Source organism: Salmo salar, chromosome 09 (genome assembly GCF_965601325.2).
Source record: "Salmo salar chromosome 09, fSalSal1, whole genome shotgun sequence".
Lineage (NCBI taxonomy): Eukaryota > Metazoa > Chordata > Actinopteri > Salmoniformes > Salmonidae > Salmo > Salmo salar.
This window is the reverse complement of record NC_138299.1, coordinates 27,277,072-27,347,136: the sequence shown is the minus strand read 5'-3', so window position 1 is coordinate 27,347,136 and position 70,065 is coordinate 27,277,072. Positions and strand designations below refer to the sequence as shown.

The 70,065-nt window shown below is 43.1% G+C and overlaps 3 protein-coding genes across 8 annotated transcripts; 1 reads left to right on the top strand and 2 right to left on the bottom strand.

Moving 5' to 3' along the window:
• Nucleotides 1–1,361: 1,361 nt before the first annotated feature.
• On the bottom strand, nt 1,362–4,642 carry zgc:123321 (Yip1 domain family, member 5). Of its 2 annotated transcripts, none has more exons than XM_045723275.2 (6): nt 4,538–4,642; nt 3,110–3,233; nt 2,714–2,850; nt 2,390–2,535; nt 1,927–2,108; nt 1,362–1,779 (listed from the first exon to the last, which is right to left on the bottom strand). In XM_045723275.2, exons 2-6 carry the CDS (start codon nt 3,229–3,231, stop codon nt 1,617–1,619), a joined length of 750 nt encoding a protein of 249 aa, XP_045579231.2. In that variant the 5' UTR covers nt 3,232–3,233; nt 4,538–4,642; the 3' UTR covers nt 1,362–1,616.
• On the top strand, nt 4,434–7,947 carry lamtor3 (late endosomal/lysosomal adaptor, MAPK and MTOR activator 3). Of its 3 annotated transcripts, none has more exons than XM_082955465.1 (7): nt 4,434–4,698; nt 4,982–5,020; nt 5,147–5,181; nt 5,743–5,801; nt 5,913–6,046; nt 7,425–7,488; nt 7,586–7,947. In XM_082955465.1, the coding sequence occupies exons 2-7, from the start codon at nt 5,012–5,014 to the stop codon at nt 7,657–7,659; spliced, it is 375 nt and encodes a 124-aa protein (XP_082811591.1). In that variant the 5' UTR covers nt 4,434–4,698; nt 4,982–5,011; the 3' UTR covers nt 7,660–7,947.
• An 18,047-nt stretch (nt 7,948–25,994) lies between these two features.
• LOC106611137 (phospholipid-transporting ATPase VD) lies at nt 25,995–62,675 on the bottom strand. Of its 3 annotated transcripts, XM_014211030.3 has the most exons (21): nt 62,358–62,675; nt 55,651–56,042; nt 55,179–55,373; nt 47,864–48,068; nt 47,416–47,501; nt 47,201–47,307; nt 44,721–44,852; nt 42,772–42,884; nt 42,435–42,687; nt 39,334–39,539; nt 38,970–39,143; nt 34,567–35,382; nt 34,273–34,399; nt 32,340–32,524; nt 31,985–32,240; nt 31,639–31,841; nt 31,334–31,534; nt 31,125–31,205; nt 30,837–30,941; nt 28,626–28,813; nt 25,995–28,488 (listed from the first exon to the last, which is right to left on the bottom strand). In XM_014211030.3, exons 2-21 carry the CDS (start codon nt 55,932–55,934, stop codon nt 28,245–28,247), a joined length of 4,161 nt encoding a protein of 1,386 aa, XP_014066505.2. In that variant the 5' UTR covers nt 55,935–56,042; nt 62,358–62,675; the 3' UTR covers nt 25,995–28,244. The 3 variants fall into 3 exon arrangements, with proteins under 3 accessions (XP_014066505.2, XP_014066508.2, XP_014066507.2); XM_014211033.3 differs by lacking the exon at nt 55,179–55,373; XM_014211032.3 differs by lacking the exons at nt 55,179–55,373; nt 55,651–56,042; nt 62,358–62,675 and adding an exon at nt 53,190–54,028.
• Between the last annotated feature and the right edge of the window lie 7,390 nt (nt 62,676–70,065).

Sequence of the window (70,065 nt, the reverse complement as noted above, 5' to 3'; positions counted from 1 at the left end):
TTTGTTTAAGCAAGTCAGCCATATGTTTTTTTTTAAAGGCAGTAAATGAGGCTGAATGAACTGTTTTTCTGCCAGACAAGGCTCCGCTGATAGCCAGGCGTAGCAGTGGTAAGGTGTTGGGACTGCTGTTGGGACTCTGCTGTTGACACAGCTTTATGTAGGTCCTAACAGTTTGTGGGCACCGTTTGTCACTGTTATAGTGCAATTCATGTATTGTTTAGTGTTGTGTTGTGGCTTTGCTGGGTGATCGACTACCGACTCCATATTAATGCCCATGCTTTTAAAATGAGATGTTCAGCTAGCAGGTGTTCACATACACTACATAACCAAAAGTATGTTTTACTCAATATATACTGCTCAAAAAAATAAAGGGAACACTTAAACGACACATCCTAGATCTGAATGAATGAAATAATCTTATTAAATACTTTTTTCTTTACATAGTTGAATGTGCTGACAACAAAACCACACAAAAATAATCAATGGAAATCCAATTTATCAACCCATGGAGGTCTGGATTTGGAGTCACACTCAAAATTAAAGTGGAAAACCACACTACAGGCTGATCCAACTTTGATGTAATGTCCTTAAAACAAGTCAAAATGAGGCTCAGTAGTGTGTGTGGCCTCCACGTGCCTGTATGACCTCCCTACAACGCCTGGGCATGGTCCTGATGAGGTGGCGGATGGTCTCCTGAGGGATCTCCTCCCAGACCTGGACTAAAGCATCTGCCAACTCCTGGACAGTCTGTGGTGCAACGTGGTGTTGGTGGATGGAGCGAGACATGATGTCCCAGATGTGCTCAATTGGATTCAGGTCTGGGGAACGGGCGGGCCATAGCATCAATACCTTCCTCTTGCAGGAACTGCTGACACACTCCAGCCACCATCCGCCACCTCATCAGGAGCATGCCCAGGCGTTGTAGGGAGGTCATACAGGCACGTGGAGGCCACACACACTACTGAGCCTCATTTTGACTTGTTTTAAGGACATTACATCAAAGTTGGATCAGCCTGTAGTGTGGTTTTCCACTTTAATTTTGAGTGTGACTCCAAATCCAGACCTCCATGGGTTGATAAATTGGATTTCCATTGATTATTTTTGTGTGATTTTGTTGTCAGCACATTCAACTATGTAAAGAAAAAAGTATTTAATAAGATTACTTCATTCATTCAGATCTAGGATGTGTTATTTTAGTGTTCCCTTTATTTTTTTGAGCAGTGTATATATATTTTTTTAAACACTGGATTACTGTAAAACCTTCTTTTTTTTTTAACTAAATAAAGTTGAATAGCTTTTAAACATGGTCTTTGTTGGTTCCATAATTCAAATTTAAGTCAGTGTTGCCTTTTGACACAATGTAACATTTCAAATGACATTTATTGGCACATTCCAATGCACAAATGTCAACCAATCACACACCCAGATTACATTTTTCACAGTGTAAAGTAACCCCCATGAAGAAACCAAGTCCCCATTTCAAAAAAGAAAGGAATACAACTCTATATAATTATAACTCAATGTTATTTTCACACCCATATATCGCACTGATACCCATATGGGACACGTAGTGCCTCAGAAATGGGATCTCTGACAGTCAGCGACAGTAGTGGCCTTTAGAACATTGTTAGCAAGGCAAAGACTCCATAAAGCAGGGCACAGGGGTACGCTACCAACAGCTGCTGGCCCTCCATAGCCAGGGTGGAGATGAAGATCTTGGAAGCTGAGAAACTGCACCAGCCAATCACCAGCAAGGCCAGGATAGTTCCAATGATCCCTCTGGACGGAAATCAAAAGTCAGATTTAAAAAAAGTTACAACAAAGGACATGACAGAAAATAAATCAAGATGAGCCAATCTTAGTTGTTTTACACAATATTATTTAGGCAACCTTTTTATTTTTTCTGGACTGGATAGGCCTACTCACTGTAGGGAAAAGATGACTGCGAATGCCGATAGTGCCACCATGGGTAGGAGGCAGTAGCCCAGAACGCTGGCTACACAGCCATAGGACACAGTCAGGGAACTCAGCAGGGTCAACAGGGTGTACATCGCCATGCAGCCGATGGCACTGATCCCATAGACATAGCCAAAGTGGGATTTGCCTGCCTACATAAAAGAGTAAATGCTTTCAGTACATGCACATTTACATAGCTACAAATGCTTTTTTAAATTTTACTAGTAAGTTAAGAACAAATTCTTATTTTCAATGACGGCCTAGGAACAGTGGGCAGAACGACAGATTTGTACCTTGTCAGCTCGGGGATTAGTCCAACGCTCTATCCACTAGGCTACCCTGCCGCTCCATTTGAATAGTGTCTCATGATGACTTGGCTGTGAAAACGTGCAGCACACACACACGGACATGAGCTGCTCCGGAGGTTCCTCACCATAAGTAAAGTGGCACCCAGAGCGATACAGAACAGAATAGGGCCCGTCAGGTCGGTCTCATTCATGATGCTGCCATCTGCTGGCATCATAGGGTTCAGCACTGTCAACGTCTTCTGCCATATGTGTTCAAAATTAATGCCAAGCTCTGCACAAATACAAAACAGAGGAATAAAAACAGATGTGAATATGAGAAGACACATACACTTTCACATTGAAATATGTTACTTATTTAATTTGACGTCTGTTAAAGATTTCATCCGGAGGTAAAACAATGTGTTGAATAAACCAACAGTTTAGAGCAGTACTAGTGACTCGGGTCTTACCCTCCAGCAACGGAGGCTCCTCTTCAAATGATCCGTCTGTTCCAGCTGTGTATTGATATGTCCCAGCAGGCTTTGAAGGCTGGAAGGCCTGGCCCGTAGAGGGGGTGAACACACCAGGCATGGACACATCTATGCCACTAATAACAAAACAAAAATCTTACTGGCTAAATGTATCTACTTTCCTTCCAAAAAAGTAGGGGATGATGTGAGGGATGTGCCCCCATTGTACATCTCCCTTTCTATCATGACATAATGCAATTGACCTTCAGAGAACAAAATTATATATTATGAGTTAGACTTATTAACACATTCAAATCTTCCCAATCCCAGTTCAAAAGTTGAATGAAGAGTTCTACACCACCACTCAGGAATGCAGAGTTTACCCCATATACTTACTCATCCTCATTCTCTGGGTTATGGTCATAGCCATCGCCATAGTCGTAGGCCACCTGTCCCTGGTCATCGATGTAATACCCTGACTGGTAGAAGTCCTGTTCAAATTGCTGAAAGTCCCCCATTGCTATAGAGTAGGCAGAGATGATTAAGATAAAGATCATGACTGTAACAGTAGAATGAAGTGAGGGGCTAGCCTTTTGAGGAGTGGTGCTCAGTTTGAGTCTCACATATCACAAAACCTAGTTGTCAAGCAAATCACCATTATATAAACTACAAATGATAATACAAATAGCTATTGCGCTTTATCCTTTGGTCAACAGCATACTCACACTACAGCAGAAAAAGCAAGCCAGATATCCTTAAGATTTCACTCAAACTGCTAAGGCAAGATCATATTTTGTAACTGGGATTGCTTATCTCAGTAGAATGAGGTCTCATCAGCACATACTTGATTGGATCTGGAGGCCTGTACCAGCCCATTGAAAGTCTGTTTACAGTCACAGCACCAGTGGCCTAGTAGCAACACTAAATAGACATGCATAAGAAACAGCCAACAGAAATATGTATGCCTGTGAAATCAACCAGTCTATTCACTTCATTAAAGTACAATCACACCCCACACAGAGCCTTATTGCTAAATTCAGATTTCAAACCTTGAGGTAAATTCTCAGCAAGACCTCTTATTATGTTGTCAAGGGAGAGTTTGGGAAGAAAAGTTGACGCCTATGTGGGGATGTACTATAAATAGTTTACTATATTTAAACTGGGGGAATAACAAACCCTGAGAAGCAGACTAAGTAGCCCACTTTCTATTTAATCTATTTCTTAATTGCGCTCTTTTTTCTTTTTCATTCAGCTAGGTTTGGTAATAGGTATAATGCACATTACATCCATTCGCAGAAATGCAATGGTTTTGGATACTCGGCGCTACAGAACAGAATTAACAATTTCCACTACTGACAGGACCCTTAATTTGAAACATTTTCGAACAGCGTAACCCGGATGTTGCTGGCTCAACATGGGTCAAGTCAAAGATGATCTATTATATTGACAAGATAGTTGAGTGACCGCTCTAACAAAGGCAATACATGTCCTCAAAGATGGAGGAGTCAATGCTATCCGGAATCCTTGGGACGTCCCTACCCCATTGAAGTTTACATTTAAAATAGTTACGGTAAGGGTTATGGTTAGGTTTAGAGTAGGGACGTCCCAAGGGTCGCAGATGGCACTGACTTGACCAAAATGGAAGGCAGGCGGCGAGATCAGGTGGGACCATTCTAACCAATTAGAGGGCAGATACCCGTGTTACATGCACAACTAAGTTGTTTTTTATCAAATTTGCCGGAATTCAATTTGCATCCACTTATATTAGAACATTTGTAAGAGCCTAAACATTACGAAACGTATATTCGATCAAATAAGCCTTACGTAATTCGGCACTCTCTCATAGACCATACAAAAAGGGATTATCGCACGCAGTAAATCCTCTCGCTTTGCCTCTTCCTAGCGGAACAAGTCAGTCATGTGATTTCCTTGTGCTCAAGCGGAGTCAGAAAAGGATCGAAGATTTTGTTCCAAGTAAAAAATAAAGAAATAAGGTAACTAATACAGTGCATTTTAAAAGTATCTGATAAAGATCGTCATACCTTGTAGCTAGTGAAAATGACATTTGGTACATATTTAAAAACAACCAAGTTCAGCTAGCTAACATTCAGTAACCTTCCTAAACACAGTAACGTTATCAGCTGATTATAGCGTACTGTAGCAAGCTAGCTGTTAACAAGTCAGGGGAAGCTTGGGAGAGCACAAAAATACCTGCTGATATTATTTAGCTTTACAGACACCCTTGCCATAATTCAGTTCTCTATTTTAGTAATTGACGGAATAAAATAAGTTTCCACCATGGCTGATGTAAGTATCAATTCTTTGACCACAATCACTAATTAGCTATATCCATCTAGCCAGATGAAGCTATAACTAACTACACTCGTGTAGCAAATGGCTATCTGGTCTAACACATTAACATATTTGTTGCAGGACTTGAAGAGATACTTGTACAAACAGCTACCAAGGTATGTTTGTTGTATGATTATGGTGTGTTCATTGTGATTCTTCTGTTGCTGAAACCTAATGAGTTAATTTGACTCGACGAATGTCATGTGTAGCAGCCTAAACTCCACTGTGACGGATGTTTCTGAACTCCACCAACCGAGTGGAGCAGAGACTAGGCTTTGTGCAATTCAGCACCAACTACATTGATTTGTCCAAGGTCAATAATGAAATGCTTACCTTGTATTTATGTTTGTCCTCTGTAGTTGTGTTTGAAATCCATATTTTTCAAAACGTTATCAAATACAGCCACCGACTTTGCAAATGCGCATGTGCCAACAAGGAAACAGTCGGTGGTTGTATTTGATTAATGGTTTTTTAAGTATGGAGGACAAACATAGGTACAAGGTAAGTGTTTCATAATTGACATCTTTCAAATATCGACCTTGGGCGACTCAATGTAGTCTGAGCTGAATTCCATAAAGTCTGGTCTATGCTCCACTCTGGAGTTCATTAGAAATGTCCCTCACATGGACTGGCGTTAAGTCAGCTATGTCAAGTGCTGCTCTCTTCTTATCCACCAGTGTTGAGGGTCTTCATGCAATTGTAGTGACAGACAGGGATGGTGTCCCAGTTATCAAAGGTAGGTCTCCCTCACAACTGTTTTTTGTTCTAAACTAGGTCATTTAGTTGACCTCTTCTTATCCATGTTCCAATGTGTTGTGCTCAGTGTACCTGATATTTTATCCTTCAGTGGCAAACGATAACGCACCAGAATATGCTCTACGGCCAGGCTTCCTCTCCACCTTTGCATTGGCCACCGACCAGGGCAGTAAGCTAGGGCTCTCCAAAAACAAGAGCATCATCTGCTACTATAACACATACCAGGTAAGTTAAATCTACAACTAAAAATGGACATTGTTGCCTGGGGCGACTTGGTGATTAGTTGAGTCAGGTGTTAGTGGTGGGCTAGAATAAGTGTACATTCCCAAGGGCTCCCCGGGAATGGCTTGAGAAACACTGACCTACAGTGTATTCGGAAAGTATTCAGACCCCTTGACTTTTTCCACATTTTCCATTACAGCCTTACTCTAATGGATTAAATTGTATTTTCCCCTCAATCTACACACAACCTATAATGACAAAGCAGAAACAGGTTTAGCCATTTTTTTTTTAATTATTAAAAATAAAAGCGGATATCACATTTACATAAGTATTCAGACCCTTTACTCAGTACTTTGTTGAAGCACCTTTGGCAGCGATTTACATCCTCACGTCTTCTTGGGTATGATGCTACAAGCTTGGCACGCCTGTATTTGGTGTTTTTCCCACCCCCATTCTCTGCAGATCCTCAAGTTCGGTCAGGTTGGATGGAGAGCATCCCATCAAGGATCTCTCTGTACTTTGCTCCATTCATCTTTCCCTCGATCCTGACTAGTCTCCCAGTCCCTGCCACTGAAAAACATCCCCACAGCTTGATGCGGCCACCACCATGCTTCACCGTAGGGATGGTGCCATGTTTCCTCCAGATGTGACGCTCTGCATTTAGGCCAAAGAGTTCAATCTTGTTTCTCATGGTCTGAGTCCTTTAGGTGCCTTTAGGCAAACTCCAATCGGGCTGTTGTGTGCCTTTTACTGAGGAGTGGCTTCCGTCTGGCCACTCTACTATAAAGGCCTGACTGCTGCTGAGATCGTTGTCCTTCTGGAATGTTCTCCCATCTCCACAGAGGAACTCTGGCAGTGACCATCAGGTTCTTTGCCACCTCCCTGTCCAAGGCCCTTCTCCCCCAATTGCTCAGTTTGGCCGAGTGGCCAGCTCTAGGAAGAGTCTGGATGGCTCCAAACTACTTCCATTTTAAAAAAGATCTGGGCCACTGTTCTTGGACCTTCAATGCTTGGTTTTTGCTCTGACATGCACTGTGGGACCTTCTATAGACAGGTGTGCCTTTCCCAAATCACGTCCAAGCATTTGAATTTACCACAGGTGGGCTCCAATCAAGTTGTAGAAACAGCTTAAGGATGATCAACGGAAACAGGATGAACCTGAGCTCAATTTTGAATCTCAAAGGGTTTGAAAACTTATGTAAATAAGTTTTATGTTTTTTTTATTTTTATATTTAATACTTTTGCAAACTTTTCTAAACCGGTTTTCACTTTGTCATTATGGGGTATATTTAATCCATTTTAGAATAAGGCTGTAATGTGGAAAGTTGGAATATTTTCCGACTGAGGTTGTGCCTTGTTTGATTGCCTCTCCTTTTGCCAGATTGTGCAGTTTAACCGGCTGCCGTTGGTGATCAGTTTCATCGCAAGCAGTACTGCCAACACAGGTAAGATAAAGATCTCCCCTTATCTCCTCTGCATGAATGAGGATGAAAAGTACAGAATTCTGAAGGGTTAGCCGAGCTTAATTGATGTTGTTTGTAGGTTTGATCATCAATCTGGAGAAGGAGCTCGTACCACTAATCGAAGAGCTACGGCAGGTAGTGGAGGTTGCTTAGGAGTGTCACCTTGACGACAAAAGGACTGTTCTATGACAGAATCACCAGATGGTTTCCTTTTTCATGATCACAATGACATTTTTAATATCACTATCATGCACACGCACCCTCACACAAGGATGGCTCTGTTGCAGAAAGACTGATGCATGTTTGATAGTGTCTTGATGCTGTATTGTTTGTCCTTCATGTTCTAATACTTTAATGTTACCCCTTCCTTGCTTGTTTTTTGTTATTAAACTGAGTCATGTAGCATTTTCTTAAAATAAATATTAACAGTAGTCACCCTCATACTGTGTTATCTTGAGTAAAATGAAGTTCAAGTGAATGTCAACCAGCGAAAGATATCAGGCAATTTAGAAAAAGGAATTCCTGGAAGAACTGAAGTATGACAAAAAAATATATTTCTATAACAGGGCAAAGGGCTGCGGACCGTGATTTGATTCAATACAGCCAACGGAATCATGCGCAGATCACAGAATTTGCAGTAGTAAAGTTTTGAAAAATTAAAAGCCCAATGAATACTTGCCTTTGTAAGGCTTTAACTCCCACCGCTTGTGGGACATTTATTTTGAAGGCAATTATAACAACTGCACGAGGACAGACAGTGGCTGACACACGTCACAGTTGCACATTGTAGCAAGCTAGAAATTGCGCAAAAATTAAAGACAATGAAGGGTGTTCCAGCAAGTGTGGACATCAAAATATTTGAGGTACCAGGGAAAGCTGTGCGCAAAGAGAGCGTCGCTGTCTTGAAGGACTACAACTTATCCCGGCACTTCCAGACAAAGCATGCAGAGAAATAGGAATATGTCTTCTGAGCGGAGTGCAAGTGCATCGAAAGAGTTGCTTTCTCAGTTGCGAAAGCAGCAAGGACTTTTCACAAAATTGCATTCAGCAAATTACGGAATTGTCCAACAAAATTTCTAAGGTTAATCAATGTGGCAAAGCTGGGACTGAGTTTTGAAAAGTTATCCAGTAACTTGTATAACTTTCCAAAACTCAGTCCCAGCTTTGCCACACTTAACCTCCTCCAATATTTCCCTGTGGCTGTGCTTTTCATTGACCGCACTGAAGCAAGCTCCTCTTGTCAGTCTGGGTTTATGCCTCGTAAGAATATCAACTGCGCCATGTCATGTGCATCACTGCTCTCATCCAGGGACAAGGAGAAATCATTTACCTCGTCTGTCAGTTGTTCCATATTCTCTGCGATGTCCTCAACATGCCATTGTGTGCCCAAACTTGACAGAAAACATTTTTGGTCTTTTGAAAAGGATACAAGATCAAGTAGCTGAGCAGAACCCAGATCAGAAAATTATTTTCCTGAATTGCATTATTCATCAGAAGGTGCTCTACAAATGTGTTCTGAAAATGAGTCATGTTGTGGATAGTCACTGAAGGGGTAAACTTCATAAGAGCAAAATCTTTAAACTACAGGCAGTTTGTCTCACTGTTGGAAGAGACAGTCGGGTCATGCAGATCTCCCCTTCCACACAAACACGAGATGGCTGAGTTCAGGGAAGATGCTTAAGAGTGGGACCTGAAGTCGGAGATTGCTGAGATTTTGCAAATGAAAATATGTGGATTTCCCTCAACTGCAAGATAAAGAATGGTTGGCTGATTTTTGCCTTCACTGTGGACATCATGGCCCTCATGAATGAACTGAATTCCAAACTACAAGGAAAGGGACTTTTTTCACAGATGTACAGCCTTGTCAAAGCCATCAAGGGAAAATTACTCCTCCTGACCCGCCAAGTAGAAGCCAACAATCTCACCCACCTTCCGACACTACTAGTCTGTTCCCTATCAGATGACCAGCGGGAGAAGTATACATCGCTGCTGCTTGCTTTGAACGGTAAGTTTTCTCGTTGTTTTGAGGATTTCAAAGTGTTGGAAATGACATGCTGTTGGTTTCCTCTCGTTTCACCTTCAATGTGGATAATGCTCCCGCTGACCTGCAACTTGAGCTTATCGATCTTCAGTCTGATGCTGTGATTGGAGAACTATTCAAAACAATGTCACTGACGAGGTTCTATGCATGTCTCGATGAACAGAACTTTCCAAAGATTGGGAGACCTGCTCAGATGTTTGTACTGTTTGGGTCAACCTATGTATGTGAACATACATTTTCTGTTATAAAATATAACTCAAGGCACAGATCATCTCTTACTGACTCACCTCTCGGCAATCCTGAGTGAGCATAGCGACGTCAGAAACTATACCTGACCACTGCTCTAGTCAATGCCCATCAGAGACTTCACTCCTCACATCGATTGAGTAGTTTAAATGTAATGTTGATCGCTCTCTCTCATTTTTGTGCATACCTGCATACCTTTTGTGCAAGAGTTCTGTCCGTGGTGCTGAATGCACAGTGTAGTTTTCCCTCCGTGTAGTTAATTGTATGTTTAATCATGACAATACCTACCAAATACCTAACATGTAGCATATCTGGATGGGATTTACAGTAGATATATCTGTCAAGTCATACACATGATGTATAATCCTGTAATATGATTCTGGCCTGCGATGGCAAAAATATATTCTGTGTCCCTCCATGGAAAATAATTGCCCAGGCCTGATTTACAACATTGTCATTGTGCATGTTCTGGAAATTGCATGGTAAAAATGAATATTGTTTAGATGTTCAGAGCCCACTTGTATTTTGTCTTAGGTTACCAGCCAGTCATCTAATCTATGTGGAGCAGAGAGGATCTCTGTGGCTAACAGGAGTGACAAGCTACCAGTCTTGAGGTTAAGAACTTTTAGTTCATAGTGGAAATATGCCTATTTTGGCTGTCCACATCTCACAGCTCCTCCTCTTCTCTCATCCGCTTCATGTTGTCATCTTCCTTTTATCTGTGACTTAAAAAAATAAACATTAAATTGTTAGGCTATTTTGCTCTGATTCTACCCCCATTAGTTAAGCATTTGGACTAAGAGGTAGCCAGTTCAAGCTTTGTTTCTGTTGTATACATTCTAACGGTGGAATATGGGCTCATCAATTTCCATCTTATTATCGTGATCCATTCGTCCACCTCCACACCACTCTTGCTACACACAATAAAATACATAAAATGTCCTCTTGGGGAACACCACACTGAGACAGAATTATGATTATTGCACATTTTAAAATCATTAAACTTTAAATAATAAAAACAGACCCAGCAACAAGAGAAAGTAGCTCCCATCTTTTCATACACACAAAAAGCTTAATTTGCGCAAGTTTGTGCACAAATTTGTTTACATCCCATTTAGTGAGGATTTCTCCTTTGCCTAGATAATCCATCCACTTGACGGGTGGCATATCAAGAAGCTGATTAAACAGTATGATCATTACACAGGTGTACCTTGTGCTGGGGACAACAAAAAAGTGACGCAATGCCACGGATGTCTCAAGTTTTGAGGGAGTGTGCAGTTGGCATGCTGACTGCAGGAATGTCCACCAGAGCTGTTGCCAGAGAATTGAATGTTCATTTCTCTACCATAAGCCGCCTCCGTCTTCGATAATTTGGCTGTACGTCCATCCGGCCTCAACCACAGAACTTGTGTAACCACACCAGCCCAGAACCTCCACATCTGGCTTCTTCACCTGCGGGATTGTCTGAGACCAGCCACCCGGACAGCTGATTAAACTGTGGGTTTGCACAACTGAAGAATGTCTACAAAAACTGTCAGAAACTGTCTCATGGAAGCTCATCTACGTGCTCGTCGTCCTCACCAGGGTCTTGACCTGACTGCAATTCGGCGTCATTACCGACTTCAGTGGGCAAATGCTCACCTTTGATGGCAAGCTGGAGAAGTGTGATCTTCAGGGATTAATCCTGGTTTCAACTGTAATGGGCAGATGGCAGACAGCGTGAATGGCATCGTGGGTGAGCGGTTTGCTGATGTCAACATTGTGAACAGAGTGTCCCATGGAGGCAGTGGGGTTATGGTGTGGGCAGGCATAAGCTACGGACAATGAACACAATTGCATTTTATCGATGGCAATTTGAATGCATAGAGATACTGTGGCGAGATCCTGAGGCCTATTGTCCTGCCATTCATCCGCTGCCATCACCTCATGTTTCATCATGATAATGCACAGCCCCATGTCGCAAGGATCTGTACACAATTCTTGGAAGCTGAAAATCTCCCAATTCTTCCATGGCCTGCATACTCACAAGACAAGTCACCATCCATTGAGCATGTTTGGGATGCTCTGGATTGACGTGTACGACATTGTGTTCCAGTTCCTGCCAATATCCAGCAACTTCGCACAACCATTGAAGAGGAGTGGGACAACATTCCACAGGCCACAATCAAAAGCCTGATCAACTCTATGCGAAGGAGATGTGTCGCGCTGCATGAGGCAAATGGCTGTCACACTAGATACTTACTGGTTTTCTGATCCACACCCCTATCTTTTTTTTAAAGATATCTGTGACCAACAGATGCATATCTGTATTCCCAGTCATGTGAAGATTAGGGCCTAATGAATTTATTTCAATTGACTGATTTCCTTATATGAACTGTAACTCAGTAAAGTCTTTGAATGCATGTTGTGTTTATACAAACACAACATGTAAAGTGTTGGTCCCATGTTTCATGAGCTGAAATAAAGGATCCTAGAAATGTTCCATACACACAAAAAGCTTATTTCTCTACATTTTTGGCACAAATTTGTTTACATGGCTGCTAGTAAGCATTTCTCCTTTGCCAAGATAATCCATCCACCTCCCACATGTGTCATATCAAGAAGCTGATAAAACAGCATGATCAGGTGCACCTTGTGCTGGGGACAAGAAAAGGCCACTCTAAAATGTGCAGTTTTGTCACACAACACAATGCCATAGATATCTCAAGTTTTGAGGGAGCATGCAATTGGTATGCTTACTGCAGGAATGTCCACCAAAGCTGTCGCCAGAGAATTGAATGTTCATTTCTCTATCATACACCACCTCTTAACTTTGTTTTAGAGAATTTTGCAGTATGTTCAACCGCAGACCATGTCCAGCTTCTTCACCTGCGGGATCGTCTGAGACCAGACAGCTGATGAAACTGCGGAGTATTTATTTCTGAAATTAAAACCCTTTTGTGGGGGAAAAACGTATTCTCATTGGCAGGGCCTGGCTCCCAAGTGGGTGGTGTTTCAAAGTGTTGGAAAATGATGATTTTCTGCCTAGTTGTGAAATCCATGGATTTCCTTAGATGATCATTAACTCAGTAAAATCATTGAAATTGTTGCCTTTTGTATTTATATTTTTGTTCAGTGTATACAGTATATACTATCCAAGCAGATAGTATATCTTATTTCAATGTATACATAGTTCTGATGACTGTTGAAATTAGTAAAGTCCATGGAGAATAAGAGCACCTCCTCCCAGCTGCCCACTGCACTGCCCACTCTAAACTCTGTCACCACCGATAAATCCACTATAATTGAGAATTTCAATAAGCATTTTTCTACGGCTGGCCATGCTTTCCACCTAGCTACCCCTACCCCGATCAACAGCACTGCACCCCCCACAGCAACTCGCCCAAGCCTTCCCCATTTCTCCTTCTCCCAAATCCAGTCAGCTGATGTTCTGAAAGAGCTGCAAAATCTGGACCCCTACAAATCAGCTGGGCTAGACAATCTGGACCCTTTCTTTCTAAAATTATGTGCCGCAATTGTTGCAACCCCTATAACTATCCTGTTCAACCTCTCTTTCGTGTAGTCTGAGATTCCCAAAGATTGGAAAGCAGCTGCGGTCATTCCCCTCTTCAAAGGGGGGACACTCTTGACCCAAACTGCTACAGACCTATATCTATCCTACCCTGCCTTTTCTAAGGTCTTCGAAAGCCAAGTTAACAGATTACCGACCATTTCGAATCCCACCGTACCTTCTCCGCTATGCAATCTGGTTTCAGAGCTGGTCATGGGTGCACCTCAGCCACGCTCAAGGTCCTAAATGATATCTTAACCGCCATCGATAAGAAACAATACTGTGCAGCCGTATTCATTGACCTGGCCAAGGCTTTCGACTCTGTCAATCACCACATCCTCATTGGCAGACTCAACAGCCTTGGTTTCTCAAATGATTGCCTCGCCTGGTTCACCAACTACTTCTCTGATAGAGTTCAGTGTGTCAAATCGGAGGGCCTGTTGTCCGGGCCTGTGGCAGTCTCTATGGGGGTGCCACAGGGTTCAATTCTTGGGCCGACTCTCTTCTCTGTATACATCAATGATGTCCCTCTTGCTGCTGGGGAGTCTGATCCACCTCTACGCAGACGACACCATTCTGTATACTTCTGGCCCTTCTTTGGACACTGTGTTAACAACCCTCCAGACGAGCTTCAATGCCATACAACTCTCCTTCCGTGGCCTCCAACTGCTCTTAAATACAAGTAAAACTAAATGCATGCTCTTCAACCGATCGTTGCCTGCCCGCCCGTCCAGCATCACTACTCTGAACGGTTCTGACTTAGAATATGTGGACAACTACAAATACCTAGGTGTCTGGTTAGACTGTAAACTCTCCTTCTAGACACATATCAAACATCTCCAATCCAAAGTTAAATCTAGAATTGGCTTCCTATTTCGCAACAAAGCATCCTTCACTCATGCTACCAAACATACCCTCGTAAAACTGACCATCCTACCGATCCTCGACTTCGGCGATGTCATTTACAAAATAGCCTCCAATACCCTACTCAATAAATTGGATGCAGTCTATCACAGTGCTATCCGTTTTGTCACCAAAGCACCATATACTACCCACCGCTGTGACCTGTACGCTCTCGTTGGCTGGCCCTCGCTTCATACTTGTCGCCAAACCCACTGGCTCCAGGTCATCTATAAGACCCTGCTAGGTAAAGTCCCCCCTTATCTCAGCTCGCTGGTCACCATAACAGCACCCACCCGTAGCACGCGCTCCAGCAGGTATATCTCACTGGTATATCTCAATTCCTCCTTTGGCCGCCTCTCCTTCCAGTTCTCTGCGGCCAATGACTGGAACGAACTACAAAAATCTCTGAAACTGGAAACACTTATCTTGCTCACTAGCTTTAAGCACCAGCTGTCAGAGCAGCTCACAGATCACTGCACCTGTACATAGCCCAAACAACTACCACTTCCCCTACTGTATTTATTTACTTATTTATTTATTTTGCTCCTTTGCACCCCAGTATTTCTACTTTGCACATTCATCTACTGCAAATCTACCATTCCAGTGTTTTACTTGCTATATTGTATTTACTTTGCCACCATGGCCTATTTATTGCCTTTACCTCCCTTATCTCACCTCATTTGCTCACATTGTATATAGACTTATTTTTCTACTGTATTATTGACTGTATGTTTGTTTTACTCCATGTGTAACTCTGTGTTGTTGTATGTGTCGAACTGCTTTGCTTTATCTTGGCCAGGTCGCAGTTGTAAATGAGAACTTGTTCTCAACTTGCCTACCTGGTTAAATAAAGGTTAAATAAAAAATAAAGAATCCTTCAAATAGAAAAGATACACTTACTGTAGCAGTTTAGCACAGATCCATACAGCTTTAGGTAACACCATCTGTGAAACTATACTTTCGCTACACTTCCAGGTTACGCTTACACACTAGATAGCAAATTAGCACAGGTGGACGACTGTCTTCCGTCTGTTTTCAGTAAAAAAGCGCTGTAACATGGAGATATGGCTGTGTAGGAACACTAACCCTATAAAGGTGTGTATTAATTTAACCTTTTGTTTTTTGAAAATTATTTCTCGCTGACATGAAAGATGCGTTCCTTATGTTTCCAAAACCGTACCGCAAGCGATGCGTGTTAACGTTCAAAATTAGCATTGAGCTCTTAACAAAACTCCCCCGTCCAGAAGATACCTTCATTCATAGACGCTAAAGGTAGTTAGCTAGCCCCATCCCTCCGGTGTTTACCAAAAAAAGTGGTGGGGTGGCTTTTTTATTGTTGTTTGAATCCCAGATTGCCCCTTTGAATAAAGGTAAAAAATAAATATTCAATTTCTCACTAAATTCAATTCTGTTGTACCTATTATGGTAGAGGCATTGTTTATTAAAGTGTGAAATAAGTAACCCACTGGGCACACACTGGTTGAATCAATGTTGTTGCAATGTAATTTGTCAGCAACGTGGAATCAATGTGGAAAATACATGGGATTTGAAAAAAGTAATCAACCACCGTTGTGAACATTGAAATTAGGATAAAACTTCAAATTAAATTGATTGACTTAACCTTACTTAGCAGGTTGTTACATACATTTTTTATTTTATTTTTTATTTCACCTTTATTTAACTAGGCAAGTCAGTTAAGAACAAATTCTTATTTATAATGATGGCCTACCAAAAGGCAAAAGACCTCCTGTGGGGACAGAGGCTGGGATTAAAAAAATTAAAATAACATAAATATAGGACAAAACACACATCACGACAAGAGACAACACAACACCACATAAAGAGAGACCTAAGACAACAACATAGCAAGGCAGCAACACATAACACAGCATGGTAGCAACACAACATGGTAGCAGCACAAAACATGGTACAAACATTATTGGGCACAGACAACAGCACAAAGGGCAAGAAGGTAGAGACAACAATACATCACGCTAAACAGCCACAACTGTCAGTAAGAGTGTCCATGATTGAGTCTTTGAATGAAGAGATTGAGATAAAACTGTCCAGTTTGAGTGTTTGTTGCAGCTCGTTCCACTCGCTAGCTGTAGCGAACTGAAAAGAGGAGCGACCCAGGGATGTGTGTGCTTTGGGGACCTTTAACCTCTCTTGGGTAGGGGGCAGTATTTTCACGGCCGGATAAAAAACGTACCCGATTTAATCTGGTTATTACTCCTGCCCAGAAACTAGAATATGCATATAATTGTTTGTTAACAGAACTCATATGGCAGGCCAAAACCTGAGAAGATTCTATACAGGAAGTGCCCTCTCTGACCATTTCTTGGCCTTCTATAGCCTCTTTATCGAAAACAGAGGATCTCTGCTGTAACGTGACATTTTCTAAGGCTCCCATAGGCTCTCAGAAGGCGCCAGAACGGGGAATGATGACTCTGCAGTCCCTGGGCGGAAAACAGTAGGGGTTTTGGATAGTGGTCGATCTGAGAACAATGACACGTGCTCGCACGTGAAGACACCATTTTCTTCTTTCAGTCTTTGAAAGAAAACAACTTCTCCCGGTCGGAATATTATCGCTATTTTACGAGAAAAATCGCATAAAAAATGATTTTAAACAGCGTTTGACATGCTTCGAAGTACGGTAATGGAATATTTTGAAATTTTATGTCACGACATGCGTCCGCGCGTTGCCGTTCGGATAGGGACCTGAACGCACGGACAAAACAGAGGATATTTGAACATAACTATGGATTATTTTGAACCAAAACAACATTTGTGGTTGAAGTAGAAGTCCTGGGAGTGCATTCTGACGAAGAACAGCAAAGGTAATCCAATTTTTCTTATAGTAATTCTGAGTTTAGTGAACGGCAAACTTGGTGGGTGTCAAATTAGCTGGCCCGTGATGGCGAGCTATCTACTCAGAATATTGCAAAATGTGCTTTTGCCGAAAAGCTATTTTAAAATCTGACACCGCGATTGCATAAAGGAGTTCTGTATCTATAATTCTTAAAATAATTGTTATGTTTTTTGTGAACGTTTATCGTGAGTAATTTAGTAAATTCACCGGAAGTTTTCGGTATGTTTGCTAGTTCTGAACGTCACATGCTAATGTAAAAAGCTGGTTTTTGATATAAATATGAACTTGATTGAACAAAACATGCATGTAATCCAGGCACTTGTCATCTCCCGTCTGGATTACTGCAACTCGCTGTTGGTTGGGCTCCCTGCCTGTGCCATTAAACCCCTACAACTCATCCAGAACACCGCAGCCCGTCTGGTGTTCAACCTTCCCAAGTTCTCTCACGTCACCCCGCTCCTCCGCTCTCTCCACTGGCTTCCAGTTGAAGCTCGCATCCGCTACAAGACCATGGTGCTTGCCTACGGAGCTGTGAGGGGAACGGCACCTCCGTACCTTCATGCTCTGATCAGGCCCTACACCCAAACAAGGGCACTGCATTCATCCACCTCTGACCTGCTCGCCTCCCTACCTCTGAGGAAGCACAGTTCCCGCTCAGCCCAGTCAAAACTGTTCGCTGCTCTGGCACCCCAATGGTGGAACAAGCTCCCTCACGACGCCAGGACAGCGGAGTCGATCACCACCTTCCGGAGACACCTGAAACCCCACCTCTTTAAGGAATACCTGGGATAGGATAAAGTAATCCTTCTAACCCCCCCCCCCCTTAAAAGATTTAGATGCACTATTGTAAAGTGGTTGTTCCACTGGATATTATAAGGTGAATGCACCAATTTGTAAGTCGCTCTGGATAAGAGCGTCTGCTAAATGACTTAAATGTAAATGTAATGTATTGTATAACATAATGTCCTAGGAGTGTCATCTGATGAAGATCATCAAAGGTTAGTGCTGCATTTAGCTGTGGTTTTGGTTTTTGTGACATTATATGCTAGCTTGAAAAATGGGTGTGTGATTATTTCTGGCTGGGTACTCTCCTGACATAATCTAATGTTTTGCTTTCGTTGTAAAGCCTTTTTGAAATCGGACAATGTGGTTAGATTAACGAGAGTCTTGTCTTTAAAATGGTGTAAAATAGTCATATGTTTGAGAAATTGAAGTTATAGCATTTTTAAGGTTTTTGAATTTCGCGCCACTCGATTCCACTGGCTGTTGACTAGGTGGGACGATTTCGTCCCACATACCCGAGAGAGGTTAACAGAATGTGACTGGCAGAACGGGTGTTATGTGGTGGATGAGGGCTGCAGTAGATATCTCAGATAGGGTGGAGTGAGGCCTAAGAGGGTTTTATAAATAAGCATCAACCAGTGGGTCTTGCGACAGGTATACAGAGATGACCAGTTTACAGAGGAGTATAGAGTGCAGTGTTGTGTCCTATAAGGAGCATTGGTGGCAAATCTGATGGCCGAATGGTAAAGAACCTCCAGCAGGTGAGGGTGCTCTCGAGCGGCTAATCTATAAATGCTGTCTCTGTAATCTAGAATAGGTAGGATGGTCATCTGAATCAGGGTTAGTTTGGCAGCTGCGGTGAAAGAGGAGCGATTAGGATAGAGGAAACCAAGTCTAGATTTAACTTTAGCCTGCAGATTTGATATGTGCTGAGAGAAGGACAGTGTACTGTCTAGCCATACTCCCAAGTACTTGTATGAGGGGACTACCTCAAGCTCTAAACCCTCAGAGGTAGTAATCACACCTGTGGGGAGAGGGGCATTCTTCTTACCAAACCACATTACCTTTGTTTTGGAGGTGTTCAGAACAAGGTTAAGGGTAGAGAAAGCTTGTTGGACACTAAGAAAGCTTTGTTGTAGAGCGTTTAACAGAAAATCTGTGGAGGGGCCAGCTGAGTATAAGACTGTATCATCTGCATATAAATGGATGAGAGAGCTTCCTACTGCTTGAGCTATGTTGTTGATGTAAATTGAGAAGAGTGTGGGGCCTAGGATTGAGCCTTGGGGTACTCCCTTGGTGACAGGCAGTGGCTGAGATAGCAGATTTTCTGACTTTATACACTGCACTCTTTGAGAGAGGTAGTTAGCAAACCAGGCCAAAGACCTCTCAGAGACACCAATATTCCTTAGCCGGCCCACAAGAATGGAATGGTCTACCGTATCAAAAGCTTTGGCCAAGTCTATAAAGATAGCACCACTACATTGCTTAGAATCAAGGAGGACCTTTAGTGACACATCCATAACCTGAACGAAAACCAGATTGCATACCAGAGAGAATACTATAGACATCAAGAAAGCTAGTCAGTTGATTATTGACAAATTCTTCCAATGCTTTTGATGAACAGGGCAAAATAGAAATAGGCCTATAACAGTTAGGATCAGCTTGATCTCCCCCTTTAAATAAAGGATGAACCGTGGCTGCCTTCCAAGCAATAGGAACCTCCCCAGAAAGGAGAGACAGGCTTGGCGATGATAGGGGCAGCAACCTTAAAGAAGGGTCTAAACCATCTGACCCAGATGTTTTTTTGGGGTCAAGTTGCAGGAGCTCCTCAAGCACCTCAGACTCGGTGACTGCTTGCAGGGAGAAACTTTGTAGCGGGGCAGGGGAAAAAGAGGGAGAAGCATTGGGGATAGTCGCATTAGAAGGGGTGGGAGATGAGGAAATGTTGGACGTGCAAGGAGGCATGGCTGAGTCAAATAGGAATCCTGACTTAACCTGTTGGGGATAGGGGCAGTATTTGCACAGCCAGATAAAAAATGTACCCGATTTAATCTGGTTACAACTCCTGTCCAGTAACTAGAATATGCATATAATTAGAAGATTTGGATAGAAAACACCCTAAAGTTTCTTAAACTGTTTGAATGGTGTCTGTGAGTATAACAGAACTCATATGGCAGGCCAAAACCTGAAGATTCCATGCAGGAAGTGGAAATCTGATTTGTGGAATCACCTTCAACACTTTGCCTATGAAACACACCGTGAGTTAGGATTCATTTAGCACTTCCTAAGGCTTCCACTAGATGTCAACAGTCTTTACAAAGTGGTTTGAGTCTTCTCCGGTAGAAACTGACCGAAAGAGTGGCTTAGAAAGTTGGTCACAGGGGGAGGGCCATTACTACTATGACGCGGGCGCCCATGGGTACCCTCTCATTCCGAAACGTTTAGTAAGACAATGCAATCGTCCGCCTTGAATATTATTGAAGCTCTGTTTGAAAAAGGCCCTAAAGATTTATGTTATACAACGTTTGAACAAACGTAAATATATATTTTTTGCACATTCGTGACGACAAGTCCAGCGCGCCTCGTACATTATGAGTAGCCTTCGGAACGCGCTAACAAGAAGGAGCTATTGGGACATAAATTATTAACTTTTTCGAACAAAACTACATTTGTTGTGGACCTGGGATTCCTGGAAGTGCCTTCTGATGAAGATAATCAAAGGTAAGGGAATATTTACAATAGTATATTTGATTTTAGATGGTTCCAAGATGGCGCTAACATGTATCGCCTAGCCTATTTTTCTGAGCATACCACCTCGTTTATTGCAAAGTGTGATTTCCCAGTAAAGTTATTTTTAAATCTGGCAATGCGGTTGCATTCACGAGATGTTAATCTATAATTCTTTGAATGACAATATTAAATTTTAACAATGTTTTCGAATAGTCATTTTGTAAATTGTAGCGCTGATTCACCGGAAGCATTTGAGGGAAAATATTTTCTGAACGTCACGCACCGATGTAAAATGCTGTTTTTATATATAAATATGAACTTTATCGAACAAAAAATGCATGTATTGTGTAACATGATGTCCTATGAGTGTCATCTGATGAAGATTGTCAAAGGTTAGAGCTGCATTTAGCTGTGTTTTGGGTATTTGTGATGCATGCTAGTTGCTTTGAAAATGGCAGTGTGATTTTTTTTGGCAGGGTACTCTCCTAACATAATCTAATGTTTTGCTTTTGCTGTAAAGCCTTTTTGAAATCGGACAACGTGGTTCGATTCAGGAGAGGTGTATCTATAAAATGGTGTAAAATAGTCATATGTTTGAGAAATTGAAGTTATAGCATTTATGAGGTATTTGTTTTTCGCGCGACGCGATTCCACTGGCTGTTGACTAGGGTGGGACGCAAGCGTCCCAGGTTCCCAGACAGGTTAATGAAGTGGTGATTAAAGAACTCAGCCATGTTCTTCTTGTCAGTAACAGCCACATCATCAACTTTAAGGGACATGGGCAGCTCTGAGGAGGAAGGTTTATTCTCCAGGTCTTTAACTCTTTTCCAGAACTTCTTGGGGTTAGACCCACAGAGAGAGAACTGCTCCTTAAAGTAACTAACTTGGGCCTTCCGGATAGCCTGAGTGCACTACTTTCTCATTTGCCTGAACGAGAGCCAGTCAGCCTGAGTATGCGTGGGCCGAGCCTTTCGCCAAATGCAATTCTTGAGGTGGAGTAACTCTGCAAGATCACGGTCGAACCAGAGGCTGAACCGTTTATAATTCGCATTTTCTTTATGGTGGCGTGTTTGTTAAAAATACCACTGAAAATATAAAAAAGAAGGTCCAAGCGTCTTCGACAGGGGATCAAGCTGATTCTAAACCATTTTACAGAGGCCAGTTCATGAAGGAAGGCTTGCTCATGAAAGTTTTTTAGCAAGCGTCTATGACAAATCAGGACAGGTCGTTTCACTGAGCAGCCATTACGAACGCAGGCTGTAAAACAGTGATCACTAAGGTCATTACAGAAAACACCAGACAATACCTATCAGGATTATTTGTGAGAATAACATCAAGAAGAGTAGCCTTTTCTGGGTGTTTGGAGTCATACCTTGTGGGATTGGTAATAATCTGAGAAAGATTATTGGGCCGACCAACCAGTGCTCCCGCACATTGGCTAACCGGACTATCTGCATTGTGTCCCACCCACCACCCGCCAACCTCTCTTTTACGCTACTGCTACTCTCTGTTCATTATATAAGCATAGTCACTTTAACCATATCTACATGTACATACTACCTCAATCAGCCTGACTAACCGGTGTCTGTGTGTAGCCTTGCTACTTTTATAGCCTCGCTACTGTATATTGCCTGTCTTTTTACTGTTGTTTTATTTCTTTACCTACCTATTGTTCACCTAATACCTTTTTTGCACTATTGGATAGAGTCTGTAAGTAAGCATTTCACTGTTGTATTCGGGGGCGCACGTGACAAATAAACTTTCATTTGATTTGAGTTCCATTGCTTTATGTCACGACTTCTGGCAAAGTCGGTTCCTCTCCTTGTTCGGGCGATGTTCATCGGTCGACGTCACCGGTCTTCTAGCCATCGCCGATCCGTTTTTCATGTTCTATTTGTTTTGTCTTGTTTTCACACTCACCTGGTTTCAATTCCCTAATTACATGTTGTATATTTTCCCTCTGTTTCCCCCATGTCCTTGTCGGGAATCGTTTATTGTAAGTACTTGTGCTATCTGTTACTGGTGCGCTACGGGTTTTGTACCCATGTGTTTGTTATTTTGTATGCCGTTTTATATATTAAACTGCTCCGGCTATTCACCAAGTTCTGCTCTCCTGCGTTTGACTTCCCTGCCACCAGTTACGCACCCCTTACACTTTAGGACTTGGTTAGGTGGTTTAAGCATGTCCCAGTTTAGGTCAGCAGGACAAATTCAGACTTGGTGTAAGGGGCAAGGAGAAAGCTTAGGACAGGTAGAGTACAGGCCGGTGCTGATGGAGGACGATAGCACCCAGCAACAGTCAACAAAGAGCTATTTGAAAGTTTAATACTTAAAACCAGCAAATCAAATTGTTTGGGGACAGACTTGGTGGAGACAACCAAGCACTGAAGGTGATCCTTAGTGACGATTGCCACTCCCCCACCTTTGGAAGATCTTTCTTGCTGAAAAAGGTTATAACCAGAAAGGTTAACATCAGTATTCAAAACGCTCTTCCTTAACCACGTCTCAGTAATGACCAACACATCTGGATTGGAGCTCTGAACCTACACTTTCAATTGATCCATTTTAGGTAATAAGCTTCTAGTGTTAACGTGCAGAAAACCCAGGCATTTACAGGAGCAGAAATCATTGAAGCAGATATCAGAGCACAAGTCAGAATTAGGGCTGGCAACATTAGATGGGCCAGGGTGTACATGCACATTTCCAGATATCATCAACAGTAATACAGTCAAGGCATGGCAGAGGACAGGGAGAGCTTTGCAGTGCTGATTCATGACATCTGAATGTGCATCAGATGGCAACAAGATCATATTGCACAGCAATTTCATCAAATCAAATTTTATTTGTCACATACACATGGTTAGCCGATGTTAATGCGAGTGTAGCGAAATTCTTGTGCTTCTAGTTCCGATCATGCATTAATATCTAACAAAAAATATAACAATTTCACAACAACTACCTTATACACACAAGTGTAAAGGAATGAATAGGAATATGTACATAAAAATATGGATGAGCGATGGCCGAACGACATAGGCAAGATGCAGTAGATGGTATAGAGTACAGTATATACATATGAGATGAGTAGTGTATGTAAGCATTATATAAAGTGGTATAGTTTAAAGTGACTAGTGATACATTTATTACATCCAATCTTTAATTATTAAAGTGGCTAGAGTGAGTCTGTAACGCCTGTCGCTGGAAGGAGAAGTGGACCAAGGTGCAGCGTGGTAAGTGTTCATGATGCTTTATTTCACAACACACTCAAACAAAATAACAAACGGAGAAAACACGAAAAGCGCACAGTTCTGTCAGGCTCAGGTGCTAAACAGAAAACAACCTCCCACAAACAGGTGGAAAACAGGCTGCCTAAGTATGATTCCCAATCAGAGACAACAATAGACAGCTGCCTCTGATTGGGAACCACACTCAAAAACAAAGAAACAAAAAACATAGACTTCCCCACCCAAGTCACACCCTGACCTAACCAAACATAGAGAATAATAAGGATCTCTACGGTCAGGGCGTGACAGAGTCAGTATGTTGGCAGCAACCACTCAATGTTAGTGATGGCTGTTTAACAGTCTGATGGCCTTGAGATAGAAGCTGTTTTTCAGTCTCTCGGTCCCAGATTTGATGCACCTGTACTGACCTCGCCTTCTGGATGATAGCGGGGTGAACAGGCAGTGGCTCGGGTGGTTGTTGTCCTTGATCTTTTTAGCCTTCCTGTGACATCGGGTGGTGTAGGTGTCCTGGAGAGCAGGTAGTTTGCCCCCGATGATGCGTTGTGCAGATCTCACTAACCTCTGGAGAGCCTTACGGTTGTGGGCCATACCATACGGTGATACAACCCGACAGGATGCTCTCGATTGTGCATCTGTAAAAGTTTGTGAGTGATTTTGGTGACAAGCCGAATTTCTTGAGCCTCCTGAGGTTGAAGAGGCGCTGTTGCGCCTTCTTCACCACACTGTCTGTGTGGGGGGACCATTTCAGTTTGTCCATGATGTGTAAGCCGAGGAACTTAAAACTTTCCACCTTCTCCACTACTGTCCCGTCGATGTGGATAGGGGGGTGCTCCCTCTGCTGTTTCCTGAAGTCCACGATCATCTCCTTTGTTTTGTTGACGTTGAGTGTGAGGTTATTTTCCTGACACCACACTCCGAGGGCCCTCACCTCCTCTCTGTAGGTCGTCTCGTCGTTGTTGGTAATCAAGCCTACCACTGTAGTGTCGTCTGCAAACTTGATGATTGAGTTGGAGGCGTGCATGGCCACGCAGTCATGGGTGAACAGGGAGTACAGGAGATGTTGTTTCCTACCCTCACCACCTGGGGGCGGCCCGTCAGGAAGTCCAGGACCCAGTTACACAGGGCGGGGTCGAGACCCAGGGTCTCGAGCTTAATGACGAGTTTGGAGGGTACTATGGTGTTAAATGCTGAGCTGTAGTCGATGAACAGCATTCTTACATAGGCATTCCTCTTGTCCAGATGGGTTAGGGCAGTGTGCAGTGTGATTGCTTCGTCTGTGGACCTATTGGGGCGGTAAGCAAATTGGAGGGGGTCTAAGGTGTCAGGTAGGGTGGAGGTGATATGATCCTTGACTAGTCTCTCAAAGCACTTCATGATGACGGAGGTGAGTGCTACGGGGCGATAGTCATTTAGCTCAGTTACCTTAGCTTTCTTGGGAACTGGAACAATGGTGGCCCCCTGAAGCATGTGGGAACAGCAGACTGGGATAAGGATAGATTGAATATGTCCGTAAACACATCAGCCAGCTGGTCTGCACATGCTCTGAATTTCGCATGCTCTGAATTTCGTTTGATCAGGTAGGCTATAAGATATAATGTACGAATAGGGACAAGAATGACATTCTTACCCTGTCTCCAACTCATTGTCGACACTTGGCGTGTCACTGTAGTAGCTCATCGTGAAAACGATGGCAATTAAATCACCTGTGCGATTCTCCACCTGTCAGGCTACGGAGTCGACTCAACATTCTAAAAGCACCAACCGAAATCCTACACACACGCGGAAATGAGGAAGTTCTAAGCAGACACGCCACAACAAAAATGTAAAACTGTAGGCCTACTGTAGTAATGTCTGTGCCATAGTCATGTGCCTACTGTGATCTCAACGGGTCCACAGTTTGTAGGATTAAACTGTTCTTTATCCACATTTTAAAAATAAGATGGAGGGAGGTAGAGGGGATGGAGCTAGCAGGGTTGACTCAGGCCCCATTTACCCTTGTTTAGAATATTAGGCTAATGAAGTAGTTTCTGTCTTATAATAACCCTAATTATTGTACACAAATTAACATCAGACGTTTAACGACACTAAACTCAAATAATTAACATGACACAGAACACATGAGTTGCTAATGTATTTATACCAATATCTGATACAGTACACACATTTGGAATTAAGTTGATATAAAATAATGATTTCTAATCATTGCTCTGAAACTTTTCCAATTGGACTATATTCAAATCAGCTGTTGTACAGGATTTGATATGCAGGATTGTACTGTAAAAATCTATATATATTTTTTTTTACATCAGTCTAATGTTACCACATAAAATACTGAGGATGATCTGTCTAAAAAAGACCTAACCAGGTCAGAATTGCATGTGGTAGAGAAAAACGTCACTTCTCAGAAGTAGATATGAATGCCAATGCCTTATCCAGGCAAACTCAAGAGAACATTTGTAAAGCCTACTTCCAGTGGTGGAAAAAGTACCCAATTGTCATACTTAATGATACCTTGATAGAAAATGACTCAAGTAAAAGTGAAAGTCACCTAGTAAAATTCTACTTGAGTAAAAGTCTAAAAGTATTTGGTTTTAAGTATACTTAAGTATTAAAAGTAAATGTAATTGCTAAAATATACTTAAGTATCAAAAGTATAAATCATTTCAAATTCCTTATATTAAGCAAACCACAATGTGTTTTTTAATTTACAGATACCCAGGGGCACACTCAAACACTCAGACATAATTTACAAACAAAGCATTTGTGTTTAGTGAGTCCACCAGATCAAATGCAGTAGGGATGACCAGGAATGTTCTCTTGATAAGTGTGTGAATTGGACAATTTTCCTGTCCTGCTAAGCATTCAAAATGTAATGATTATTTTGGGTGTCAGGGAAAAGGTATGGAGTAAAAAGTACATTGTTTTATTTAGGAATGTAGTAAAGTAAAAGTTGTCAAAAATATAAATAGTAAAAATATCCCCAAAAAACAACTTAAGTAGTACTTTAAAGTATTTTTACTGAAGTACTTTACACCACTGCCTACTTCACATATAGAGGGCCATACCTGAATCCTCCTCCTGCACTTAGGCCTACTAAGTTGCACTTTTGGTTGTCTTGCTTTAGAAGCCGCATGCCCTCAATCAATTCCCACATTTCATTTTCATTTTGTCAGTGTGTAACTGTACATAGCATTTTGGTTCTTGTCTTGTAACTAAACATGTGCTGCCACTTTGGTCAGGACTTTCTCAAAAAGAGATTGCATCTCAACAAGGAAATACATGTTAAATAAATATATCCCATGTTTTAGTGGACTGCTTTACTCAACTACAGGTCAGAGGGAAACAGTGGTGAGAAAGGTCAGGTCCATGCCAAATCCATTTCAACTCCAGTCAAATGAATTCAAGTGTGATTCAGGAGGAAAAGGCCACTTTACAGCATTTTGATTTGGTCTAGCTCTTCAAATGCATAATTTACAATGTTATTTTGAAGTGTTTGTTGAAGAAACGCCAACGTCGAAGAGTTGTGCCTAAACAAAAAAAGGAGTCATAGCTTGATGTGAACTTTAAAAATAAGTGTAGGCAGCTCAAGGATTGTAAACACATTCCAAACATTAACCACTCCTGCATACAATTCCACCCTTCTCAACAAAGCAGCGCTTTGATAACTAATAATGATAACTAATAGCATTCTGTTCTCTACATGCTCAGTGCACACTGAAGAGGGCCAGAGTGGACCACACCTAGCAGTGTTCGGGTGTAGTGCACTATGAAGGGGCCTCTTCACCATGGACACTGGATTGTGTCAAAGTTCTACCGTACAGCAGACACGTTTATGAATATCTAGGTGTCCACATCACCAATCTTTTCTCAAGGGACCATGACTCCATGTTAATGCCACTCTAGGCACATGAGAAACATCCATCTCTTTGCCCTGGATAGCCAGCTAGCTTTGAAGGGTGTTAGGGTTGAACCCTGTAGCCACCATGTAAATAATGAATAGCACAGACTTGGAACCTCTAACCCTTGCAATTTGACTGGTAAACTCATGGGTACTCTAGCAATGCCTGCCTGGTATTGTGATGAAAGAATTTCCATGTTAATGTATAATGTTCATTCAAATGATGTTAACTGATGTGGCTCATGCAATGGAATGTATTTTTTGTAATGTCAGTTGAGTTAATTCAACAAATCACAGCACAGATTGATGGGTACATTTCCAGCTTCTACTTCCTGCTTTTACTTCCTTCTTTGCTCCTATGAGTACACTCACAATGGCCACATGTCCACCAATTATGCCATCAATGACTTGAATGGGAACTATTCTTTTCTTTCTATTTCTATGGTAGCCATCTCCTGTAGCCTCTGAGGTCAGGAGAACACAGAGCCAGTGGCAGCTCTGCATTCCTTCAGCTCTTTAGGGAGTATAAAGTCAGGGATCTTGATGTCCAAGTCTTCCACGTTGATGACGAGGCCCCTGGCTTTACTCTGGGCCTGGGTCTGGTTCCAGCGCTGCATCCTCCTACAGTAGTTGTCTGGGTTGAGCTGGTCCATCAGAGCAGCCTTCAGTGTGTCAGTGGGGGAGATGCTGTTGCACAATGCATGGAACAGGAATCTGAAAGAGTGACAGTGAGTGAAGGTAGAAAAGGTTTAAAAAACGATTTACAAAAAATATGTTTTTTTATGACGTGGGTCTCAAATCGAGCAGTGATTCTGTCTGAAAAATGTTGGCACTACTGTTGGTATGTATACCTTGGTAGCAGTGCCAGCACGGTGGTGAGGCCACACACTCCATAGAAGAGTGGTTGGGACATCTGGAGCTTGTCCACACCAAGGGGATTGGTGGGGGGACTACATGTCACACACACCACACTGAAGACCAGGGTGAAAGAGAAGTAGAAGAGAGCACTACCCACCAGAACTAACACATGTAGCCATGTCTGTAACACAGGAACATAGCACAGATCAACATAGGAATATAAATAGAGTACATAACATGGAACAGGAATATTCAGACACGATCCCAGGTGCACTTATTCACAACTTGAACCCATGAGTTGCCCCTTCAAAATGTGAAGGCATTGAGACCTAGTCAAAAGTGATAAATACAGTGCATTCGGAAAATGTATTCAGACTCCTTTGACTTTTTCCACATGTTACGTTACTGCCTTATTCTAAAAATGATTAAATCTTTTTTCCCCCTCATCAATCTACACACATTACTCCATAATCACAAAGTGAAAACAGGTTTTAGGAAATGTTTGCAAATGTATAAAAACAAACAATTACAGCCTCAAGTCTTTTTGGGTATGACGCTACAAGCTTGGCATACCTGTATTCGGGGAGTTTCTCCTATTCTTCTCTGCAGATCCTCTCAAGCTCTGTCGGGTTGGAAGGGGAGCGTCGCTGCACAGCTATTTTCAGGTCTCTCCAGAGATGTTCGATCAGGTTCAAGTCCGGGCTCTGGCTGGGCCACTCAAGGACATTTAGAGACTTGTCCCGAAGCCACTCCTGCGTTGTCTTGGCTGTGTGTTTAGGGTCATTGTCCTGTTGGAAGATGAGGTCCTGAGCGCTCTGGAGTAGATTTTCATCAAGGATCTCTCTGTACTTTCCTTCGTTCATCTTTCCCTCAATCCTGACTAGGCTCCAAGTCCCTGTCGCTGAAAAACATCCCCATAGCATGCTGCCACCACCATGCTTCACGGTAGGGTTGGTACCAGGTTTCCTCCAGACGTGACTCTTGGCATTCAGGCCAAAGAGTTCAATCTTGGTTTCATCAGACCAGAGAATCTTGTTTCTCATGGTCTGAGACTCCAAGCAGGCTGTCATGTGCCTTTTACTAGGAGTGGCTTCCGTCTGACCACTCTACCATAAAGGCCTGATTGGTGGAGTACTGCAAAGATCGTTGTCCTTCTGGAAGGTTCTACCATCTCCACAGAGGAACTCTGAAGCTCTGTCAGAGTGACCATCAGGTTCTTGGTCACCTCCCTGACCAAGGCCCTTCTCCCCCAATTGCGCAGTTTGGCCGGGCAGCCAGCTCAAGGAAGAGTCTTGGTGGTTCCAAACTTCTTCCATTTAAGAATGACAGAGGCCATGGTGTTCTTGGGGACCTTCAATGCTGCAGAACTGTTTTGGTACCCTTCCTCAGATCTGTGTCTCGACACAATCCTGTCTCAGAGCTCTACGGACAATTCCTTCGACCTCATGGCTTGGTTTTTGCTCTGACATGCACTGTTGACTATGGGACCTTATATAGACAGGTTTGTGCCTTTCCAAATCGTTTCCAATCAATTGAATTCACCACAGGTGGACTCCAATCAAGTTGTAGAAACATCTCAAGGATGATCAATGGGAACAGGATGCACCTGAGCTCGAGTCTTATAGCAAAGGGTCTGAATACTTATGTAAATAAGGTAATTTAAACATTTTTTGCAAAAAATTCTAAAAACCTGTTTTTGCTTTGTCATTATGTGGTGTTGTGTGTAGATTGATGAGGGAAATTTAAAAAGTAATTTTTTTTTTTTTTTTTAGAATAAGGCTGTAACGTAACAAAATGTGGTAAAAGTCAAGAGGTCTGTATACTTTCTGAATGCACTTTACGTAGCATACTGTAGGCTCCACTACATTTGTTCAGAACAATTAACTTGAAAGCTAAAGAATGTTGCTCTCAAAAAGTATCAAAAGAAAGGTGAAAATCGAAGTTTCAGGGAAGAATGGACAAAGAGATGTGTTGATCTTACAATATTTTCCCAATGCCAAGCCAGTGTGTCTTATTTGCAATGAAAATGAATTATTTGTAAACAGTGACAATCTCAGACTTCATTATGAATTTAAGCATGGAACTTTCAAAGTGGCATTCCCACCCCCCAAAATAATTGTATCCATATTAGAATAAGGCTGTAACGTAATAAAATGTGTAAAAAAATCAACCTATGGGTGTGTCAGGTAAGGTGTGATTCTCACCAGTGTGCGGCTCTCGATGACCTGGTGTAGTAGGATGATGAGGAGGGCCGAGGCGTTGATGGGAGACCCAAAGGAGAGCATGTCTGCATCTGACCCTGCATATGCCTGACCAAAAATAAGGAAATCCTGTCATGCCTTCAAAGGCGGGGTATGGCATGATGCCCCATTCAACTGAAACTACTCCCAGACTAGAGAGAACAACACCACCTCACTGACCCCTTCTCAGGGTATATGTATCAAAACACAATAGATCAATGGCAATAACACGATTTGTGGAAATCTACTCACAAAGTAAGGAATGAAGAAACAGACAAGGCTTTGGTAAAGAGCGTCCAGCATCGTCAGCCAGAAGGTAGAAGGGAGGTAGGCCTGGAAAGATACACACATTGATATGTTTTATTTATGTATGTGTTAGTGCTGGGCTACAACAAAAATATACCCAAGGACCAGAGTTGGAAATAACTGTCCTAATACAACCAGATTCCTCCTTAACACACCTTGGAATTCTGTCCGGATTTGTAGAGCTCCGGAAACTTAATGAGGGTTTCTGCAGACACGTCTTTGTCCAGGATCCCGTAGAGAAGGGGAGGGGCGGAGGTGAAGAGGAGGTTGAAGAAGATGAGCACCCAGGAGTTGGTCATGACGCTCCCCGAGAAACCACAGAAGAACTGGTACCAGAACAGCAGATTCACATACATCTACACACACAGGAAGAGAGAGGGACGAAGGGAGGGAGGAAGAGAAAATAAAGACAGAGATAGTGAGTGTGTGTGTGCCTGGGGTGAGTGAGAGATGTTCTTACCACATTCTTGTAGAAGAAGTAGAGAATCATGTTGGCCAGGCGTGTGTAGCACCAGTGGCCATGGACCAACAGCAGCTTGCGGAGGTGTTTAAACCTGGAGATGGCAAAGTCACTGGACATCACAGCCTGCATGCCCTCCTGGCCAGATATCCCAATGCCAACATCTGCTACCTGGATCATACTGACATCGTTGGCTCCATCACCTGGACAAAAAGGACGCCCCAGACTTAAGAAATCTAGATTGGAAGCACTAAGACAGGGCTATTCCTACTGCCTTATAAATGTGCATAAATGTTTATATATCCTGGACTTCTCATTTATTTAATTGTTACCGACTTCCACTGACCTATGGCGAGGGTCATGACTCGGAGCTGGTCCCGTACTAGTTGTACCACATGGCTCTTCTGAAGTGGGGTGGAGCGGCAGCAGACCACGGCCCTGCAGCGCCGGCTCAGCTCCAGGAAGTCCCCTTTCAGGTCCTCCTGCAGGGCGAAGTCCAGCGTGCGCCCATCCACCACCAGGGTGAAGCCTGACATGCCCTCAGCTGCCTCGCCACACTCCACCTCCGCCCGCAGCTCCAGCAACAAGGCCTTGCAGGCCTCCTGAAGAGAGAGACAAGACAGGATGAGGAAGATTGACAGCAGGATGACAGGAACGCATTTTGAAGGACAAATAATTTAGAATAACAGGATAACATTCACCTTGCTACCACAGTTAGCAGTCAGCAGTTGGTCTGTGGACCTGAGCAGTTTGCAGGCACAGGCGATATTTATGGCAGTCTCTTGTTTGTCCCCTGTGAGGACCCATACTTTGACCCCTGCTCTCTGTAGTGCCTCAATGGTCTCTGGCACCTCTTCCTGCAATCTATCCACAATCCCTGTTGCCCCTGGCGACAGAAACAGTAACACTACATTCAGCCATTGCAATTGGTTGTTGCTAGCCCCTAACCAAGTTTAGGGGTGACCCCATTTAGTCAACTGGTCGATTGTTTGGTCGATAGGCTGTTAGTCGAGCGGTAGCAAACAATATCTATATACAGTACCAGTCAAAAGTTTGTACACACCTACTCATTCCAGGGTTTTTCTTTATTTGTACTATTTTCTACATTGTAGAATAATAGTGAAGACATCAAAACATTCCATCACCCTCCTCCTTGGCCATATAGCCCTTACACAGCCTGGAGGTGTGTTTTGGGTCATTGTCCTGTTGAAAAACAAATTATAGTCCCACTAAGCGCAAACCAGATGGGATGGCATATTGCTGCAGAATGCTGTGGTAGCCATGCTGGTTAAGTGTGCCTTGAATTCTAAAGAAATCACTGACAGTGTCACCAGCAAGACACCCCCACACCTCCTCCATGTTTCACGGTGGGAACCACACATGTGGAGATCATCCATTCACCTACTCTGCGTCTCACAAAGACACGGCGGATGGAACCAAAAATCTCAAATTTGTATTCATCAGACCAAAGGATAGATTTCCACCAGTCTAATGTCCATTGGCTCATGTTTCTTGCCCCAAGCAAGTCTCTTATTATTGGTGTCCTTTAGTAGTGGTTTCTTTGCAGCAATTCGACCATGAAGGCCTGATTCACGCAGTCTCCTCTGAACAGTTGAAGCTGCTTGAGAGAATGCCAAGAGTGTGCAAAGCTGTCATCAAGGCAAAGGGTGGCTACTTTGAAGAATCTCAAATATAAAATATATTTTGATTTGTTTAACACTTTTTTGGTTCCTACATGATTCCATGTGTTATTTCATAGTTTATGTCTTCACTATTATTCTACAATTTAGAAAATAGTCAAAATAAAGACAAACCCTTGAATGAGTAGGTGTGTCCAAATTTTTGACTAATAAATAAAGGCATTAAACTGTTTTTCGTTAGAACAGCCTCTCTGGTATTATTCAGAATTTACTTAGTGCTGTTTACGCTGTTCCAAATTGTCCAAAAAATGATTTGTAAAATAACAATAACTTTCCTTTTTCTTGATCTCCTTCTTATTGTAATTATTACTATTATGATCATAAGTAATGTCATTATCATTAGTAGGCTTAGTATAGCAGCCTCGTATAACCACCATTGAGCTGTAGGCCTAAGAGCGCATCCGGTTAAGCATTAACACCATAACTTACTTAGACCTATATTTCAATACTTATATAGGCTACTGCATCAATCAATCATTCATTAGTTTGTGTATGTCATCACACAGCATACCAGTCATTCATGATTTGAAATGGAATCAAGCATTTTTGTTTTAAAATAAAATAAAGCGAGCCTTGAAGAATTAGCTTAAACAATAAATAAACCGTTCCATATCGGAAATTGCATTCATAAATAAATGCAACTGTTTTTAGGGGAAAAAAACTATTTCATCAATTTTAGAATAAGGCTGTAACTTAACAAAATGTGGAAAAAGTCAAGGGGTCTGAATACTTTCCGAATGCACTGTAACCAAGTTGCTCCTTCAATTCACCACCACAGTTTATAAACAAGTGTAGGAGCAACACTTTTGACTATGAAAGTTACAGGCTGTGCCTTTAATTGATTTGTACCCTATGACTAATACTTTAGCAAGAAATAAAATAAATCATCCTTATTCTCCTAATGGTGTAAGAAAACATGTCTGTGGAGTTTTACCCAGTAGGGTGAGGTTGGTTTCCAGTCTCTGTGCAGACTCCAGTAGAAGCTCCTCTCTGTTCTCTATACTGGTCTCAGCAAATGCATGACGCTTCAACCAAATTTCATACTCCTCCTCCTCCAACACCTGTTAGCACAATGCACCAGTAAGTCACCAGTCTGAAAAATAATTTATTCTACTGAGGACAATCAACTATTCTAAGTTATCAAGTCTTTTCTCCATAGACACAAATGTGAACTAATGTGGTATTTAAGGTCAAAGCTAAAAAGTTTAACCACTGTAGATGTCTGTACCTTCTTAGCGATGCAGAGGGTGCGAAGGCCTTCCCTGGCGTAGTTGTCTAGGTGTTTCTGGGTTTGTTCTCTGATGTGACCCTGTCTCCCGTCTGACTGCTCAGCACCTTTAGGTGACTCTGCCAGGTCCATGATGACCGAGTCGGCTCCCTTGGTGTAGACCACCACCTGGTTGGTGAGCGGGTGGCGGACCACCACAGACATCCTCTTGCGGGTGGAGTCGAAGGGCAGGATGTGGAGCAGGCGCACAGCCAGGCTGCCCATCCCTGGCAGCTCCACCAGAAGGCGCTCGAGTGAGCGTCCCTGCAGGGTGCAGCGGTAGGCCCTGGCCGCGTGGACCAGAGCCGCCTCGTCAGGGCTCTCCGCCTCATAGATCAGTTCATCTGCCCCAGGTTCACAGGGAGGGCCTTCGGCTCCGTTTGAGTTCTCCAGCCCACTCCAGGCCCCTGGGTTGAGGTGTAACATCTTGTCCTCTTCATCTTTCCAAGAGCCATGCTCTCCCTCCTCCTCCTCATACCCTTGGTCCCCATCCCCTCCAGGGACCCCATCCAGCCCTGGTTTGATACTTAGGATGGAGGCCTCAAGGTTAGGCTCCCCGTCTGGCTCTGTACCCAGCTTGGTGGGGGTAGGGGAGGGGCTGGGGGTGAAGGAGGCTGCTTTGCCTCTGGAAAAGAGCCTGCGTGTGAAGCTGCGAGGGCTCTCTGTAGTGTGGGGAGGAGAGAGTGTGGAGAAGCGGGGGAGGCCAAAACGCTGGAATAGCATCTTGATGTCCTCCAGGGATTTAAGGGGGGTACGGGAGACCTCAGGCACCTGGACCTGGGAATGTAATTGACAACATCAGTTGAAATGGAATTGGCACTAACCCTGGTCAAACATATATACACTGCTCAAAAAAATAAAGGGAACACTAAAATAACACATCCTAGATCTGAATGAATGAAATAATCTTATTAAATACTTTTTTCTTTACATAGTTGAATGTGCTGACAACAAAATCACACAAAAATAATCAATGGAAATCCAATTTATCAACCCATGGAGGTCTGGATTTGGAGTCACACTCAAAATTAAAGTGGAAAACCACACTACAGGCTGATCCAACTTTGATGTAATGTCATTAAAACAAGTCAAAATGAGGCTCCGTAGTGTGTGTGGCCTCCACGTGCCTGTATGACCTCCCTACAACGCCTGGGCATGCTCCTGATGAGGTGGCGGATGGTCTCCTGAGGGATCTCCTCCCAGACCTGGACTAAAGCATCCGCCAACTCCTAGACAGTCTGTGGTGCAACGTGGCGTTGGTGGATGGAGCGAGACATGATGTCCCAGATGTGCTCAATTGGATTCAGGTCTGGGGAACGGGCGGGCCAGTCCATAGCATCAATGCCTTCCTCTTGCAGGAACTGCTGACACACTACAGCCACATGAGGTCTAGCATTGTCTTGCATTAGGAGGAACCCAGGGCCAACCACACCAGCATATGGGCTCACAAGGGGTCTGAGGATCTCATCTCGGTACCTAATGGCAGTCAGGCTACCTCTGGCGAGCACATGGAGGGCTGTGCGGCCCTCCAAAGAAATGCCACCCCACACCATGACTGACCCACCGCCAAACCGGTCATGCTGGAGGATGTTGCAGGCAGCAGAACGTTCTCCACGGCGTCTCCAGACTCTGTCACGTCTGTCACATGTGCTCAGTGTGAACCTGCTTTCATCTGTGAAGAGCACAGGGCGCCAGTGGCGAATTTGCCAATCTTGGTGTTCTCTGGCAAATGCCAAACGTCCTGCGCGGTGTTGGGCCGTAAGCACAACCCCCACCTGTGGACGTCGGGCCCTCATACCACCCTCATGGAGTCTGTTTCTGACCGTTTGAGCAGACACATGCACATTTGTGGCCTGCTGGAGGTCATTTTGCAGGGCTCTGGCAGTGCTCCTCCTGCTCCTCCTTGCACAAAGGCGGAGGTAGCGGTCCTGCTGCTGGGTTGTTGCCCTCCTACGGCCTCCTCCACGTCTCCTGATGTACTGGCCTGTCTCCTGGTAGCGCCTCCATGCTCTGGACACTACGCTAACAGACACAGCAAACCTTCTGGCCACAGCTCGCATTGATGTGCCATCCTGGATGAGCTGCACTACCTGAGCCACTTGTGTGGGTTGTAGACTCCGTCTCATGCTACCACTAGAGTGAAAGCACTGCCAGCATTCAAAAGTGACCAAAACATCAGCCAGGAAGCATAGGAACTGAGAAGTGGTCTGTGGTCACCACCTGCAGAACCACCACTCCTTTATTGGGGGTGTCTTGCTAATTGCCTATATTTTCCACCTGTTGTCTATTCCATTTGCACAACAGCATGTGAAATGTATTTATTGTCAATCAGTGTTGCTTCCTAAGTGGACAGTTTGATTTCACAGAAGTGTGATTGACTTGGAGTTACATTGTGTTGTTTAAGTGTTCCCTTTATTTTTTTGAGCAGTGTATTTTTGTTACATTTAGCATGTGCTTTCCCCCTTTGAGGACTACACATGGATAGATGTTTGGAATTAAAACATCGCGAACACAGGGTTTGTACAGAAAGTGGCATGTCAAATTCAAGGACTTTTGTCACGGATCCCCCCGGTACTGATGCTCATTCTGTTCACCAGTTCCAGAGGTCTACGTCACTGGCTTTCTAGGCTTCACTGAACGGGATTCATTATCATCAACGGTTTACAAGCCTCTTGGACCTAGACTTGGCGCTCCGGTACTGCTTGCCATGCGGTAGCAGAGAGAACAGTCTATGACTAGGGTGGCTGGAGTCTTTGACAATTTTTAGGGCCTTCCTCTGACACCGCCTGGTAGAGGTCCTGGATGGCAGGAAGCTTGGCCCCAGTGATGTACTGGGCCGTTCGCACTACAATCTGTAGTGCCTTGTGGTCGAAGGCCAAGCAGTTGCCATACCAGGCAGTGATGCAACCAGTCAGGATGCTCTCGATGGTGCAGCTGTAGAATTTTGAGGATCTGAGGACCCATGTCAAATCCTATTCCTATTATGCAATTGTTTCTAGTCACCACTAGATGGCAGTATATCACCACAACCTCAAAAATAAATAAACAAACTTAGTATATTTATCACTACCTTACAAGTTCTACTCAATAATAAGTGTTTTACTACTTACATGAGTGTAAGTCAGTAGTGATGACGTTGTAATTTGAGTAGAGATGAGCAGAGCTTTGGGACATGCCTACTGGTGAACACACATTTCCTATTGCAGCTTAATGACTGTATTGTATTTTTATTGGGCATTTGGGAATCTACTACTTAATAGTTTGAGGACAGACGCTGGGAGATGAGAAGTAAGTACAGGGAGTGAATATTTAATAAATAACGGACATGAAACAAAACAAGGACAGCGTCTGGACAAAACAACATTAATGCAGACACGGGAAAGAAACTGAGGAAGTGACAGATATAGGGGAGGCAATAAATTAGGTAGAGTCCAGGTGAGTCCCATGAAGCGCGTAACGATGGTGACAGGTGTGCATAATAATGGGCCGCCGAGAGGGAAAGCGAGAGCAGGCGTGACATAGTTACAAAAAAGCGTCTTGCTTCTGACAGGCAGCTTTAACGTCACCGGTCGCGAGAAGGGCGGGTGGGCTGTGTGAAGAAAGTGGCATGTGAACAGCCACCAGAACGGCAAAAGTACAGCTGCCACTTGATGAAGCGTAATATCGCGAGCGCTCCTTGAACAAGGCTAAAAAGCTCTGGAGAGAAAAAGTCAATGTAGAACTGGCGCCAGAGCAGGATGCAGCTTTGTGTCTTTCCCCCTTCAGGGCCGATTCACCCATGCTAGCAATGTCAAAGTCTGACACATTTTTTGCACATTACACGTGGGTTGGTTGGGTCCAGTGATGTAGTGATAAAAAAAAAAGAGAAAAAAAAGGGGAAAACTATACTGAACAAAAATATAAAACGCAACATGTGAAGTGTTGGTCCCATGTTTAATGAGCTGAAATTCAAGATCTCAGACATTTTCCATACACACATTGAATCTACATTTGCCCGGCATTTTAACTATCTATGTGACGTTTGGCGTGCCTAATCAGTCAGTTCTGTACCTGCCTGGCTGAGTGGCAGTGTGGGTGGAATGAGCGATCTCACCTGGAAACCAGAGTGCGAAACATGTGAGGAAATAAAACTCGGCAGTCTGCCTGGAAATGAATTCGTAAGACCAATACATTTTTCAAATATTTTTCATATTATCATTTTCTCTTTTCATTTGAATTCAAGTACCAGCTGAGAACATGTCTGATTTGCAGTATTGCAGTACTTGAATTTCAGAGTGCCAAATTCAAGTACTTTAATTAAGCACCGTGTGCGAACCCTGCAAACATCTACCTCCTTCTTTTATTAAGTTGAGGCTGTTACGTACCACATGGCGGGGCTGGTTGGGAGAAGACACCACTACCGTGTTGCAGATGGCCAGAGCCATGAAGAAGTCAACGATGTAGGTGAGCTCCATACTGGCGTCCCTCAGAAGGAAGAGCGGAGAGGACAGACAGTTCAGCTTCTGAACCAGGAAAGGGTCTGGGACTATATCCTTCTCCTTGAGGGAAGACCGGAAAATTGGAATTAGACATTTCATATCATGCCGTCAGTTGTGTGTGATTCAATGAATCAACTAATCACCAAGTCTTGATTAGAAGTGTCTTAGTGCTTGGCTAGAACAAAAACGTGCATCTCCTGAGGGGTCTTATTGCGAATGGATTAAGAAACACTGGGTGTATGAGTTTCACCATGGGGCTACTGAAGGCGCTGTGTCGGGGCAGGGTGGGGCTGGGTGACTCCTCCCCCTCAGAGTGGCCTGTCAGTGTGTGCAGGGACACAGAGCTGCGGTTGCAGCTGAGTGACTTGCAGCTCAGGGACTTGGCGCTGGCACGTGACTTGAGCGTGTGGGAGCAACCCATCGCCTCATCCTCCTCGTACACTTCAAGCCTCCGCGCTGCCAGAAAGGCAGACAGGGAGGGACAAAAGAAATAGTTAAATACATTGTACAAAATCCTTAGTGTCATGGTATCATGGGAGGCAGGTAGCCTTGCGGTTAGAGCCACTCCCGAGGGTGTTTCAGGTCAAACATAAGCACCCACAAAAAATATTATTATTTTCAAACATTCACAATGCTATATCACTGATGAGTAGGGTTGCAAAGTTACCGTTAATTTACCGAAGTTACCGGAATCTTCAGTAATTTTGGTAATTGACAGAAAATCTATGGCAATTTATCGTAACTTTGGTCATTTATACTTGAATAACAATTTTGTTTTATTATAAAAATAGAGTATTCATTTATTATATCTGTGTCCATATTGTCCATGAGTTTAGTAGATATGGTTCAAGAGAAAATAGCCTATGGTCTAATTAATGAAATAATTATCTAATCAATGAAGTTTGTAAAATAAATATAAAGGATATTTCATGCTGAAACCCTCATATTAAAACACCAATGGTATTCACTAAGTTGATGGTTTACATTTAGCATAATGTTTTACAGCTTTCTCATATTTTATTTCAAAATGTACAGTACCAGTCAAAAGTTTGGACACACCTACTCATTCCAGGGATTTTCTTTATTTTTACTATTTAGCATCACAGGGCTATCTACTGAGAATATTGCAAAATGTGCTTTCACCGAAAAGCCATTTTAAAATCGGACATAGCGAGTGCATAGAGGAGTTCTGTATCTATAATTCTTAAAATAATTGTTATGTTTTTTGTGAACGTTTATCGTGAGTAATTTAGTAAATTCACCGGCAGTGTTCGGTGGGAATGCTAGTCACATGCTAATGTAAAAAGCTGGTTTTTGATATAAATATGAACTTGATTGAACAAAACATGCATGTATTGTATAACATAATGTCCTAGGGTTGTCATCTGATGAAGATCATCAAAGGTTAGTGCTGCATTTAGCTGTGGTTTGGGTTTATGTGACATTATATGCTAGCTTGAAAAATGGGTGTCTGATTATTTCTGGCTGGGTACTCTGCTGACATAATCTAATGTTTTGCTTTCGTTGTAAAGCCTTTTTGAAATCGGACAGTGTGGTTAGATTAACGAGAGTCTTGTCTTTAAAATGGCTGTAAAATAGTCATATGTTTGAAAAATTGAAGTTTTTGCATTTTTGAGGCATTTGAATATCGCGCCACGGGATTACACTGGCTGTTGAGTAGGTGGGACGCTTGCGGTTAAACAAATCAAAATATATTTTATATTTGAGATTCTTCAAAGTAGCCACCCTTTGCCTTGATAACAGCTTTGCATACTCTTGGCATTCTCTCAACCAGCTTCATGAGGTAGTCACCTGGAATGCATTTCAATTAACAGGTGTGCCTTGTTAACAGGTAATTTGTGGAATTTCTTTCCTTCTTAATGCGTTTGAGCCAATCAGTTGTGTTGTGACAAGGTAGGGGTGGTATACAGAAGATAGTCCTATTTGGTAAAAGTCCACATCCATATTATGGCAAGAACAGCTCAAATAAGCAGAGCGAAACGACAGTCCATCATTACTTTAAGACATGAAGGTCAGTCAATACGGAAAATTTCAAGAACTTTTAAAGTTTGTTCAAGTGTAGTCGCAAAAACCATCAAGCGCTATAATGAAACTGGCTCTCATAAAGGACCGCCACAGGAAAGGAAGAACCAGAGTTACCTCTGCTGCAGAGGATACGTTCATTAGAGTTACCAGCCTCAGAAATTGCAGCCCAAATAAATGCTTCACAGAGTTCAAGTAATATACACATTTCAACATCAACTGTTCAGAGGAGACTGCGTGAATCAGGCCTTCATGGTCGAACTGCTGCAAAGAAACCACTACTGAAGGACACCAATAAGAGATTTGCTTGGGCCAAGAAACACGAGCAATGGACATTAGACCGGTGGAAATCTGTCCTTTGGTCTGAGGAGTCCAAATATGACATTTTTGGTTCCAACTGCCGTGTCTTTGTGAGACGCAGAGTAGGTGAGCGGATGATCTCCATACGTGTGGTTCCCACCGTGAAGCACGGAGGAGGAGGTATGATGGTGCTTTGCTGGGGACACTATCAGTGATTTATTTAGAATTCAAGCCACACTTAATCAGTATGGCTACCGAAGCATTCTGCAGCGATACGCCATCCCATCTGGTTTGCGCTTAGTGGGACTATCATTTGTTTTTCAACAAGACAATGACGCAAAACATTAGGATGTGTGAGGGCTATTTGACCAAGAAGGGGTGATGGAGTGCTGCATCAGATGACCTGACCTCCACAATCACCCTACCTCAACCCAATTTAGATGGTTTAGGATGCGTTGGATGGCAGAGTGAAGGAAAAGCAGCTAACAAGTGCTCAGCATATGTGGGAACTGACTGTTGGAAAAGCATTCCAGGTGAAGCTGGTTGAGAGAATGCCAAGAGTGTCTAAAGCTGTCATCATGGCAAAGGGTGGCTACTTTGAAGAATATAAAATATATTTGGATTTGTTTAACACTTTTTTGGTTACTACGTGAATCCATGTGTTATTTCATAGTTGTGATGTCTTCGCTATTATTCTACAATGTAGAAAATAGTCAAAATAAAGACAAACCCTTGAATGAGTAGGTGTGTCCAAACTTTTGACTGGTACTGTATATAAAGAAAATCATATTTTAGAGGGCCAGAGATGATTACATACACCTGTGATAATCTGAATTACCCAAAGGGGCCACTAGATGTCTAAAATCCCTGAAAGATACAAAAATTTGGATATTTTACTGGTAAACTTTGAACGTTTCCAGTAATATACCCTCCCCTTGCAACCCTAATCATGAGTACCCCTGATGGAAAATGTTGTGTTGTGTAGAAAAATGTACTTTGACTTCTCACCATTTTCCTCGTGGGGGTACTCCACCCCAGCAATGGTGCAGCGCCGGAACACCATCTTGTTCTCTGTCAGCGTGCCAGTCTTGTCTGAGAACACATACTGAATCTGACCCAGGTCCTCTGTGATGTTCAGGGCCCGACACTGGATCCTGGAGTCCATATACTCATTATAGAAGTCCACGTCGTTCTGGATGAAGAAGATTTGACACAGTTTGACGATCTCGATGGACACATACAGGGAGATGGGGATGAGCACCTGCCGAGGAGAGAATGGAAGATAATATGCTAAATTCATGATGCTAAATTAAGACAAAGTTAAGACATTTAGTGTGCTATCTACCTGTAAAACTATGATCATGGTCCAGAACAGGTAGAAGCCAGACAGGGCAGGAGACGTGGTGTCAGGGATCAGAAAGGAAGCGTCCTTCAGGTTCCTGAGCCAGAGACCATGGCCTGGGGGACACAAAGAATGATACGGATGTGGTCAAAAGACTTGTTTACAGCAGCGCTATACAGTTGAAGTCGGAAGTTTACGTACACCTTAGCCAAATACATTTAAACTCAGTTTCACAATTCCTGACATTTAATCCTAGTAAAAATTCCCTGTCTTAGGTCAGACAGGATCACCACTTTTTTTTAAGAATGTGAAATGTCAGAATAATAGTAGAGAATGATTTATTTCAGCTTCTATTTCTTTCATCACATTCCCTGTGGGACAGAAGTTCACATACACTCAATTAGTATTTGGTAGCATTGCCTTTAAATTGTTTAACTTGGGTCAAACGTTTTGGGTAGCCTTCCACAAGCTTCCCACAATAAGTTGGATTAATTTTGGCCCATTCCTCCTGACAGAGCTGGTGTAACTGGGTCAGGTTTGTAGGCCTCCTTGCTCGCACACGCTTTTTCAGTTCTGCCCACAAATTTTCTACGGGATTGAGGTCAGGGCTTTGTGATGGCCACTCCAATACCTTGACTGTTATCCTTAAGCCATTTTGCCACAACTTTGGAAGTATGCTTGGGGTCATTGTCCGTTTGGAAGACCCATTTGCAACCAAGCTTTAACTTCCTGACTGATGTCTTGAGATGTTGTTTCAATATATCCACAGAATTTTCCATCCTCATGTTGCCATCTATTTTGTGAAGTGCACCAGTCCCTCCTGCAGCAAAGCACCCCACAACATGATGCTGCCACCCCCATGCTCTACGGTTGGGATGGTGTTCTTCGGCTTGCCAGCCTCCCCCTTTTTCCTGCAAACATAACAATGGTCATTATGGCCAAACAGTTCTATTTTTGTTTCATCAGACCAGAGGACATTTCTCCAAAAAGTACGATCTTTGTCCCTATGTGCAGTTGCAAACCATAGTCTGGCTTTTTTATGGTGGTTTTGGAGCAGTGGCTTCTTCCTTGCTGAGCGGCCTTTCAGGTTATGTCGATATAGGACTCGTTTACTGTGGATATAGATACTTTGTACCTGTTTCCTCCAGCATCTTCACAAGGTCCTTTGCTGTTGTTCTGGGATTGATTTGCACTTTTTGCACCAAAGTACGTTCATCTCTAAGAGACAGAACGCGTCTCCTTCCTGAGCGGTATGACGGCTGCGTGGTCCCATGGTTTTTATACTTGCATACTATTGTTTGTACAGATGAACGTGGTGCCTTCAGGCATTTGGAAATTGCTCCCAAGGATGAACCAGACTTGTGGAGGTCTACAATTTTTTTCTGAGGTCTTGGCTGATTTCTTTTGATTGTCCCATGATGTCAAGCAAAGAGGCGCTGAGTTTGAAGGTAGGCCTCCAATTGACTCAAATTATGTCAATTAGCCTGTCAGAAGCTTCTAAAGCCATGACATCATTTTCTGGAATTTTCCAAGCTGTTGAAAGGCACAGTCAACTTAGTGTATGTAAACTTCTGACCCACTGGAATTGTAATACAGTGAATTACAAGTGAAATAATCTGTCTGTAAACAATTGTTGGAAAAATGACTTGTGTCATGCAAAGTAGATGTCCTAACCGACTTGCCAAAACTATAGTTTGTTAACAAGAAATTTGTGGCGTGGTTGAAAAACAAGTTTTATTGACTCCAACCTAAGTGTATGTAAACTTCTGACTTCAACTGTAGCTGTGGTAAAACAGCAAAGACCAAGAACTGTGTGGATAAGTAGTGTGTTTATATAGCAAACACATACAGCTGTGGTCAGTTAAATTGAGAGCAATACAAACCTACTGTATAGCTGTGGTCGGACACATGTTTTCATATAGATGTGGTCAGTTATATTGATCAGTACGGACCTATAGCTGCAGTCAGACACATGATGACCAGCAGGACAACGCTCCACAGCACGTCCACGTTCAGCCTGCGCTCCAATTTACTGCGTTTATACCTCGGTCCATTGTTGTTCTTCATGGCTTTGGTCTCGTGACCTGCGTTCAAGATCACACAACACAACCATGGCTATATACATGTATGTGTATAAATGGCCTTGTATGTGTGCTTTTACAGTAGACCAGTAGTGCAAAGTACTTAAGTAAATATACTTTAAAGTAGTACTTAAGTAGTATTTTGGGGTAGCTGTACTTTACTATTTATATTTTTGACAAGTTTTACTTCACAACATTCCTAAAGAAAATATTGTACTTTTTACTCCATACATTTTCACTGACAACCAAAAGTACTCATTACATTTTGAATGCTTAGCAGGAAAGGAAAATAGTCAAATTCACACACTTATCAAGAGAACACGTGGTCATCCCTACTGCCTGTGACCCTGGCTATCCGTTAATTTAAAAACAAGAAAATGGTGCCATCTGCTTTGCTTATATTTGGAATTAAGTGATTTATACTTTTAATTTTGATAGTTAAGTATATTTTTGCAATTACGTTTACTTTTGATACTTAAGTATATTTAAAACCAAATACTTTTAGACTTTTACTGAAGTAGTATTTTACTGGCTGAATTTCACTTTTTCCCGAGTAACTTTCTATTAAGGCATTTATACTTTTACTCAAGTATGACAGTTGGGTACTTTTTCCACCACTGCAGCAGACCTGGGTCAAAATACCGTATTTGTTTGTGGGTGACGAATAAAACATGCAGAGGTGATAGTACCCTTACGGCATAACTCTATATATAATTCTACAACAGAGAAATTCTTTACAATAAAATTGCATAGGCATTGAAATGCAGTGCACAAGACGTCAAAAGCCTTCATTTTTGCTGCTGAAAAATGAAAGAAAACGAGATGAATGTCATATATAGAAAGCCATTGATGGTACCAGAGCTGATGTAACTGTATATATTTTGTAGTAAAATAATGGGAGCAGACACCTTATGTGCCTGAGCAGACAGACTGGTTTAGCCTGCCGTGTTGTAGTCAGCCCTGCCTGACTATGTCTAGTGGGGACAAGGCATAAAAGAGCTAGGGGCAGGCTACATTCCTAGCAGCCAACTGATATAGACTATGAAGGCAGGACAATGTGGTAGTTCACTCAACAGCCATTTTTCCATAAGGACAGTATTATATAGGCTTTATGACAGAAGAGTCAGGTTCAGTGTTATTGAGTACACGAGAGGCAGATTAATCTCTCACCAGCATAGTCTGTTACCAGAGGTCGCACCAGAGGTCCCAGAGTGGTGTGGTGTAAAAACAATTCTGGGGCCCGTAGTTTTTCCTGATCTGGTAACCTAACCAGATAAAACTCCAGACCTTATACGCTATGACTTGATTAATCTGTTGTAAAAAGATTTAATATGGGCTATGATGGGACCAGAGTTTTTCTAATCACGTCACATGTTTTTTTTTTTTACTCCTGGAAAAACAAATGGCCTTGGGGTGGATGAAACCCTGTAAAACTGCAGAAACCTTGTACTTTATCATATGAATTATATTTTAAAGAAGGACTAGGAATTTTCCTCTACACAGACACACAGAAAGCAACATGATTTAGCAATAAAACTCACAGGGCTGAGCATGCTTTATACAGGTTTGCATTGTGTAGTCCTGCCGTATGCAACTGTAGGCCTAACTTAAAATTAACTCACAGTCTATGTCAGCTATTGTGTTTATTGATTCATTCCAGTTAATCCTTTTCGATTAGCTAGGTAGCCTAGTCAGCAAAAGTTTGAATATAAACCACATTTGATCCCATTCACATTTTCTGACAAAGAAATGGGCTATAAATAGACAATGTTACCGCTCTGTTTACCCTGGCTAGAGGGACAGGGTGCATAGTAGGCTAGACTATGCAGCTGTTGTTGTTAGTAGCCTACAGTTGATCAGACGGAAAAATGGTCTAGTTTCCATGCAATACTGCATGTCAGATCGCTAATGTTTAGGTGTATAGGCTGCTAAATTTATGTAAGAGTTTTTGCTTGTGTCTGTCTGGAGTGATGTGTTATCACGCTTGCTAAATAAATACCGGAGGATAGTTGTGAGCGCACTTTGTGCATTGTACCCGGCCCACGTGACCTGTGATTTCCGTGAATCCGATTGGTCAAGACACGCAAAGAGCCTGAAGCAGCACTACGATGTGAAGGACAAAAATTGTGCAAGAGTTGACAAATCATGAGGCAAATCGGTCAAAAAAAAACAGCACTTTGCCCATCTTTTAACGCTTTTCAAAGGTGCTAAATTGCCACAGTCCTGCTGGTTGTCCAGGTATAACTTGAAATATGATGAAAACCAGCTGTGGACACCCGGGTTGGATAATGGGATACTCCAAACCCTAGAAGATCTAGACCTGAGGAAAGAGGATTGTTTCACCCTCTTACCTGCATAGACCACAATGCCTATGACGGTCTCCGTGTTGCGGATGGTGCAGCTTCGCAGAAGGAGGTTGTTGTTGTGTAAGCCCACACGAGCCTTATTGGGGTACTCCCTGTAGGAAACAAATAAGAAGAAATAATGAAGTTACCTTTCCTTTCAAAAGTTTATAAAATGACATCTGTCTTCATACAGTGTCTGTAGTCAATAAAACCAGACTCACATGAAACCTCGGAACCGGCTGAGGTCGTTGTTGGGGTTCTCACATTCAATGCGGCTGTGGAAGTTCTCTGGAGTCAACTCAGAACCCTGAAACACATTTTCCCATTAGACCCAAGGACAATATTTGACCTAATCCCTATTGACGTTCTTCTTCCTTACACCATACCTTTATGGGATGCGTACAGCTTTTTACACAGATATACAGTGCAGTTGCGTAATGCAGGTAAATTACAGCTTCTTGTGTCATGTTTTATCAAGCTTTTTATTGATTATTGTACCACTCCACCTTTAGCTGTACAATAAACGGCAGTGTTTTGTTTAGGCAGGGCGAGCCACCCCATCTCTTGCACGCTTGCTTTAAGACTTAAGCCTCAAGTACTTCAAACACTGAAGTGCCATCATGATGATTTAATGATAACAGCATGTTCAAACCAATGAGAGCCACATACCTGTCGTGGCAGATCTCTGACCAGTTGTCTCTGTTTGAGGTTGGTCTCCCCGTCCAGGTTGGCCGTCTCGATGTAGCAGACGCCGTGGGGGTCAGAGGAGTACAGCAGCAGCATGTCTGCAGGGATGATCTCATTACAGGACAGACGGACAAAGTCCCCCACATGGACATCCTGCCAACGCTGGTCCACATACGTCTGCTGTTTCCTATGGTAAAAAAGACCACAAGATAACCTGTTAACTGCTTGAGGGCAATGAGAGTGGGACCATGTGCGTACTATCAAATATGACGAAGGCCTGAAGTCCCCCACTGTTGTTAAAACGTTGCTAACAATTAGAGGTCGACCGATTATGATTTTTCAACGCCGATACCGATTATTGGAGGACCAAAAAAGCCGATACCGATTAATCAGCCGGTTTTTATTTATTTATTTGTAATAATGACAATTACAACAATACTGAATGAACACTTATTTTAACTTAATATAATACATCAATAAAATCAATTTAGCCTCAAATAAATAATGGAACATGTTCAATTTGATTTAAATAATGCAAAAACAAAGTGTTGGAGAAGAAAGTAAAAGTGCAATATGTGCCATGTAAAAAGCTAACGTTTAAGTTCCTTGCTCAGAACATGAGAACATATGAAAGCTGGTGGTTCCTTTTAACATGAGTCTTCAATATTCCCAGGTAAGAAGTTTTAGGTTGTAGTTATTATAGGAATTATAGGACTATTTCTCTCTATACCATTTGTATTTCATATACCTTTGACTATTGGATGTTCTTATAGGCACTTTAGTATTGCCAGTGTAACAGTATAGCTTCCGTCCCCCTCCTCACCCCTACCTGGGCTTGAACCAGGAACACGAAAACAGCCACCCTCGAAGCATCGCTATCCATTGCGCCACAAATGCCGCGGCCCTTGCAGAGCAAGGGGAATAACTACTTCAAGGTCTCAGAGCAAGTGCCGTCACCGATTGAAACGCTATTAGCTCGCACCCCGCTAACTAGCTAGCCATTTCACATCGGTTACACCAGCCTAATCTCGGGAGTTAGGCTTGAAGTCATAAACAGCTCAATGCTTTAAGCACAATGAAGAGCTGCTGGCAAACGCACGAAAGTGCTGTTTGAATGAATGCTTACGAGCCTGCTGCTGCCTACCACCACTCAGTCAGACTACTCTATCAAATCATAGACTTAATTATAACATAATAACACACAGAAATACGAGCCTTAGGTCATTAATATGGTCAAATCCAGAAACTATCATTTCGAAAACAAAACGTTTATTCTTTCAGTGAAATACGGAACCATTCAGGATTTTGTCTAACGGGTGGCAACCCTAAGTCTAAATATTGCTGTTACATTGTACAACCTTAAATGTTATGTCATAATTATGTACAATTCTGCCAAATTAATTACGGTCTTTGTTAGGAATAAATGGTCTTCACACAGTTCGCAACGAGCCAGGCGGCCCAAACTGCTGCAGATACCCTGACTGCTTGCACGGAACGCAAGAGAAGTGACACAATTTCCCTAGTTAAAAGAAAGTCATGTTAGCATCCAATATTAACTAAATATGCAGGTTTAAAAATATATACTTTGTATTGATTTTAAAGAAAGGCATTGATGTTTATGGTTAGGTACACATTGGTGCAACGACAGTGCTTTTTTCGCGACTGCGCTTGTTAAATCATCACCCATTTGGAGAAGTAGGCTGTGATTCGATGAGAAATTAACAGGCACCGCATCGATTATATGCAACGCAGGACACGCTAGATAAACTAGTAATATCAACCATGTGTAGTTAACTAGTGATTATGTTAAGGTTGATTGTTTTTTATAAGATAAGTTTAATGCTAGCTAGCAACTTACCTTGACTTCTTGCTGAACTCGCGTAACAGGTAGTCAGCCTGCCACGCAGGCTCCTCGTGGAGTGCAATGTAAGGCAGGTGGTTAGAGTGTTGGACTAGTAACCGGAAGGGTGCAAGATCGAATCCCCGAGCTGACAAGGTAAAAATCTGTCGTTCTGCCCCTGAACAAGGCAGTTAACCCACCGTTCCTAGGCCGTCATTGAAAATAAGAATGTGTTCTTAACTGACTTGCCTAGTTAAAAAGGTTAAAAAAAAGAAAAATGAAAAAAAAAAAAAGAAGACAAATTTGGCCACAATCGGTGTCCAAAAATACCGATTACCGATTGTTATGAAAACTTGAAATCGGCCCTAATTAAATTGTCCATTCTGATTAATCGGTCGACCTCTACTAACAATACCACAAAAGACAACAAAATAACAGTTTCACACATATGAGCAGTATTCACACAAGCAAAGGAACAGGTCTCTCTAAACAACCATAAAACGTCCCTAAACACAGACATGGTTACGTATTTTACACATTGTAAAAACTCCAGGAAACACCATTAACCCTGCACTTTTTTGGTCTACATTTTGGTCAGTGACCTGTGTTTGGGTACACAGCAACATGCACAAGATGGAACCATGCCAACTGTAAGGTAGGGTGGGTGTTAAGAAACAAGTCTTCAAGTCAGAGGGAGTGAGTGTAAGGCTTCTCAAACACACAATGTTCAACCAAGGCAGCTATGAGCCAGTGTGTGAACACACCTCAAGGTTAATCATTTATTTTACTGTCCACCACCACCACCACCCTTTCCTGGCAGGAAAGAGACTGAGAAACAAATTACTGAGAAACAAATGACTGTAATACTGTGGTTTGTTATTCACCCAATATAAAAGATGTTAAAGATAGTTGGTATGGATAGGCCCTAGGAAAGGGGTCGGCAACAGGCTGCCCAAAATCAGCCCACGAGTGATTTTTGTTGGCCCCCTAAAGTTTAGTTTTTGGTCAAAAAAAAAGACTCAAATCACCAGGAATTCAGCTAAAAATGAGTTTAATTTAGAAAATCTATTCCCACAAATAAAAAAAGAGACGTGATTGAGACTCAATGTAATCAAGGTACGAAATGATTATTTTCAAATACAACCTCTTTTTGGGCTTAGTTGTGGTCAATTTGCAGTGTACAAATGATTATACAACACAAAATGGTCCTGCGGCAGAATCTACTCCTGCCCTAAGGATTGTCTGGCCTCAGTAAGCCTGAGGCGATGAATGATTGCATGGTGGGACATGTAGACCTGGGAGGAAGAACCAATAGGCTACCTCGACCACTCACTCCTAGACTCCGGAAAAGGGGATAGATTTGACATGGGGTTAGCAACCCCATCCTGAGCAAAATAGATTATGATAAAGATACCTCAACAAGTGAGGACACAGCCATTGAACAATTAATTTCTCTTGTCAAGGCCTTATGTGCAGAGAGACATGAAAGGAATTGAGTGAGAGGTGTGTCCATCTCTCACATGGCACAACAATTATTGTTTTACAACCACAGATGGTATAATTTAACCCCTTGTAATTAGAGATTGTCAACTTGTCCTACTTTCAGTTCAGCATATACCGTGCATTTAAAAAGTATTCAGACCCCTTGACTTTTTTCACATTTTGTTACCTTATAGCCTTATTCTAAAATGGATAAAATTGTATTCATCAATCTACACACAATACCCCATCTAAAAACAGGTTTTTAGAAATGTTTACACATTTATAAAAAAAAAAAAGTAAAAAAAAATAAATAAATTAAATATCAGATTAACATAAGTATTCAGAACCTTTACTCAGTACTTTGTTGAAGCACCTTTGGCAGTGATTACAGCCCAGAGTCTTCTTGGGTATGACGCTACAAGCTTAGCACACGTGTATTTGGGGAGTTTCTCCCATTCTTCTCTGTAGATCCTCTCAAGTTCTGTCAGGTTGGATGGGGAGCGTTGCTGCAGAGCTATTTTCAGGTCACTCCAGAGATTTTCGATCAGGTTGAAGTCCGGGCTCTGGCTGGGCCACTCAAGGACATTCAGAGACCTGTCCCGAAGCCACTCCTGCGTTGTCTTGGCTGTGTGCTTAGGGTTGTTGTCCTATTGGAAAGTGAACCTTCGCCCCAGTCTGAGGTCCTGAGCAGGTTTTGATCAGGGATCTCTGTACTTTGCGCTGTTCATCCCCACAACGTGATGTTGCCACCACCGTGCTTCACCGTTGGGATGGTGCCAGGTTTACTCCAGACGTGACGCTTGGTATTTAGGCCAAATAGTTCAATCTTGGTTTCATCAGACCAGAGAATCTTGAGTCTTTAGGTGCCTTTTGGCAAACTCCAAGCGGGCTGCCATGTGCCTTTTACAGAGGAGTGGCTTCTGTGTTACCACTCTACCATAAATGCCAGATTGGTGGAGTGCTGCAGAGATGGGAGAGCCTTCCAGAAGGAAAACCATCTCCACAGAGGAACTCTGGAGCTCTTTCAGAGTGACCATCGGGTTCTTGGTCACCTACCTGACCAAGGCCCTTCTCCCCCTATTTGCTCAGTTTGGCTGGGCGGCCAGCTCTAGGAAGAGTTTTGGTGGTTCCAAACTTTGTCTATTTAAGAATGATAGAAGCAGGGAACGTTCAATGCTGCAGACATTTTTTGGTACCCTTCCCCAGATCTGTGCCTCGACTTAATCCTGTCTTGGAGGTCTACGGACAATTCCTTCGACCTCATGGCTTGGTTTTTGCTCTGACATGCACTGTAGGACCTTATTTAGACAGGTGTGTGCCTTTCTAAATCATGTCCAATCAATTGAATTTACCCCAGGTGTACTCTAATCAAGTTGTAGAAACATCAAGGATGATCAAAGGAAACAGGATGCACCTGAGCTCAACTTCCGAGTCTCATAGCAAAGGGTCTGAATTGTTATGTAAATAAGGTATTCTGTTTTTATTTTTAATACCTTAGCAATTTTTTTTCTCGAAAAACCTGTTTTCGCTTTGTCATTATGGGGTATTGTGTTGAAATTGATGAGTAAAAAAATGTATTTAATCCATTTTAGAATAAGGCTATAACGTAACAAAATGTGGATAAAGTGAAGGGTTCTGAATACTTTCCGAAGGCACTGTACCTGATCTAGTTAGCATGCTAGTCAGTTTGATGGCACCATATACAACCCTAGTAAGTATAAAGAAGAAGCTGCAGAACTACAGGTCTGTACGTTTTGTTTACCTGTAAAAGTAGCTGTCACATATAATTACCGGTCAGTTTGCTATATAGCTATCAGAATGTTAACCTGTAAACGGATCTCGTGCACAAGCCAGGACATTTCAAACCATTTTCCAGTCAGTTTACCCCATATATGCAGTACTAATTCCATTTGAATTCCATTTGCTCCCATTCAGAGATAACAAACAACCCTATGCTCTACTAAAATTTACGCAGAGTGTATTTACCTGCTGTAAATCTCACAGACCAGTCCGTTGATGAACTTGTCCGACTTGTGTTTCCTGTAGTCTTCCCAAAGATCCTTTACTGCCGTCACTGTCAGCACCAGGAGAATGGGAATAATGCTGATTTCCGGCTGGAAGGCATTGACCACTGGAACAAAGTTCAGAGCTGCCAGGAATATGAAATAGATATTGGCAAAGCGGTGGAGTTGTTCGAACAGGTTCTTGGGGATAAATGAGAGGAAGGAGTACTTGGTGGTGGTCACCTTGTTACTGCTGTATGATTTGAGGATTTCCGTCAGCTCTTCATCCTCTGTGAGGGAGGATACCACCGTCCTCCTCTTCCTCCCTAGTCGGTCCTTCGGACTGGAACTTTGTCCTCGGACCGGCCGCTCCAAGCTGTACATGACTCCTAAGCCCAGTGAAAGACTCCACCAGTTCAAATCCAGAGGGTTTACTTATTGGTGACCTTGATTAAAATCCAGAGGGTTTACTTATTGGTGACCTTGATTAAAATCCAAGCCGACCCTTGAATCTCTCTCCGGCATTTCCAGCCACTCGTGACCGACCGAGCTCTGGATCTAGATTCAAATGCCCACTCTGTTTTACTGTCATTGTCTATCATGATCCAGGATGTTGAGTCGCCAGGGTGAAGTTTAGATAGAAATATAGCGAATTTGCCGGGGAGAGCTTAGTTTCTGTCATGGTGGAGAGTATCTCTCCGGCACTTCACTAACACTACACCTCGCTGCCTTAGAGATCAATAGAGCCACTCCTCCACACTCCATGTCATAAACAAACTCAAAGTTTAACTTTTATGACTTTCTATGAATAGGGATTGAGAAACCCTTGACATCACAAAGGAATGGGTAAATGAGCAAGCCCATAGATTATCTGTGCTGTATATATGGTGCTCTTTATACCACATACAGTCACACAGACAACTGAATCTACAATAACCAACATATAATCCAGTGTAAGGATCACCTGTCCTCAGCTTCAGGCTCTCTCTAGAAAATGTGTTCATGTTTGGTATGCTAATGGTAATACAGAACTTTAGACTGTATCATGTACATTTCTACTTCACCTTTGATCCTACTGTTACAGGAAGTCCCAGTATGCAATTCATGGGTCTTTTCTCATTTGGGCAAAAGTCCATCCTCCACCTTCTCCTTCCTCTCTCCTCCGTCCTCTCTCCTCCGTTACTCGGAAACCAATAAGTGGTTGAGGAGATGTCAATTTGTTAGTAGGCGAACGAAAGAGTGTCCTCCCCTCCTTGATAGCCACCTTTCATTGAGGATAGACATGTGTTTCCTACCTGAGTCCTACTAAATCTGTCACACACCCCCTGAATCATATTTTGTTTTGTCAGTGGAGAAAAGCATGCACACATGTTTTATCTATAAAATGTCTTGCACAACTAACTTCCATTTGTTTTGATCACTTTACACATTTATTTTGGGATCCACCCCTGTAAACATCATTTGCCTGATGACACGCAAGATGAGAAGGAGAGTCTAATTTCATACAAGCACATTTTCGTTAACGTTTCCTCTTCTCACCGCCTCTCCTCGATTACCCTTGACCTTTTTCAAATGGAGGCGAGACAGAGAGAGGATGCAGGAGTTGAGCAAATTCAATTGCGAAAAGGCCATGGTGCTGATTAACACAGAGGACTGTGGGATATGAAGTTTGTGTTGAAGATGTTTTAAGACCTTCAGTTTGAATACTAGCCATCATAAAATCAATATACCTATGTCGTAATGCTGTAATGTATCTGGTAACTAAGGATATTTTATTAGAACAATGTTACACAATAGTATAATTACCATAACTTATTCCGCATGTGTATTGTGTAATAACAAAAAAAACACTCAACTCCATAACTATGTATGAAGTAGTATGTAACAACACGGTGACTGTTGTTGATCTAGTCCCCTTATAAAGGATAAACCCTGGCCATTATGGCCATTGTTGTCCAGCCTGCCCACTCACCCGCTGTACACTGTAACGATGTTGTTGTTGACCTTCTGGTCAAAGCGGTAGCGGCGGTAGTCCTCCAGGGCATCCTTGATGGCGATGACGATGAGCACCACTACCAGGGGAATCATAGTGATCTCCTTCTGAAAAGCCTCCACCACTGGGATCCAGTTCAGCATCACCAGGAACAGGAAGTACAGGTTGGCCACCCTGAGGAGGAGGGGCTTGATAAATCCCACATTGACCCCCAGCCCCTAAGGCTACCTGTACACTTATGGGCGCACTGCAGTCTCCATTTGGCATCTGCTCATTTTGAGTTAATTCACAACAAACCTAATTGCATGATTATAATCAAGTGACTCCTATGCACTCCTGCTCAAGTTGAAGTTATTTCCCAACATCAACAAACATGCTTGCCTGATTGTAATCAGGTATGGTTTACCCCATCCCCTGTGTAAATCAGCATGAGGTTAGGTATTCCTCTCACCTGTGGAATTGCTGGAACAGGTTCATGGGAATGAAGCTCAGAAGGCTGTACTTGGTGGTGCGGATGCCGTTGCCCTGGCACCCCTTGGAGATGCTGTGGTACTCATGCTGGTGGCGTCCGTGCCGGGCGATGACCGTCCTCCGTTTGCCGGTGAGCAGCTGTGTGTTGTGGAGCACTGGGGAACTCTTGGTGGGTAGGGCGGCAGGGGCCGAGTACTGGCCTCGACCTGAATCTGCGGCCACCAGCTGCTGCCAGCGGCGTCTCACCCAGTGGATCTGCTCCATAGGCCCAGTGGTCAGGGCACCCTACACCCAGAACCCTGCACCCTCCCTGGGCCTGGGTGGCCAGACCTGGTCTTCTGTTGCCTTAGGGCCGCTTACAGTGCTGTTTTTCTGAAACAAATACAAAACAGTAATCAGAAAGGTTTCAAAAGTAGTGACCTTGTGGAGAAAGGGAGAAAGAAGTAGGCCAGATAGTAGGCAAGAGTCCATGAGATAAGCATTGATTAAGTGACATAGCTATGACTAATTGTTTTAGGCAATACTCAAAACCCCTTTTTCAGGCCTGTATTTAAAGAGCAATAACTTCTAGTTCAAAATAGACCCTCACCTTGTACTTCTGACACCAATATATCTGTCACGTATACTCCCTCGCCAGCCTCTAGGTCATCAGGCTGCTGATTATCCTGCACATCCGTCACCATCGTCTCGCGCACCTGCGCCTCATGACACTCACCTGGACTCCATCACCTCCTTGATCATCTTCCCTATATCTGTCACTCCCCTTGGTTCTTTCCTCAGGTGTTATTGACTCTGTTTTCATGTCAGTGCGTTGTTTGTGTTTCGTGTTCATTGTTTATTAAAACACTCACTCCCTGAACTTGCTTCCCCACTCTCAGCGCACTCGTTACAATATCATTACTTCCACTACTGATGGGAAGGGTCTGAGTATGGAGATGGAAACACCTGCCACGTGCCCTCCTTATCACTAACATATATCACAAGTCAAAGTAGGGCCAAAGTGAGTTTGTTGTAAAAATGTTTACTACCGGGCCTCCCGAGTGGCGCAGTAGTCTAAGGCACTGCATCCCAGTGCTAGCTGTGCCACTGGAGAACCTGCTTCGAGTCCAGGCTCTGTAGCAGCCGGCTGCGACCGGGAGACCCATGGGGCGGTGCACAATTGGCCCAGCGTCGTCCGGGTTAGGGGAGGGTTTGGCTGGCAGGGATGTTCCTGTCCCATCGCGCACTAGTGACTCCTGTGGCAGGCTGGGCGCAATGCACGCTGACACGGTAGCCAGGTGTATGGTGTTTCCTCCGATACATTGGTGCGGCTGGGTTAAGCGGACGTTGTGTCAAGAAGCAGTGCGGCTTGACTGGGTCGTGCTTCGGAGGACGCACGGCTCTTGACCTTCACCTCTCCTGAGTCCGTACGGGAGTTGCAGCGATGGGACAGGACTGTAACTACCAATTGGATACCATGAAATTGGGGATAAAAAGGGGTCATATAAAGAAATAATAATACTTTTTTTACTACTATGTAGGTTATTTCTGTTACGTTGAAACTTTCTCCGGATCTGTTATCAGCCGCCTCTTAACCATCTCAAACTTATGTAATTCATTATCTAAACAGCAGGAGGTTGGAAAAACTCCTAAATTACACATGAGGAAATATACGACTTATGAAGGGGCGCCCCTCACTGGGGAGATTTTTTTAGCTAAATATTTTCTATATTGTGTAGAAAGAAACTGTGCATAAATGACAACTATGTACTGTTGACAATGATGTTAAAGAAGTCAGGCCGCTCAGCATGTGTGGAACAACCCTACGCAATCAATTAGGGCCCCCTTCAAAGAAGTGTGCAATCATCACCGACATTGATGTATCAGGTTAATAATATAGACTGTTTGTGTTGATTAGAGTACACTTGACTGGCTCCACCACCTAACCTATTCACCATAATACAATTGTATTTACTTTTTCAAGTTTTTCACTTGAAGTCTCTTCTACGCCGAGACTGCCAGAGTGTCTCAATGCTTTGAAAGACTTGCTTTCCTTTGTCATAATCATGTTCCTGTCTTCTAAATAAGAGAAGGTAATGCAGTGAAGCTTTATTGTGGCTCTATTGTAAGGCAAGGTAGACTGTAACACTAGCCTAGATATCTCTAAACCCAAGGCTTTCCTATCAGTGAGAACTTGGGAGTAGGAAATCAGGAGGCTTCTAAAATGAGATACCCATAACCCAATGTGACAGAAGTTGTCCCTTCTCCCCATTGTAAATGTCTGATTTTATCAGGCTTGGTGTGCACGAGTCATGAGCCCATCTCGAATATGGTGGGTTAGGCTGAACTGGTGTAGATACAGTATGCTTACTCATTCTCAGGAATGTGGATTTGCCACACACGAGACCTAGGCTCCTGAAGCTATAACTGAACAAAAATATGAATGCATGTTTCATGAGCTGAAATAAGAATCTATCCACCTGACAGGTGTAGCATATGAAGAAGTGAATTAAACAGCATGTTCATTACACAGGTGTACCTTGTGCGGGGGACAATAAAAGGCCACTCTAAAATGTGCAGTTTTTTCACACTACACAATGCCACAGAAGTGTCAGACCCTGATCTGTTTCACCTGTCTTTGTACTTGTCTCCACCCCCCTCCAGGTGTCACCCATCTTCCCATTATCCCCTCTTGTATTTATACCCGTGTTCTCTGTTTGTCTGTTGCCAGTTCTTACCAGTGGTCTCTCCTGCCTTCCTGTCTAGTTCTGTTTCCCGGTTCTGACCATTCTGCCTGCCGTCCTGTACCTGTCTGACTCTGACCTGATCACGAACCTCTGCCTGGCCTCGACCTGCCCTTTGCCTGCCCCATGTTTCTAATAAATAATCTGAGAACTGTACTATCCGCCTCCCGTGTCTGCATCTTTGTCAAATCCTGAGTCGTGATGAGATGCCTAAAAGTTTGAGGGAGCATGCAATTGGCATGTTGACTGCAGGAATGTCCACCAGAGCTGTTGCCAGAGAATTGAATGTTAATTTCTCTACCATAAGTCACCTCCAACGTCATTTTAGAGAATATGGCAGTACGTTCAATCGGCCTCACAACCGCACACTATGTGGGCGAGCGGTTTGCTGATGTCAACATTGTGACATCAGCGGTGGGGTGGGGTTATAGTATGGGCAGGCATAAACTATGGACAATGAACACAATTGCATTTTATCGATGGCAATTTGAATGCACAGAGATTCCGTGACGAGATCCTGAGGCCCATTGTCATGCCATTCATCCGCCGCCATGACCTCATGTTTCAGCATGATAATGCATGGCCCCATGTCACAAGGATCTGTACACAATTCCTGGAAGCTGAAAATGTCCCAGTTCTTCCATGGCCTGTATACTCACCAGACATATCATCCATTGAGCATGTTTGGGATCCTCTGGATCAACATGTACGACAGCGTGTTCCTGTTCCCGCCAATATCCAGCAACTTCGCACAGCTATTGAAGAGCAGTGGGACAACATTCCACAGGCCACAATCAACAGCTTGATCAACTCAATGCAAAGGAGATGTGTCACGCTGCATGAGGCAAATGGTGGTCACACCAGATACGGACTGGTTTTCTAATCCACGCCCCAACTGTTTTTTTTAAGGTATCTGTGACCAACAGATGCATATCTGTATTCCCAGTCATGTGAAATCCATAGATTAGGGCCTAATGAATTTATTTCAATTGACTGATTTCCTTAATTGACTGATTTATTAGAGATCCCCATTAGCTGCTGCCTCCTGGGGTCCAAACACATTAAGGCACTTACATCACACATAAAACAAAAGTTAAAACAGTACAACATATAACATTATTACACCACTACATATCTACAATACAAAAAAAGTATAATACCACCATACAACAATATTGCAATGTGCATGTGTGTAGAGTGTGTGCGCGCTAGTGTTTGTGTGTGTATGAACTGTTAGTCAGTAAAATCTTTGACATTGTTGCATTTATATTTTTGTTCAGTCGCTAACAATACTGTATAACTTAAGAGCACATGATAAAAACTGGTCATTTTAGCAACATTCATTCTGTGAGTTTAGGTTTATTTGTGCAACAACATAACGGTCTCACATAACAGTGAGAACCAGCCGTAGCATAGGCCTACAACAGGGAAAGCTGTTGAAATGCAAAAGCTGTCAATGCTGACTAACAAAGTCTAGAGCAGGGTTGGACTGAAAACCTACAGGGCGGTAGCTCTCCAGGAACAGGGTTGAAAAGCCCTGGTCTAGACGAACTGAGAGGAATGGATCCATATAGAGCTACCAGGCATAGACTACTAAGGCCTATAGCTTTATACAATGTTGAGTGACATCTCAAACAATAAGGCTACTGGAGGATGTCACCATTACACTGAGGAGCTACTTAGCATAATATAGTGAACAAAAATATAATAACAACATGTAAAGTGTTGGTACCATGTTTCCTGAGCTAAAATAAAAGATCCTAGAAATGTTCCAAACACACAAAAGCTTATTTCTCTCAAATTTGGTGTACAGATGTGTCTACATTCCTGTTAGTGAGCATTTCTCACTTGCCCTAGATAATCCATCCACCTGACAGATTTGGCATATCAAGAAGCTGATTAAACAGCATGAACATTACACAGGTGCACCTTGTGCTGGGGTCAATAAAATGCCACTCTTAAATGTGCAGTTTTGTCACCCAACACAATGCCACAGATGGCTCAATTTTGAAGGAGCAATTGGCATGCTGACTGCAGGAATGTCCACCAGAGCTGATGCCAGAGAATGTAATGTTCATTTCTCTACCATAAGCTGCTTCCAACGTCATTTTAGAGAATTTGGCAGTACATTCAATGGCCTCACAAGCGCAGACCACGTGTAACCACGCCAGCCCAGGACCTCCACATCCAGCTTCTTCACCTATGGTATCATCTGAGACCCGCCACCCAGACAGCTGATGAAACTGAGGACTATTTCTGTCTGTAATAAAGCCCTTTTGTGGGGAAAACTCATTCTGATTGGCTGGGCGTCCCTGCCCAGTCATGTGGAATCCATAGATTAGGGCATAATTAATGTATTTTAATTTACTTATTTCCTTGTATGAACTGTAACTCAGTAAAATCTTTGAAATTGTTGCATGTTCCGTTTATATTTTTGTTCAGTATACTTACAGTAACCAGTAAATCAACTCTAGACCTTTTACTTTGTTGACTAAATTAATACTATACTACCAACAAGACATTGTTTGACAGGCTGCTAACCCACAGGTCAGAAAAAAGCACAAGTGAAACCATCAAGATACTACAGCATTGTATGCTAGATCTTATCAACACAGAATAATAGAAATGTTCTATTTGAATCTTGTTCTGCTATGTGTACACAAAACCTTCATGATCCTCGAGAAAAGAATTGTCACTAAGAGGAACCGAATGTAGTTCCAGAGAAAAGAAGAACTATGTTTATGGGCAAGTCCATGATAACACAGTGACACTGACTCAGATTTTTCACTTTAAAATGCCTGTCAAACAAAAACCAATGATTGCAAAGTTAAACAAACCATACAAATTGTTAAACGTAGTCCTTGTGCATAGTTTTACGGTTTGTTTAACTTTGCAATCATTGGTTTTTGTTTAACATACATTTTAAAGTGAAAAATCCTTTTTCCCGTGGCATTTCCCTTATGCGCCACTCAACTCAGATATTACAACTACTCTGTGGTTACTCACTCACACGCCCTTGTGAGATGCCAAAACAGCTAGCAAGACAGGCCAGCATATACCCTCGGCTGAGTGTGTGCTGTATTAAAGCTCAACAATAGAGTATCCTTCATGCTTTCCCAGTTAATGTTTTTTTTTTGGTAGGCTACTTCAGTTCATTCTATAGTGTGAACTGTGTAGCCTAGGCCTAGTGCTGGGAGAGGCCTATCATTTATATATTATTGGGCTAAAAGGTTGACTTATAAAGTAGTTCATAACTACTATACGTTTACATATAGTTTATACATCTGTAAAACAACATAGCCTGGACTAGAAGATACAAGTACATTTATTTTCTATTGATATAATGACATATTTTCAAAGACTGGCTAATGTGCCTGTCATTTTCTTTACTTTATAAAAAATGTTTATTGTACCCCCCTTATTCAACTGGCAAATCAAGAACCAGGTGTTTTACAACAGCCTGCATACCCTGGCCTACAGCTCTCCAGGAACAGGATTTACTCAAACTGCTGTGTACAGTGAAAGAGAAAACAAACAGTTTCAAAAAACTCCACACAATTTATTCTGCTGTGTAGAATTGTCATATCCTTCACCACAGCGTGCACAATGACAATGTCCCCATTTAGGAGATACTTTATCATTCATGCATGAATGTATTGTTGTATTGTTGAGATAAAGCCAAGGGGGCCAAAAAAGCTAAAATGACAAACGTAGCCAACTAGGCTTAGCTACTAGGGCATAATACTTTTACCGGAAATAAAGTAGTTTACAACGATAGACCACACATTTTAGCTAATTCAGTTTGGGTTTGGTATTTTTGTACCATTTTTTCCTTTATTGCAGCAGAATTGATTTGAACGAAACGTAGCCTAACGAATCTAGTAACGTTATCTTTTGTTACCATGGCTGCCTATAAAGTAAAAAAAAATAAAAAAATACATGCATAAATGTGTCAAGAACTTACCCTGTAATATTCATTGTTCGCTGTGCTGAGAGCAGAGAGCTGTGTCGTAAAACAAAACAAATACAATCTGTAGCGGTCACATCACATTACCTGTTTTGATAATTTACATTAGATAAAGCAGGCCTACTCATACTTGCGCGAATATATTTAAAAAAATAACATCACTTGCGCAGCATCATGAATCACGAGATAAGAGTGCTGTTCCGGGGTATAAAAAAGACGAGCTGAACGCCACTACCCACAAGAGATGGGTGGTTCATTCAGTAACATTTTTTTATTATTTATTTCAAGCCTGCCAAACGATGTCACTGTAACGAAATAGACTGTGTGTGAATCACTTCTTCGATGAGGTTTATTAACGGGAGTTGGCATCCAATAAATATTGCATTACCGCCACCTACTAGACTGGAGTATAACTCGCTTATACCTTGCTTGAAAAAATAAACACAGTAAAATAATACAACTGTATACCATCTAACCCTACACTCACTAAAAATCCACCACCCTACTCCACTATTTAAATCTATCTAGTCCTACCTCAGGCCAACAGCCTGAAAGGAGGGGACACCACCACTCAACACACCCTGTAACTTTTCTGACTTCAAGTCTTGTACACCCAAATACCTCTCTGCAGCTGTCACCACAACCTTAATTTTCTGCGACTTATGTTCCATCCCTGCAGTGCAGTTGATAACCATTGGTATAAATGCTAAAAATCCAATCTTACTGAAGCATATATCACTTGTTGGCCTATCCCTCTGTACTGGTAAAGATCTACTACTCACACCACTCCTAACAGGATCCCTCCCCCTTGGCCCATCTTCCTCTACTTCAAATCAAATCAAATCAAATTTTATTGGTCACATACACATGGTTAGCAGATGTTAATGCGAGTGTAGCAAAATGCTTGTGCTTCTAGTTCCGACCATGCAGTAATTACTAACAAGCAATCTAACCATTTCCCAACACATAAGTGTAAAGGAATGAATAAGAATATGTACATATAAATATATGGATGAGCGATGGCCGAACGGCATAGGCAAGATGCAGTAGACGGTATAGAGTACAGTATATACATATGAGATGAGTAATGTAGGGTGTAAACATTATATAAAGTGGCATTGTTTAAAGTGACTAGTGATACATTTATTACATCCAATTTTTAATTATTAAGTGGCTAGAGATTTGAGTCAGTATGTTGGCAGCAGCCACTCAATGTTAGTGATAGCTGTTTAACAGTCTGATGGCCTTGAGATAGAAGCTGTTTTTCAGTCTCTCGGTTCCAGATTTGATGCACCTGTACTGACCTCGCCTTCTGGATGATAGCGGGGCGAACAGGCAGTGGCTCGGGTGGTTGTTGTCCTTGATGATCTTTTTGGCCTTCCTGTGACATCGGGTGGTGTAGGTGTCCTGGAGGTCAGGTAGTTTTCCCCCGGTGACGCGTTGTGCAGACCTCACTACCCTCTGGAGAGCCTTACGGTTGTTTTCGGAGCAGTTGCCGTACCAGGCAGTGATACAGCCCGACAGGATGCTCTCGATTGTGCATCTGTAAAAGTTGAGTGTTTTTGGTGACAAGCCAAATTTCTACAGCCTCCTGAGGTTGAAGAGGCGCTGTTGCGCCTTCTTCACCACGCTGTCTGTGTGGGTGGACCATTTCAGTTTGTCCATGATGTGTACGCCGAGGAACTTAAAACTTTCCACCTTCTCCAATACTGTCCCGTCAATGTGGATAGGGGGGTGCTCCCTCTGCTGTTTCCTGAAGTCCACGATCATCTCCTTTGTTTTGTTGACGTTGAGTGTGAGGTTATTTTCCTGACACCACACTCCGAGGGCCCTCACCTCCTCCCTGTAGGCCGTCTCGTCGTTGTTGGTAATCAAGCCTACCACTGTAGTGTCGTCTGCAAATTTGATGATTGAGTTCGAGGTGTGCATGGCCACGCAGTCATGGGTAAACAGGGAGTACAGGAGAGGGCTGAGAACGCACACTTGTGGGGCCCAGTGTTGAGGATCAGCGAGGTGGAGATGTTTCCTACCCTCACCACCTCGGGACGTCCCGTCAGAAAGTCCAGGACCCAGTTTCACAGGGCAGGGTCGAGACCCAGGGTCTCGAGCTTAATGACGAGTTTGGAGTGTACTTTGGTGTTAAATGCTGAGCTGTAGTCGATGAACAGCATTCTTACATAGGTATTCCTCTTGTCCAGATTGGTTAGGGCAATGTGCAGTGTGATTGCGATTGCGTCGTCTGTGGACCTATTGGGGCGGTAAGCAAATTGGAGTTGGTCTAGGGTGTCAGGTAGTGTGGAGGTGATATGATCCTTGACTAGTCTCTCAAAGCACTTCATGATGACGGAAGTGAGTGCTACGAGGCGATAGTCGTTTAGCTCAGTTACCTTAGCTTTCTTGGGAACTGGAACAATGGTGGCCCTCTTGAAGCATGTGGGAACAGCAGACTGGGATATGGATTGATTGAATATGTCCGTAAACACACCAGCCAGCTGGTCTGCGCATGCTCTGAGGACATGGCTAGGGATGCCGTCTGGGCCGGCAGCCTTGCGAGGGTTAACACGTTTAAATGCTTTACTTACGTTGGCTGCGGTGAAGGAGAGCCAGCAGGTTTTGGTAGCGGGCCGTGTCGGTGGCACTGCATTGTCCTCAAAGCGAGCAAAGAAGCTGTTTAGTTTGTCTGGGAGCAAGACATCGGGGTCCGCAACGGGGCTGGTATTCTTTTTGTAGTCCGTGATTGACTGTAGACCCTGCCACATACCTCTCGTGTCTGAGCCGTTGAATTGCGACTCTACTTTGTCTCTATACTGACGCTTAGCTTGTTTGATTGCCTTGCGGAGGGAATAGCTATACTGTTTGTATTCGGTCATGTTTCCGGTCACCTTACCCTGATTAAAAGCAGTGGTTCGCGCTTTCAGTTTTGCGCGAATGCTGCCATCAATCCATGGTTTCTGGTTGGGGAAGGTTTTAATAGTCGCCGTGAGTACAACATCACCGATACACTTGCTAATAAACTCGCTCACCGAATCAGCGTATACATCAATGTTGCTGTTCGACGCTATCCGGAACATATCCCAGTCCACGTGATCGAAGCAATCTTGAAGCGTGGAATCAGATTGGTCGGACCAGTGTTGAACAGACCTGAGCATGGGCGTTTCCTGTTTTAGTTTCTGTCTATAAGCTGGGAGCAACAAAATGGTGGTCAGATTTGCCGAAAGGAGGGACGGCTTTGTATGCGTCGTGGAAGTTAGAGTAACAATAATCCAGGTTTTGCCAGCCCGGGTCGTGCATTCGATATGCTGATAAAATTTAGGGAGCCTTGTTTTCAGATTAGCCTTGTTAAAATCCCCAGCTACAATAAATGCAGCCTCTTTCCAGTTTACATAGAGTCCAATGAAGTTCTTTCAGGGCCGTCAAGGTGTCTGCTTGGGGGATCTGGTTAATATAGCACTGTGCCATGCCAGGGGATGGTCTGGTTAATATAGCACTGTGCCATGCCAGGGGATGGTCTGGTTAATATAGCACTGTGCCAGGGGATGGTCTGGTTAATATAGCACCATGCCAGGGGATGGTCTGGTTAATATAGCACCATGCCAGGGGATGGTCTGGTTAATATAGCACCATGCCAGGGGATGGTCTGGTTAATATAGCACCATGCCAGGGGATGGTCTGGTTAATATAGCACTGTACCAGGGGATGGTCTGGTTAATATAGCACCATGCCAGGGGATGGTCTGGTTAATATAGCACCATGCCAGGGGATGGTCTGGTTAATATAGCACCATGCCAGGGGATGGTCTGGTTAATATAGCACCATGCCAGGGGATGGTCTGGTTAATATAGCATCATGCCAGGGGATGGTCTGGTTAATATAGCACTGTGCCAGGAGATGGTCTGGTTAATATAGCACCGTGCCAGGGGATGGTCTGGTTAATATAGCACCATGCCAGGGGATGGTCTGGTTAATATAGCACTGTGCCATGCCAGGGGATGGTCTGGTTAATGTAACACTGTGCCATGCCAGGGGATGGTCTGGTTAATATAGCACTGTACCAGGGGATGGCACGACTGTGATTATAATGAAAGAGAATTCTCTTGAAGAGAGAATTTCTTCACTGCCTCAGCATATGACAACTTCTGCACTACTCTAACCCTGGAACCCTCAACCACCCCCACTCAGACCGGACATTTCTGATCCCCAGCCCCATGGGCACCCCTATAATTAACACATACCACTACTTTCCCCAATGCTACACACTCTTTGATCTTATGCCCTTCTGCACACTTCTCACACCTAGGAACCTCCCTCCTACACACTGCTGCCACATGCCCATAAGCTTGACACCTGTTACTACGTAATGTACTCGGCACAAAAGCGTGTACAGGATAACTTATACATCCTAACATCACTTTGTTGGGAAAAGACTCAACATCAAAACTCAAAAGAACAGACGACTCTTCTATTTCACCACTCACGCCACCTTATCTGCATCGTACCAAACGAGCATCACAAACACCAGAAATCTTCCCCTTCAGTTGGTCATCTTTCACATTACCACGACCCCAGTAATCACTCCTTTCAATTGCGCCAATTCACAATTCCCATCTCTTGTCCCCATTAATTTAACACAGAATGCCTGCTCCCTCTAACCAGCAGAATCATAAAAAATTATCACCAGACCACTTCTAGTTACTTTCACAGATTCCGCATCACCCAACTGTTTCCACCCACCCTGAAACCACAAATGGATCAGCCAAAATGCAAGGGTCCACTTTTTTCAAAATGTTCACTCCTACCATCACAGACTCATCTTTATCCTGACCCTTGGTGCAAGCCTCGGGCTCAGAGAGCTTTTTTTACAGATTCAAGCTCACCCTCTTCCTCTCTCTCTTCGACCTTCTCTGCCTCCTTTTCCCTCCATTCCTCCTCTGTATTCCAAGTATACTCTCCTGACATACAGCTTGTTCTTGCACTCTAAAGGGATGCCATTTTCCTTACGGTGGGCACTCATGCGGTCCTCCTGTGTGTAAATCACTTTCATTACAGTACTTATTTTGAAGCATACCTCTGTGGGTGTGTTCAAGCAGTGATGGTGCTTTCAAAACAACTGGGAACTCGGAAATCTCCAACTTCCGACTTCATTGCATTCAAGACAACTGGGAACTTCGGGAAAAAACGAACTCCAACTGGGAAAAATTGTTTTGAACGGTCATCTAACTCGAAGTTCCAAGTCGGGAACTCGGGCATCTTTTGAGAGCTCCGACTTTCTGGCCTGAAGATCACCAACATCATTTTTTCCCCCAGAGTTCCCAGTTGTCTTGAAAGCAACATAATGCCCTGTTCACATTGTGACTTAATTTCATTACGCCGTATGTCATCTTCATGCAATCTCGTTCGGCTACTGAACGGAAGGCATAGGGAGGGTTTCACCAAAGATATTTATAACTAACCACAAGACAACATGGAGAAGAGCCTAGTCCATCATCAGGGATCGCATTTATTTTGGGAGATTGCAAAATATGACCTTTTCATTCAAGACAGGAGAAACATATTGTTTCAGTTTCGTTATTGTTTGTAGAACTTTTTAGCAAGTTAAGCTAGCTTACAAAACATCTAGGTAGCAAACGTTAGCTAGCTAAAAGCTAGACTGAACAAAAATATATACGCAACATGTAAAGTGTTGGTCCCATGCTTCATGAGCTGAAATAAAAATCTTATTCCTCTCAAATTTTGTGCACAAATTTGTTTACATCCCTATTAGTGAGCATTTCTCCTTTGCCAATATAATCCATTCACCTGACAGGTGTGGCATATCAAGAAGCTGATAAAACAGCATGATCATTACACAGGTGCACCTTGTGCTGGAGACAAAAGACCACTTTAAAATATGCAGTTTGTCACACAACACAAGAAGTATTTTGGTCTGTAATAAAGTATTTTTGTGAGGAAAAACGAATTCCGATTGGCTGGGCCTAACTGCTAAGTGGGTGGGCCGATGCCCTCCCAGGCCCACCGATGGCTGTACCCCTCCGCAATCATTTTCCTTATATGAACTGTAACTCAGTAAAATCTTTGAAATTGTTGCATGTTGCGTTTATATTTTTGTTCAGTGGTGTGGAGGCTGTGCTTTGGCAAAGTGGGTGGGGTTATATCCTACCTGTTTGGCCCTGTCCGGGGGTTTCATCGGATGGGGCCACAGTGTCTCCTGACCCCTCCTGTCTCAGCCTCCAGTATTTATGCTGCAGTAGTTTATGTGTCGGGGGGCTAGGGTCAGTCTGTCACATCTGGAGTATTTCTCTTGTCTTTTCCGGTGTCATGTGTGAATTTAAATATGCTCTCTCTAATTCTCTCTTTCTCTTTCTTCTTTCTCTCTCTCGGAGGACCTGAGCCCTAGGACCATGCCTCAGGACTACCTGGCTTGATGACTCCTTGTTGTCCCCAGTTCACCTGGCCGTGCTGCTGCTCCAGTTCCAACTGTTCTGCCTGCAGCTATGGAACCCTGACCTGTTCACCGGACGTGCTACCTGTCCCAGACCTGCTGGAACCCTGACCTGTTCACCGGACGTGCTACCTGTCCCAGACCTGCTGTTTTCAACTCTCTGGAGACAGCAGGAGCGGTAGAGATACTCTCAAAGATCGGCTATGAAAAAGCCAACTGACACTTACTCATGTGTTACTGACTTGTTGCACCCTCGACAACTACTATGATTATTATTATTTGACTGCTGGTCATTTATGAACATTTGAAGATCTAGGCCATGTGCTGTTATAATCTCCACCCGGCACAGCCAGAAGAGGACTGGCCACCCCTCATAGCCTGGTTCCTCTCTAGGTTTCTTCCTAGGTTTTGGCCTTTCTAGGGAGTTTTTCCTAGCCACCGTGCTTCTACACCTGCATTGCTTGCTGTTTGGGGTTTTAGGCTGGGTTTCTGTACAGCACTTTGTGATATCAGCTGATGTAAGAAGGGCTATATAAATACATTTGATTTGATTTAGTATAGATAGATGATATTATTAGCCACATGCACAGGGTCTCAGATGTATTTGCAGGGTGCAGTGAAATTCTTAAGCGCAGAGCTCCAACAGTGCAGGTCAAAGAGAAGTGAATAAAACTATAATACAAATTATTATAATGTAACATATTTACAACTGTAACAATGATACATGTCCATTGCGGGGTGGGGGCAGGGTAAATGTCCATTGGGGGGGTAGAATGACTGGGGGCAGGAGGGGGAGCAGGTAGCTGCCTAATGGTGGCTATTCAGCAGCCTGGTGGTAGAAGCTATTGGCCAGTCTGTCAGTTTTTGCCATGATGCTTCTATACTGCCTCCGTCTGAGTGATGGAAGCAGGGAGAACAGGCCGTGGCTCGGATGGCTGAGGTTCTTGATGCTCTTCTTGGCCTTCCTGCGACACCTGATGTTGTAGGAGTCCTGGAGGGCAGGCAGTTTTACAGAGGGTGGTACACTCAGTCAAACGCACCATTGGGTGCACCACCCTCTGTAGAGCCTTGTGGTCAGCGGTGGTGGAGTTGCCGTACCAGGCTGTGATGCAGCCCGACAGTATGCTCTCGATGGTGCTCCTATAGAACCCTAAGGGCCCTCGGGGACAGGCAACATTTCTTCAACCTCCTGAGGGGAGAGTGCCCAGCCTGGTTCCTCCTAAAGTCCACAATCAGCTCCTTTGTTTTGGTTGACGTTGAGGGAGA

Bases quoted from the DNA above. Each gene is read 5' to 3' on its own strand.
- zgc:123321 (XM_045723275.2), bottom strand. From the start codon at position 3,231: ATGGGGGACTTTCAGCAATTTGAACAGGACTTCTACCAGTCAGGGTAT. The intron at 2,536-2,713 runs GTAAGACCCGAG...GTATTTGTGCAG, and splicing joins GGAGCCTCCGTTGCTGGAGG to AGCTTGGCATTAATTTTGAA. The intron at 1,780-1,926 runs GTGAGTAGGCCT...ATTTCCGTCCAG, and splicing joins GCAGTCATCTTTTCCCTACA to AGGGATCATTGGAACTATCC.
- LOC106611137 (XM_014211030.3), bottom strand. From the start codon at position 55,934: ATGGAGCAGATCCACTGGGTGAGACGCCGCTGGCAGCAGCTGGTGGCC. The intron at 30,942-31,124 runs GTGAGTAGATTT...ATTTTTGGTCAG, and splicing joins GTTTCTTCATTCCTTACTTT to GCATATGCAGGGTCAGATGC. The intron at 28,489-28,625 runs GTATACATACCA...TCACTCTTTCAG, and splicing joins GTGCTGGCACTGCTACCAAG to ATTCCTGTTCCATGCATTGT.
- lamtor3 (XM_082955464.1), top strand. From the start codon at position 5,108: ATGGCTATCTGGTCTAACACATTAACATATTTGTTGCAGGACTTGAAG. The intron at 5,182-5,742 runs GTATGTTTGTTG...CTTATCCACCAG, and splicing joins TTGTACAAACAGCTACCAAG to TGTTGAGGGTCTTCATGCAA. The intron at 6,047-7,424 runs GTAAGTTAAATC...TCCTTTTGCCAG, and splicing joins GCTACTATAACACATACCAG to ATTGTGCAGTTTAACCGGCT.